General features: G+C 37.9%; 3 protein-coding genes across 7 annotated transcripts in view; 2 read left to right on the top strand and 1 right to left on the bottom strand.

Moving 5' to 3' along the window:
* Window positions 1–1,582: 1,582 nt before the first annotated feature.
* Window positions 1,583–9,345, top strand: GNPDA2 (glucosamine-6-phosphate deaminase 2). 3 transcript variants are annotated; one of them, XM_085059049.1, is made up of 7 exons: window positions 1,584–1,729; window positions 3,173–3,340; window positions 3,645–3,742; window positions 4,220–4,402; window positions 4,712–4,896; window positions 4,990–5,164; window positions 8,321–9,345. In XM_085059049.1, the coding sequence occupies exons 2-7, from the start codon at window positions 3,213–3,215 to the stop codon at window positions 8,377–8,379; spliced, it is 828 nt and encodes a 275-aa protein (XP_084915175.1). In that variant the 5' UTR covers window positions 1,584–1,729; window positions 3,173–3,212; the 3' UTR covers window positions 8,380–9,345. The 3 variants fall into 3 exon arrangements, with proteins under 3 accessions (XP_084915177.1, XP_084915175.1, XP_084915176.1); XM_085059050.1 differs by lacking the exon at window positions 1,584–1,729 and adding an exon at window positions 1,830–2,110; XM_085059051.1 differs by lacking the exon at window positions 3,645–3,742 and having other exon boundaries at window positions 1,583–1,729; window positions 3,173–3,336.
* A 2,818-nt stretch (window positions 9,346–12,163) lies between these two features.
* Window positions 12,164–30,017, bottom strand: GUF1 (GTP binding elongation factor GUF1). Its single transcript, XM_085059053.1, has 17 exons — window positions 29,764–30,017; window positions 28,230–28,341; window positions 27,201–27,349; window positions 26,916–26,996; window positions 25,300–25,377; window positions 24,405–24,488; window positions 23,865–23,929; window positions 21,861–22,064; window positions 20,200–20,339; window positions 18,888–19,011; window positions 18,379–18,511; window positions 16,823–16,966; window positions 15,780–15,913; window positions 15,344–15,445; window positions 14,363–14,482; window positions 13,443–13,479; window positions 12,164–12,502 (listed from the first exon to the last, which is right to left on the bottom strand). Exons 1-17 carry the CDS (start codon window positions 29,896–29,898, stop codon window positions 12,365–12,367), a joined length of 1,980 nt encoding a protein of 659 aa, XP_084915179.1. The 5' UTR covers window positions 29,899–30,017; the 3' UTR covers window positions 12,164–12,364.
* A 24,814-nt stretch (window positions 30,018–54,831) lies between these two features.
* YIPF7 (Yip1 domain family member 7) overlaps window positions 54,832–71,754 on the top strand; it is a 24,289-nt gene continuing 7,366 nt past the window's right edge. The window contains exons 1-7 of one of the 3 annotated variants that reach the window (XM_085059055.1): window positions 54,832–54,931; window positions 57,159–57,275; window positions 57,857–58,014; window positions 59,713–59,858; window positions 63,308–63,489; window positions 67,553–67,644; window positions 68,394–70,302. In XM_085059055.1, coding sequence (XP_084915181.1) covers window positions 57,160–57,275; window positions 57,857–58,014; window positions 59,713–59,858; window positions 63,308–63,489; window positions 67,553–67,644; window positions 68,394–68,413 — 714 coding nt within the window. In that variant the 5' untranslated portion in view covers window positions 54,832–54,931; window position 57,159 and the 3' untranslated portion in view covers window positions 68,414–70,302. Of the gene's footprint in view, window positions 54,932–57,158; window positions 57,276–57,856; window positions 58,015–59,712; window positions 59,859–63,307; window positions 63,490–67,552; window positions 70,303–71,754 lie in introns of those variants that run through there. The other 2 variants (XM_085059056.1, XM_085059054.1) reach the window with 2 other exon arrangements.

Below are 71,754 nucleotides of genomic sequence, written 5' to 3' on the forward strand. Positions count from 1 at the left end.
TCCATACACTCCTTTCTTGCCCTTGGCAAAGTATTTCTCAATCTTTCTAAACCTTGCTAGACAGGCTCACAGAATCACTCAGAGTATAGTCATATCAGGGTATACTGAGCTGGAGGGAACCCACAAGGATGGGTCTTTAGAGAATGACCCATACAGTGATCAAACCCACATTAAAAACTTGACATTAGCATCATGCTCTAACACACGGAGCTAATCGCAGTCTTGCCAAAACAATGTATCATTATGCCAAAACAATGTATCATTATACTCGTGTATGACCCCAGATTTCTTTCTTTTTTCTTTTTGAATACACACTCCCTTTTATTACCTTCCCTTCTCTTACCCTTCAATCATGTTTTTCCTCAGCCAGTTATGCTCCTGCCCAGTAAACAGACTTATCCTGGTCTTCCATTTTGGTAAGGCCTCAGCGAAGCCTCCGGTATGTGCAAACACATATATGCAGAATTATTGCTTGCTCACCCCTCTACTCCAGTTTTCCTATTCTATTCTGAAGCGCCACCCTTTCAGACTATCAGCTCTTTCCCCACAGCAAGATTTATCACCCCACAGCTGTTTAATTATAGCTTAGCTAAGGCTATGAAATTACTTAACTGCTTTTAAAACAAGGAGAGAATCACAGAGCCACAGAAGCCACAATCACTAGGAGAGCTCTCTGCAGATCATCTGGTCCAACCCCCCAGCTTAGTCAAGGGTCCCCTGGAGCAGTTTATACAGGAATGTGACCAGGTGGGTTTCTGGTCTCCAGAGAGGGGAAATTCTATGACCTCCCTGGGCAGCCTGTTCCAGTGCTCTGCCTCCCTCAAGGTGAAGAAGTTCTTCGTGTTGAGCGGGAACTGCTTGTTTTAGTTGATGGCTGTTACTCCTTGTCCTTCTTGAAGGCACCATCAAAAAGAGTCTGACACCATCCTCTGACATCTGCTCTTGAGACATGTATACTCATTAACGAGACCTCCTCGCAGTTTTCTGTACACTGAACAGGCCCAGCTCCCGCAGTCTCTCCTTGTAAGAGAGATGCTCCAGACCCCTCATCATCGTTGTGGCCTCTACCGGACCCTCTCCAGTAGCTCCTTGCTTTTCTGGAACTCTGGAGAGCAGACTGCACGCAGCACTGCAGATGTGCCTCACCAGGGCTGAGCAGAGGGGCAGATCAGCTCCCTGACCTGCTGGCCGCACTGCTCCCGCCGCACACCAGGACACCACCGGCCCTCCTGAACACGGGCACTGCCGGCTTGTGCTCGACTTGTGATTCACCAAGAAGCTAATGCTTCACCTAATTGATATTTTTTCAGTAACTACTCTCAGCTTTTGTAGCTGCATCATGTAAACATTAAGTTACAGGGGAACCTTTATCCATGCAGATCCCAGTGTGCTGCCGCAGCAGAGGGGCTCCGGCAGGAGGGCTGTGCACGGCTGAGCTGCAGGCCGGAGTTCTGCCAGCGCCCTGAGCTCCCCGGGCCCCTCCGCTGCGGACCGACGAGCCCTGCCTCGCTCCCGCCCGCAGGAAATAAACACGGGAAAGGAGCCCGGAACTGATCGCGGGTAAAAGAGCCATTTCCCGGCCTCGCCGGGCGCTTCCGGGTCGAGCGCCGGGTTCCGCTGGAGGCGGCGGGGCGGGAGCTGCGGGGCGGGCCGCGGTCCCCGTCCTCCTCCTCCTCCTCTTGTTCATCCTCCTCCTGCTCGTCCTGGTGCCGCTCGCGGGCTGTCCCGGGTGAGCGGGGCCGGGCCGGGCCGGGCCGGGCCGGGCAGGGCGCGCCGAGCCGGCCGTGCGGGCAGGGCGGGGCGGGGAGGCCCCGGGGCCCGGGGCTGCTGTGCCGGCTGCGGGGCTCTCCTCTGCCCGTGTGGGTTTATCACCCGGCCCCGCCGGAGAGGACAGAAATAAGTGCCCTTAGCCGAAAATCCGCGGTGGTTCTGATGTTGTCCGTGGGTCGCTGCTCTTGGAGAGCATCCCCGTGTTCTCAGTGTAAAATTGCTGGGGCTTTATGAGGTCGCCCTAAAGCCGTGGGCTCTGTTCCTGGGGGCTTGCATTTTCTCCTCGGGATTGTGTGTTAACTCTTCTGGGTATCTGTGAAATAGCGTTTCCTCTGCAAAGGTGAGTTTGGCTTGTCACGGCTCCGCTGTCCAGGAGAGGAGGCGGCACAGGGTGATGATCACTTTCTTCCTTGGGTGCATGAAGTGCGACAAACATACTACCCTGTTAAGTACTTCAGTTCATATTTGTTTTAAAACCAGCCGCTCATTTTGGGTCAGCTGAGAGTAGTGTGGTTTGTCACATAGCTGGCCCATAGCTTCTGACAGCTGAGCTGTATTCTGGCTAGTGCCAAGCATACCCAGACCTGGGAAGAGGAGCGTAACACATCACAAACTGGTGAAAGAGCCTCAGTCTTTCTGGTAATTAACCGACTCGATTAAACAGAAACTCATGGAAAAATGAGTTTCACTTAAATGTATGAGATGCTTCTATACTATTAGCAACCAAGCTTGTTTTCTGGATATTCATCTTAAAAGTTGATACAATTGCACTCGAGATAAAGCCTGTTAAACTTTTTTTTAAAGTTATGTTGGAAAGAAAAAGTGTGACCTCATGAGTATTTTTTCCTGTGAATTGTAAACATTTCAAATGTCTCTAATGCTTTAACTTTTTTTTTTTTTTGGCAGATAAGTAAACTTACTGAAGCATTGTTCAGGAGCTAGAATAGGAGTAAAAGGAGTCTTAATTATTTAGTCCCGATTAGATATTTTGATTATAGAAACATGGGATTACACTGGGTCTTGTTTTTGAAGTTTTAGGCATTCAGCTGGTCATAAGAAACAGGAGTTAATCTTGGTGTTTGAGTACTTCCTCTTTTCTAGTGGTAATAACACTTGACTGAAAGATTGAAGTTCAAAATGGCTTGTTCTCGTTTTGTTTTAACTTTTTCCTATAATTGCTTTAAGTTAGTCTGTGGATTTTAATAAATATTTTTACTGTAATCTGTCTTTTGGATTCTGTAGCTTTTCTTTTGATTGTCCAACTTGAACTAGGACTGCAAGAGTGTGGTATGCTTATGAGAGTCATCGGTGTGAAAGATGATTTATTATCTCCTCTGTAATCTGAAAAGTTTTACAATTAGTCATGTGGTGCTTATTTTTACAACTTCAACATTTTTCCCAGGTTTAAGTTTGTTTTATCATACAAGTTCCTCACTGCCATAATGAGGCTAGTAATTCTTGAAGATTATGATCAGGCTAGTGAATGGGCAGCCAAATACATCTGTAATCGTATTATCCAGTTCAAGCCAAGTCAAGGAAGATACTTCACGCTTGGTCTACCAACAGGCAAGTTTTATTCGAAGTCTTTGTAAATAACTAAATCTAGAACATTGTTTGTATCATTGCCAGCAGATACAGTATTTAAAAGAACCTAAGTATTATTTTTGGTAGTATTCTACCTTTTTTTTTTTTTAATAAGGATTTGATTTCTGTGAAAAGTTGTGATAGTTTAAGAAACTGATAAATACTAAATGAGAAACAGCAGATTGCTTGTATGTTGAAAAGCATTGTAGCAAAATTTGACTGAAGACATTTAAATACACTGAAAATGTGCAGATACACAAAACAGTAGAAAAACTTTATTTAACAGGTAGTACACCTTTGGGATGCTACAAAAAGCTGATAGAATATCACAAAAATGGAGATCTCTCTTTCAAATATGTAAAGACTTTCAACATGGATGAATATGTAGGTAAGATGTGCTATTATTTGAGAACACACTGTACTTTTTTTTTTTTTTTTGCTCCTTATAAAAACTTCTAAATACTTTGTCAAAGTACCAGGTTAGTTTAGTATGTTTGTACTCTTACTTTAGACTGCTGTCCAGGCATTCTTCTCTATTCCTTTATCTAAAAAATGCAAAAATAAACACTGGGCTAAATTCAGTGTTTCACAATACTTCTGTAGAAGTTATATTGTCATTTAATGTTGTGACTGCATTTCTGTTGAAGACTTTCTACTCTGTGATAAGATGTATGTGAAGGGAATGTTAACATATTACCCTGTACAAGCCAGCAGGAAACCCTTCTTCTCGATAGAGTTTCAAATCTTGCTTTATTTATTTGACTCAGGTTTGCCTTGCATGCCTTATATCAGTTATGCATAGACTAGAATTAAGGGTGTTTGGTTAAATGTTGTCAAATAGTAATTTCACTCTAAATGATTTCAGGACTTCCCAGAAATCATCCAGAGAGCTATCACTCATATATGTGGAATAACTTCTTTAAGCATATTGACATAGATCCGAATAATGCTCATATCCTTGATGGGAATGCACCAGACTTGCAGGCGGAATGTGATGCATTTGAAAAGAAAATTGAAGAAGCAGGGGGGATTGATCTGTTTGTTGGAGGTATGAGGAAATACAATTCAAGCATATGCACCAATTCTTTAATCATTATTTTCATAATTTGACTAAAACCCAGATTTTTCAATTACTGTGTAAGAAAGTTCTGTGACTAACAAAGAATCAGTATAAATACCCAAACAGAATGGTTGGTGTCCAAGTTTCTAATGACTTAAGTAAGTTTTGAATGTTTATTATTGAAAATGGGGAACCAAATGGAAAGGATGGGTCCTAAACATCTATTTGTTTACAATGTTTGAAGATATGTGTTGACTCTCAGGCCTGGAATGATTTATTTTTTTTAACTTTGAAAAGGCATTGGTCCAGATGGCCACATTGCATTCAATGAACCCGGATCAAGTTTGTCTTCAAGAACAAGATTAAAGACTTTAGCAATGGACACCATTTTGGCAAATGCTAAATACTTTGATGGAGACTTATCTAAAGTACCAACTATGGCGCTAACAGTTGGTGTGGGTACAGTGATGGATGCTAGAGAAGTAAGAACTCATTTAGTTCTAGTCGCATGTGTGTTTTCAAGGTTAATTGGCATTGATACTGGGATTAAAAGTAAAGAGACATTTGTTTTGCAGGTGATGATTCTTATAACAGGTGCACATAAGGCTTTTGCATTGTACAAAGCAATTGAAGAAGGAGTCAATCATATGTGGACAGTTTCTGCTTTCCAGCAACACCCTCGCACTATCTTTGTGTGTGATGAAGATGCTACTTTAGAACTAAGAGTTAAAACTGTGAAGTACTTTAAAGGTGAGCACTGAATCAGAGGTTACATGTGTTTACACAAAACCAACAGCTTTGAAATTACATTGATTTAAGTCTGAGCTGTCCAACACTTGGCAGTCAATGTATAATGTTATATAGTCAAAATACTAAATGTTAACTTATTTCATGTGTTGGGAAATTTGCCAGGAGGCATAACTTGTGCTACTTACATTCCAGACAAATCTACTTGGGAAGAGTATTTCCTTTGCTTCTAGTTTGAAACAATAGTTTAGCAATCTTTTAACTTCAAACAGCAGCAATCTGGTGTTCTAGAATACAGGTCTTAAGTATACTGGAAAGTTTCACTTAAAGAAAACTCTTCATTTATTAATCCTGATACGTTTTCATGCTGCTTTTGCTGTGTGCTGTAATGTGATGTCTAGTAATCTGGGATACAGACTTTGAAGCCACCTGAGGACATTTTTCATGTGCAATTAGCATAATAATCTATACTGACTGAATACGTTGCACCATTTTACTGTGCTTCTCATATTTGTAGTAGGTATATTGGGGCAAACTTAAAATAAGTCAGGGTATTTGATAGTCATTGAGACTTTCCAGATGGAATTCTGTTTCACTGAGATTGTAGAAGCTGAGAAAAGTAGTTTTCTCCTGACTATATTAACACAGCACATGCAATTGCATGACTCAAGTAATCTTTCTCACTAGCATGGATACCTGTAGTAGCTGAGGTATCAGAGATCAAAATTGTAATTTATTAAATTCTTTTTTTAGAGCATTATATCACCAGTATGTATTAGATTGCAATTTGGACATTACTGTGATTTTTATCCTGATACCTTGTGGCCAACTTCTTAATTTTGGATTTTTCAGTATGCTGTTCTCTGCTATATATTTGTGGGGTAGGAGGGAGGGTTAGTCTTTTCCTGTAGCACACTGCTAGATAGTGCTTATTGTTTTCAAAGATAAACTTCTCTGACTGTTTGGATAAGTTTTAAATATTATCCTGTATTTCATATAAGCAGAGGCTTTGCTTGGGAAATACAAATCTAATGTAGAATCACTAGGTATGAATGACACTGAATATTGCTTTAAAAACATCAAGGGCTACAATTTATGAATGTGTACTGTTGTGTCACTGTATTTAATTACCCTGTAATACACAGCAATAGAATTTTTTAAAAGATTGTTTACTTTAAACTTGCTTAATTTTACCTACTTTCAGTGAGATTTTTTTCCCCTTATGAGACAGAGGAGAAATCAGTGTGGGTCAAATTTGGAATTATTTCTGAATCTTGATCTTCAGATTAGACTTCTTAGGGAAGCTAGGTAGTTCTTATTACTGCTATTTATGGTAGGGATTTACAGGAATTTTTCACCACTTAAAAATTTCAATATGAAACTGCATTTTTTTTTTTTTTTGTTTTATAATCAAGTAGCACACTGGCTGGTAAATTGATTAACCTATTCAATTTTTCTAACTTTCTGAAAATCTATTCTAGACTAAAATTATCAAGTATACTTATGGTCTTACTGTAAAAGGGAAAATAACTTTCTTGAAGAATGAAACAGAAAATTAATTTTGAATTTACTAATTTGTCTGCAGATAAGTTAGTTCAGGATAGTATTTTCCATATTATGCATGCTCCTCTTAAAACTGTATGCAGAAATCTATTTATTCAAATCATACTTGAATATACAGTGGGACTTTCCTTAGAATAATTGTTTTGGCATCTATCAAGTCTGGTACAGTCCTTTAAAAAACGCTTCTGTTTCTCACTGTTTTTCCTGTAACACTTTCACTAACAGGATTTAAATATTCTTCATTAAGTATGGCAGAAGCAATACTTTCTAACCATTTTTCATGCATCTAGGAACTGGGTAATTATCTCCTTTTCATTTCCCCTTTTTAGAAAAGGAAAATACTGGTAGGAAGTTAAATGTTTTAAAGCTCAAAATGTGTTTCTAGTTTGAGTAGTGTATGCCGCTCTTACTCTTTAAGGACAGATGACTTTTATGTCAAATGTATACTTAATTTTTGTCACTGTTAAACTGAAAAATATTGGGCTTGATCTAACATCTGTATTTTATATTAAATAATCACATAGTGATTAGTAATAGATGCTGCATAAGATGCTTTTTTTTGTGGTCACTTAAAGTAATGACCTTAAATTGTATAGTTATTCAAATTTCATGTTGCTGCAGTGACACCTAAGGATGCCACCAGCTGCATCATGTAGCAAAGGTATTTGCATATTCTTTGCCATAGATAATCATTAAAATATGCATTACTGCCAGATTTCTTTCATGGTTTTTAAGAAAATTACTTTTAATGTTGCATATATTAATTTTAGAAGTTAAATCTTCAGTTCAATGCTAAAATTGACTTTTACTTTGCAGACTGTGAACACTTATTAGTCCTTAAGGTGAAATGAGGTTAAAAACCTGCCAGTGATCCAATGTCATGCATACCTAGATATGGGTAACATTTTTACTAACTTATAGCAAAGTAAAGAGGAGAGCATTTTTTTTATTAATTGCACTTCAGCGTTTTCCAGAATTGAAGCAGTTCAAGAAAAAAATAATCTCCCTAATCATAGCTATGGAGAACTTGTATATGACCAAAAAAAAACCAAAAATCCCAGCTAGAACAGAAAACAGTTGAATTGCTAAAATTGAGTCTGCATTAAGAGTCTGGATAATTTAACTTGATTTTGCTTGTTTAGGACCACAAGTACCCTGATTATTACAAAGACAGTATTACCACAATGCTAGAACATTGCAAAAGAACTCAAGCTGTATAAGTCTTGCTATGTGTATATCTGATTTTTATGACAAATTGTGGTGTGAGGGAATTATGTTGCTGTTACACAGTTTTTAACAGAAAAAAAAAAGATGTATGCAGTCATTTGGAAGTATTCCAGATGTGCTTTTTGGGTCTGTTAGAGAACTGTCTGGTCCCTGCTCAGCTGATACTGAATATGTTATTAGGGTGCAAGTGATATAGGAATGTATCTGCTGTCCCTGATTTTGAACTACTTTAAGTAGCCATTGTTGTTCTCTTCAGTGAACTATTTAAAATGTATACTTGGAAGCAAACTCCAAATAAAAATGTGGATATAAGGGCATGTTACCAAAGTATAACTAATGTAAAGCTGGCATTGTTGCTTTCCCCCCAAGGTTTAATGCATGTGCACAATAAGCTTGTGGACCCACTGTACAGTATGAAAGAAAACTGAAAAGAAGATTGAAGAGGAACTCCATGTGGGTCAGCAACAACAGTTTTAGGTAGCAGATGAGTTCACTGCTATGCAATATGCTGAAAACCGTTTAAAATGGGAAATCCTAGGTACTGTATTTTTAAAAAAGGTCCAATATCTGTACATTCACATTCCATCTGTTTGCTGTTGTGCATTTTGCTTTAACATTTGGAGCTGTGCTGTTGGCTGGTACATCACTAAATGGAACAGAACAAACTTTGGGAGAGACTGCATGGTATGTAGAGGGAAAAAGCAGACCACTTACTCTAGCACAGCAATGTAATGCATCCACCTTGTGTTAGAGATGATGACACTTCATTTCCCAGAATTTTTAATTTTTGGCTTGGTTAGTGTAACTACATTTTGCATTCGTGTCTCTAGGCAGAATGGTTTTGGCTTTTGTTAATATTACGGACTTGTAATAGTTGTATAATTTCTACTATGAAATGTTCTGTTTACATATATCTAATGTACACTGAGCTTTTGCACTTGGTTGCCTTAAATTTGTCTTAAACAGCTTTTGGGCATCTCAAGTCCTGCTATATAGTTCAGGCAAATGAAAAGACAAAAACAGTGCCTAAAAATGCACCAGATTCTTCAAAGTTAGAACTTGTTCCATGGATAAAAATATTAAACTTCTACCATAGCACTTTTTCCTCTCATGTATTTCAGATTACTTTACGATTTTTGTATTTTTGGTAATCAAGCTTTATACATAAGGAAAAAAGTCAATATTCCTTCCTGGAGGTACCTGTTCAGTTATATAACTGATGTTACTTACCTGCCTGAAAAGAGTTTAATTTACAGAATTATGATGTCTGCAAATGATCATTTAAAGCCAACTGTTAATCACTTTTTCATTGTATCATTATAAACATTGAGCTGTTACAAGGAATGTTATTTCCTACTTTGAATATAAGTAAAACTTAAATATAAATCTCTTAATTTCAAAATTGTTTCATTTCTAATATAAATTGTCAAGAGTAGATATTTCAGAATTTCAGGGAGTGATTAGGCACCAAAGGAGGAAGAGTTTACTGATGAAGATTTTTTTGGGAAAGCCCTTGTGTAAAATACTCACAGTGAGGAAGTGCAAAAAAGTGTAATTTTGAAAACTTTATTTTTCACTTAAATACCAGGCACATAGCCTGTATTACACATCACAGGATCTCCCCAGGGATGTGGTAGTTTCATGTAGGCTCACCTTTGTCATAAATGGTTGGACCAAATGGTCTTACAAGGGTCTTTAAAATCTGGACTGTTCTCTGATTCTGTGAAATTACAAAAGCATGGAAGAATCTGTCTATAGCAGTGTAGGAAGCCAGGCCAAGTGTTTCAATTCTCAACAGTACATTGAACATCTGCACATTTAAAACAGGCTTTCAGCTTTAAGGCTCAGTTTTTGCACCTGTATTTTTGAAGCATATTGCAACATTGTGGGGGAAAAATGTTGACAAAGACTGCTTTTCAGGAGAGTGCTGTTACAGGTAGCATATGACTCAAAATGCAGCGTTAAGTTTGTCATTCTTAGCCTTTACAGCTAAGCAAGTTTATAAACAATTTTACTATATAAAGCATGAAACTGTAAGTAGCCATGAATTTGGGTTACTATTTAAAGAATTGTATCATATTTTTATCTTAATGATCGTGATTTTTCTTGTGGCAAAATGGAGAATTTTATTGAGGAAACAATATTCTTGTTCTTTTATTCCTGAACATTTTTCAGTCATCTGCCTCACTTGGCAACCTTACCCACTAGAGCCCTTTGTATTCTCAAGATGTGCAAGACCACAGAATCAGTATTTCTTCTCCCTTTTAATCTACTGGATCTTCTGTGAAACACAGGCCAGTTTAAATACTGGTACAGTAGTACCTGACTTTGACTGGGTCTGGGACTGTTTCTGCCTCTTTTAATCAACAGTCTTTGGTTGTTTCCCAGCTTGTTTCTCTTGTTAAACTATTTTAGTTTTTTTTTTAATTATGAGTGCTATAGGATGTGGCAAAATGGCAAAGCAAGCATTTTCAAATTCAGTAGATCTTAAGAGTAAATTCTAAGATAGCCTAGCACATCTACTTTACCATTTTACTTTCTCAGTAAGACTTTAAGGTATTTTCAAAGGATAGGGAGAAAGGTGACTTAATAGAATCAGGTAATTTTGTATCAAAAACTAATACTTCATGTACTGTAAGAGCACTAACTAGTTCATTTAAAGTTCTTGTTCTCAAAACTGATACAAGTCCTCTCAGAATTAAGACTACAATTTGTATTTTTTTTCTGCCTCAGGTGACTATAGTAATGCTAGAAGAGATTCTCAAGACAGCTTTATCCATCTGTGTAACTCATTTAATTAGGCAACATACATTTGATGTCACTCAGCAAGGATATAATTTGCTGTTTGGATAATCTAGCTTACCTTTAGCTTCTGCCTTATTCCTCAGAACAAAACTAATGCTTTCTTTTACCTCTAGTTCAAGGGGTGGGGAGGAGCTTGTTTTAGCTCCTTTGCTCCTAGCATGGATCACTGCATCTGTAGTTTCTTAAGTGCTAGCTTATACAGGGGAAGAATAATAAATATGTTAGAGAGCTTTTATCCACTGCAATTTTCCTTTCTTCAGGGTCAGTAGCAGCAGCTTATGGACTGTTATTAGAGGTACAGCCACCTTGTTCACATCCAGATCTTTGGTTTTTCAGTGCAGCTGAAACAGCTTCAAATGAAATAAGAGAACAAAAAAAAAATAGAAAAAACAGAAAAAAATCCTCAACAAACCATTAAAGTATCAGGATTCCCTCTCCCCTTTTTCTGTACTCTGAGAGTAATACAGGTTGAAAGGGAACATATCCCGTTCAATTCCATCCCTCCAAAGATCTTCCTAATTCATCCTTGTACTCAGGCTGAAATAAAAGAAGTAGCTTCTGATTACAGTGTAGGTACAAGCCTAAATATAATAGCAGACTTTCCTGGTGATTGACTACTTTAGTAGGTATTACTAGCAATTTGTTCTCTAAAATATATTTAATAACAAGAAGTGAAGATCTGTGAAGAGCTAAATTAGCCCCTGAAAATAAAAAAAAAAATAAATGCAGCTTAAAAGCTTTTGGAGGTCAGCAAGCAGTTGTAAATACAGTATGTAATAGGGTCATTAACTTGTGTTCATAATTTCTTTATCTACGCTTCCAAAAGTAGCACCTTTTCTTATGGCACCTTCAACTACGGACTCACACACTTAATTATCTAAACAATCTAAAACTTCACTAACTACCCCAAGATATGCTCTAACCAAACCTTCATGCTGAAGAAATTTTTTAAGGCCTGAATTGGTCTTATTGGTAGAACAGTTAGAGATTCTGTGTTTCAATATATTAAAACTTAAAATTTCCCTCGAGATGAACACAGCTAGGCTGAACTAATGGTAAACTAACAAGTTTAAAATAGGAAGTGTGATACATTAAAAAAGTTTTGATTTTTTTAATCTGATGTGGTTTCCAAGCATCATGATTTCCTGACGACAGCAACTTTAGAAAAAGTAAAACAGGAAGCAGCTTGATACTTTTGTCCCAACAGTTAAAACTTCAAAAGAAAAAAATCAAACCATCACTAGCGCTGTTTGTCTATTCATACCTTTCAATTATTTTTATAATCTTTTTGCCATATGGTTCCTCTCACATGGAGACTTGAAATGCAAAAATCCCCATAATTATGTAAATTTTAAGTGTTAAAAGTATGAAAACAGTGAAATACAATGAAAAACATACAATGCAAGCTTTTAGATGTAGTCAAGTAATTTTAATTTCATAATAATCTACAAGTATATGTACATTTTAAGTCCTTTCATCTTTTGCACGCATATTAAATTTATACCTTTTGAAGTCAAGTATGTTTCCTCTCACAGTGATAAATCCTATATTAGCTCACTTTGCTCCCGTGTGCAAAAAGCTGAGCTAATGATCAGATCTCTCTGATCTCTATTTGTCAGTTTCTCTCTTCAGAACACGTATAAAGGCATCTCTTGGAACCTCCACATTGCCAATTTTTCTCATCAACCTCTTGCCTTCTGCCTGCCTCTTTAAAAGCTTCATTCTTCTTGTAATGTCTCCACCATACTGTGAAAAGAAAAAAAATATTTTACTAAGCTTAAACTACAACTGCAACTACAGTCCATTTCAGCAACACTGAACTTAAGGGCTTAAAAATAGTCAGAAAGGCTGGTTATATTTTGACAAAAAGATTATTTTATACTCCAAATAGTTTTGCCTAAAGGCCACTAGTTAAAAAGAACAAGGAAGCAAGTAAGCACTTTAACTTGGACACCTGAGGGTTGAACTCTGTCACCTAAATGTATACATTTATGTAAGCCTGGCTGACACATTGGATCCAAATCCCGCCAGCTCAGATACACTGAAGCATCCTGACTAGTATTAGGTGCTTGCATTTAGAAAAATGAACTAAACCCTTGTACAATGTTGAACAGACACCATCCCACAGCAGTGCCTAGCAGAAGAATTCTGTTGCAGTTGTGAGAAAGGGATACTTGTTTAATATTTTCCAACATGTCTACTTCAGAGTTAAATATGAGCCAAATAAGAGGCATCACAGTTTTCCAATAGCTTTGTTGAGTCTTGTCCACAGTCAACTATTGTGTATTTAAAGCTTTATTACAATGTATTACTGCAAACTTAAGTAAATCACCTGAAAACCAATTTAGGAAATACCAAGTTACATATATGCCTGTGTACACATACATGCATTTACTGTATGCCTACAAATATTAGAAAATGGTGAGGAGACAGGAATGAACAGACACTCTATGTGCGTAACTGAAAAAGCCATTACTTTATCTCATCCACTCTTCAAGCTGCAGCAAGAGGTTATAAGAGTTGGATTTTATTTTAAAAGCTTAAAAGTATCTGTTAAATTTCCACTGACACTTATGAGCACAAGCAGAACACGTCTTTGCTGGGTTTCTATGGTGTATCATCTTAGCAGGACTCTAAGGTTTACAAATGTCAGAAATATGATGAAAAAAAGAAAAAAAATACCTACACATTTTGCCACAACATTTTTTCTGTAAGCTTTCAGCCTGAAAAATAAAATAACACATACACCTAAACATATTAGAACATCTGTATGTGAAGCTAAGAACTTGAGTTGTCAAAATGTTACTTGTTTTTATACTAGTTTTGTAAGATGTTTTGGCATCATAACATTTTCAAGTTTTGTATACAAAAGATGAAGTGTTAAACAGAATATGTCATTCCCATTTCTCAATTCTAGAAATATCCCTTAGGGTATATAATATGTACATAAATCAAAATCTTGCCTTTTTATCTAGAATTTCTGCTATGACTCACAGGAAGTGTTACATCCATGTGTATATAGATGTACAAATGAATTCTTACAACACCTCTGCTTGAATTCTGACCTTTAATTATTTTGTCACAATTTAAATCTTATTTAAACAGCAACAAGAAAAATGCAATGAGAAACACAACATCAAGGAAATGGTTTGCTTTGACAAAGTGTGTGCTAGGAAAAAGTTGTATGTTCAGCTGCAACATACTTCCTTTGGAACAGCACTAATCAGTTATTTTTTTGCTGACTCACAGCAATCTATTCCACAACTAACTAATTTTTTTTCAGTAGTAAGAAACTTCCCAATGCCAAAGAGGAAGCAGACATAAGGGTTTGCAAGTTACACTTTATCCCTAAGTGCAATGCTGACCACAAGCAATCTAAAATAAAAATATTATTTCTTTGTATAAATTTAATTCAAAATCTTTAGTCAACAGTCACTGCTCAAATGTGGTTCTTTTTTTTTCAAGCAGCATATCCAAGAAAAATACGATTTCATAGCAAAACCAAAGTACTGTGATCTATAAAACTAGGTAAGACTTTACATGTCAGTATCTTACATATCTTAAAATATGGACAGAAAAGAAAGGGAATAGAAGGGCTTCACTTACGTTTCTCTTGCAATGATTTTCTTGCCAATAGCAGCTTGGATGGCTATTTCAAACAACTGTCTAGGAATAGTCTCTTTTAAACGTTCACACAGGAGTTTACCAGTAGCATATGCCTTATCTCTGAAAAAGAAAGCAACACTAAAAATACATCCATAGATCAAACTCTTTGATTGAAGGATTTAAGGAGAGGTTTTCCTCTTCTTAACTCAGAAGATAAGCTGATCAGATCATAATTTTACATCTGATAAGTGGTCTCTGTATGTTACCTGTTTCATATGAACAGATGACAAAACTGCATTAATGTCAGTATATAACATCATATGAAGTATTTATAAAAAACACCCTGATTATCCATCACAGTGAAGACATTTTGAATACTGTCACAGCTTCAAGTTAAATTTTACAGTAGGTCAAGGCGAATTTTCATTGATCATAGGCCCAAGGAGTCAAAAGATACATATTACAGAATGCTTTAAAAGTCTGGTTTTATATCACAAGAAAAACAATAAATTAACATACTCTTGTCATCTGCTAATAAAAATTATCCAGCTGTATTCAGCATCTGCATATGCTTCAGGTTTTGGAAAGAGAAAACAACAAAAGGTCTAAAGAAGCTACTAACTGATACTTTCATAAGCCATTAGAAAGAAATGGGTCTATTCTCTTTAAAAATACCCATAGTTAACAGACATTTTTTACCAACATACATGTTTTCAGGTAGGAACAACGTGACTCCTTGCTACCTGTGTAGAGCAAACAGTTTAAACACAAAGTACTTCAGTCATGTTCATTGAGCATTACAGTTTTAAGAGGTACATATATTTACTTGTATAGTAAGAACAAATTAATATCTTAATACTGAGCTTACAGTAATCTCTGTAATGCTTTATAAATGTAACTCAGCATAATTCTTACAGATGCAGTTTTTACAGTGGAATAGGAAGTCTTACTTATTTTGAATAAGGAATCTAGTCAACCTACTTGTGTATGATAGTTGCCAGTTCTTCAACTGGATTTCCATTTAGAAGAATATCCATTTTGATTAGGTCTGCTGATTGGTATCCTGCATCTTCATAATCAAAGCTAAAAAAAAAAAAAGTAGAAAAACTAGTGATAATATTGTAAAAATTATATTCTGCATTCCTTGTTCCATAAATTTTATAGACACATAATCTTAATAAAACACTTGAACTTTTTAATAAAATGGGAGTACAGTTTTTAATAGTTTCTCAGTACATTTTCAGACTACAAATGTATTTTCACACTGAATCTAATCCATTAGAGGTGAAGAGAGACTAGATTTGCAGCATCATCACTCATGTCCTTCCACAGCTGTTCCTCAGGCCTTTTTTCACCATGCCACCCCCTTCAGGGTCCAGGGTAGGGGAGGAGAAGAGGGAATGGGAGAGGTAGTTACCTTGCATAGCCAGAAGACAGAGACTTGAGAGCATCATAAAAATCCACCACAATTTCATTCAGTGGAAAGAGGTATTTTAGCATAACCCTGTTTTCATCAATGTACAACATATCCTTCTGGACTGCCCTACGATCCTAGACAAATAAAAATTGTTTCAGTTCCCCTTGAAATTTTCTACAAAAAAATACAAAGCAAATTAAAATAGACAGCAACCAAGCTACACAACTGAATTCCTGTACTTAAGTCCCAAGTAACTTTCTTATTGGTAGTTTGCTGATGTCCCAGGACAAACTGCAGCAGTGTACCAAAGAAGTGGTTGTAACAACTAGACATACAATTCAAGGCTTTCCTCTCTAAATGCTGAATTTCTGAAATCCTTAACACTGCTGCCACAGTAGGACTTGCAGGCTCATCTTCTTTTCTCTCAAGAGGGTGTTCTTAAAATTACTTTAAGAATTCATTTTAATACATTTTATTCTTCACTGTATTGACATAGAAGTACAGTACTTTGTATTATGTATTTTGAAATGTTAAAAGCTAAGAAAAATATTGTGAAGAAATAATATAAACACAATATGCAGTTAAAACATTTTGAATTAGAAGTTGTCCAAATACACTTAGACAAATGTGTTTGGACATCACAATCATAAATTTACTTTCAGCAAAATACAGGAAAAAATACATGAACACATAGTAAAGTGTTGGCAGAAGTTGTATTTGCATGAACATACTTCTAAAAGCCAATACATCTTATTCCCCTGCTGCAGACTCCATTCTTTCAGAACAGAACTAGTTATGAATTATTCTAGTACAGACCAAGCGGTTGTTACTGAGCTTCATCACTAACTTTCAATACATGCATTCTGTAGTTCAGAATTTTACAAATAAAAAGTTAAAAATTATTTTTTCTTTCAGAAGAATTTGGTAATTACTTCAAAGACACTATTTACGTAGTAATATCTATTATCATACTATCTAACGTCTTTAAGTATGAGGTGAAGAGCTTAAAAATGCAAAAGACAAAATTAAAACTATACACCAACCTGACACAAGGTAATTATTTTCCCAATATATTCATGAGGTGTTACAATAGTACCAAGAACAGTTGGCTCCAAATATTCTGATACTGAAAGTTTATCAGGAAACTGAGCAGGGTTGATAATAGTAATCTGGTCTTTTCCATGCTCCTGAAAACAAACAAACCAGATATTGCAATTTTACAAGTAAGTAAAATGAAAAGCAAATGAGACAAATATAGCATTGAAAAAATGCTAAAAAATGTTTCAATTGCCTGAAAACATTGGTGCATTATGCAACCCAAGTTTAAAATAAAGATGATTTTAGAGGAGATTTCTGTAACACATGTAAAAGTCCCTTATCAGCATATCCTTAAATATCATTATACAGAAATACTACAGGTTTAACTTTTTACTTGGGAAATGGTAAGTACAAAAAACCTTTCTGTCCATCTTTCCAGGTCTCTCTCTCACCTCTAAATTGAGGATCTTCCTTCTTACTTCATCTTGATCCTCTAAGTTACTAAGGCGCAGCTTCAACAGAAGACCTGCTTGAATACTTTAGATTTCAGTGATGGGAACATTCTTCTCTAAGTAGAACTTTGGGTTCAGGCTCCCTTACGTGCTGAAGTGGATTTAGAAATGAAGTTTTTAATTCCTGTGTAACGCAGTGAACCCACTTTTTCCAGTCCAACATCCCAGTAAGGACTGAAGTTTACCCTTCCGAACTAAAAGGAAGGTTATGCTGCTTATTGTGTAAATGCAACTTCCCTTGCCTCCACATGCCAAAGATGCAACTTCCCTCTCCTCCACAGTCCAAAGCAAGTGATTACATCATTTCCACTGACAAGGACCCAACTTCCAGCATTGTTTGAAAAGAATCCCACATCAATAGTCCAGAATGACTTATGGACCAAAAGTGTTGACTACTTAATTCATAGCTGCTATACTGCCTCAGTAAGAAAGCAAAACAACCAGAGAGATAAAAGGTCTATGCCTCACACCTTGCAAGTACAGCAACCTTTCTTACTCAAGTTCTTAGTAATTTACAGAATAATCAACCAGTCAACTTGCAGCCTCCTCTTTCAGCAGGTGCTCTAAGTCCACTTCTTTCTCGCTTTAAAACTCAGAGTTATTTTATTTGCACCCAGTTCAATGAAGTTTGCATGTGCCTGTTTCATTGTGATCAAAAAATCTCACTTTCACCAGCCCCTGCCAGTATACAGTAGCATTAGAAGCTGTTCCTGGAAACATTCATGTTTTCTGATAGATAAAGCCTGGAAGATTATTTCACCTTTTAACACAGCCCAGTCAGTAAGCACTTAAAAGAATACAGCAAGATATGTCCTATACTCCCATTTTCAAAGAAAAGTGTAAGACATAAAAAGAGAGTGCCTGAAGTGAAAGGAGAAGGAAGAGTTAACATCCTTCAAAAAAAAAAAGAAAATTAAATAATATATTGGTGTTTTTAGTGCTCACTATAAAACACAGTACTAGCCTACCTTGAAAAAGAGACTCTAGATGTATATTATAGGAGGCTTTTAAACTGCTATTCACCTAATTTTTAAATGAATTTAACATACCTTTATCAACTTTGCTGAGGAAAGAATGGCTTTATACGGAACTGTAGGTGCAGTCAAAATAACAGACATGTTATACTCTTGCTCCAATCGTTGATTAAAGACTTCCATATGTAGAAGACCAAGGAAACCCAGTCTGGAAAACAAGTATCTTGTTAGTAAAAGCATTTGTATATCCCCAAGAATTTCACAGTGGTTTTTTCCATCCTCCAGCATGTTTACACTCCTAGTCTGGTAATATCAGGCAGAATAAACAACCTCCAAAGGACCAAATAATCCTACTGTTAAATAATATGAATCTTGAAGAACAAAAACTATTAATCACAAAATACTTCATGATCTGTGCAAACAGAGAATGTATGAAAATCAAATGCTTTTCATCTTTATCTATCATTAATTTGAACTATAGCTCCTAATTTTGAATTAAGTTTAATTCTACCTTCAGTTTACTTAAAACACACATTCTCAATTTACGAACAGTTTCAAAAATGAAAGCAGCACAAAAATCTCACCTCCATCCAGCTCCTAAGGCAAGGCTACTGTCACGATGAACAGTTACACTGGAGTCATTCAATGTCAGCCTTTCCAAAGCACTTTTGAGATTATTATATTCTGTTTGATCTGCAGGATACATTCCTGTCAAAATATATTAGACAGAAGTCATGTGAAAGAGAACTTTAGCTACTGTGTACTTAGCTTTCAAATATGCCACTTACAGTTAACAGACTAATAAAATCAGAAACAGTTTACTTTCTGCTCCATCTGTTTTTAAATGTGAAAAACAGCATAAGGATTCTTTTTTCCTCAAAAAAATTAGTCAAAACATAAGGAAGTTTTGGATTAACTCAGAATCAACACCTAAACCATAATGGTAGGATCACTGTACTCATATAATTCTTCACACTTGTGAAAGATTCACAGTTGAGTATAACCACTGTTTTGCACTATAAATGAAGAGTTTAGGCATATATCAATAAGCAGACAGACTTCACTGAGATGTTCTCTCAAAGCTAAGAGTTAGCAGAAAAAAGTATCATTTCAAAGTTGCAAATATTTCTATATTTTTTTAAATTAATAAAAACAACTGTTTGTGTAACTACTGCCTAAAATAGATTCTTCTGTATATCTTTTCACATCCTTGTGTGTTCAGAAAATGTAGACTTCATCAAGAAGCAACACACATGCACACAAAAAACATTTACAAGATTACACTTTTTGACACTCACTGAGAGACTGCCTAGTCTCCATGAGACAGTTCAAGTGAGTTTTTACATACTGCTTCATAAGAAGTCTAAGAAATTATTTACAGAATTTCTTTCTAAAGCCTCTTTCTGTAGCACTTGTAGTAGTTACTGAAGCTAGTGTCAACAGCTCAACAGAACTGTTCAAGCTCAAAAAATCAAATATTTTACAGAATCATTCTGAGTATTAGCTCTGGCATCTTACCATGTTCAACAGCAATAAAATAGCTGCTAAGTTTTAAAACAAGAAAAAACAACATAATAATTACAGAAACCTCATTGTCAAGATGAAGAATTCTCTCCTTTTTTTAAATTTTAACCCTTCTTTTCCAGCTATTAAGAGTTTACTGGCATTAGAAACAATAATCATGGGCAAAAATACGTTTGTCTTGTATTCATATAAAACCAGCCAGCAGTTATTACTAATCCTGTTAAGTCACAGGGAAAACACACAAAGCTACAGAAACGATGCACCTGAGCTAAAATTCTAATCCTCACAACTCTTAATATAAACATCTTTTAAAAGTTCTAACAGCTCTTACTGGAAAAAAGTAATCTCACTTTATATTGGTTTACTCCTCACCTGCAAAAACCATTGGCTTCGCTGACTTAAAGCCAGGCAAAGGCTCCACTGGCTGTTTATACAAAAACAGTGTGTCTCCTATTTGGGCTTCCGTTACTTCTTTCATTCCAGCAATCACGTACCCCACCTGTCCTGCATATCTAAATAAAATTGTTATTATATGGACATGCTTCTTGGCATTAGAAGTATTTCCACTATTTTCCTACTTAATTTAGCCCGGCCAGAAATTCAAATACATCACCCCAGTAAAAGCCCATATCCAAAGTCCAAAAGTGAGATTTAAGTTGTTTCACGTATGAGTTGTGAACTGTCTCAACTAGTTTTATTTCTTTTACAGCTGAACAGTACATTTATGATCCTGGATTTTGAATTCTGTTAAATCCCAGTTTAAAAGCTGGAGCTAGACCCCTGAGAAGCTCCTTCCAAGATACAGAAGCCAGAACAGTTCCCACCTGCCAGCACAGCAAGTTTTATATACTATGAGGATGAAACTAAACAAACACTTTCCATCAGTCCATTATGCTAATAGGAGGGGAACACATGATAAATATTGAGTAAAACACAGTGTACTGGTTTTGGCTGGGATGGAGTGACTTTCTTCAAGGCAGCCCTGTATGAAGCTGTGTTTTGGAACTGTGACTAAAACAAGTGTTGGTAACATACCAATGTTCAGGTATTGCACAACAGGCCCTCTCAGTTTCTCACTCTGCACCTCCACAAGCAAACAGTCTAGGGGTGGGCAAGAGACTGGGAGGTGACACAGCCAGGACAGCAGACCCAAACTGGCAAGAAGGGCATTTTGTACCACAGAACATGATGCTTAGCAATAAAAAAAAAAAAATAAAGTGTAGTCTTTCCAAGGGAGCTGTTATTTATAGACTAGCAGGACATCAGTCTCCCTGTGGAAGGTGGTGAATAACAGATTGTCTTTGCATCACTTGTTTTTCTCCTTCATTTATTAAACTGTTTTCATCTCAATCCACAAGTACCTCGTCAGTTCTGATCCTCATCCTGCTACGGTTGGGGGAGTGAGCAAGGGGCTGGCTGGGTGTTCAGTTGCTGGCTGGGCTCAACCCACCACACACAGTAATGTAATCTGAGAACCCCCTAATAAAGTCATTAACACATACTTGGAAGCAAACTGGTAAAACTTCTCCACTAATTCTAAGTACCTGATTTTCTTCCCAATGCTGCCATGAGAAGCCAGTTTCTGGAAGCTGTTGTATTCATGGATTTTAAGTTTTCCACCCTCAAAATATGCTGCAGCAATAACTAAGATGAAGCCCCATTCCCTTCCACTCTCAAACAAGGCAGTTCCTAGAAATAAATTGGACAGCCAAGTAAGAATACCGAACACTAGCTTTAAAACACCTAGCTGTCCAGATGTTCCATGTACTATAGAAGAGAATGGCTTCCTTCCATAGCAATGCCCAAAAAGCATTCCCCAAAACCTTGCGCCCCAGTGTGCCCAAAATAAAAACTGACACAGAGCATTAAATTGCAAATAATAATTATAAAAAACCCCACCACCACAGAACAAGAACAAACACCTACACATCTCCCAGTTTTTACCTCTCAAAGCAAAAATCAAACAGAAATGGCAGGATTTTGTAGCTTACCCAAATGTATGATTTGTTCCACTCTAAGAAATTTTTACTTACAGCTTATGTGTTGGCTGTTCATTTGGAGTCAGAATTCCGACTTCATTAACTTCATATCTTTTCTTTGTGTGTGCAGACACGATTTGATGTCCTTTGGCAATCTCCCCACCAAAGAGTGCAACATTAGCTATGACACCTCGGTAGTGGTCAAAGGTAGAGTCAAATACTAATGCTTTCAATGGATCAGCAGTATTACACTGGGGTCTGTTACCAAAAAACAGAAATTAACACAATCTATTATGCAGTGTATTTTCACTCAATATTGAATAAGCAAGCATGCCCAACCCAAACACTTTCATAGACTCAAACCAGGTTGGAAGGGATTTCAAAGATCACCTGATGCAACTTTTCTTGGCAAAAACACAGTCTAGACATGATGGCCCAGCACCCTGTCCAAACAAATCTTGAGTGTCCAGTGTGGGGAATCCACCACTTTCCTGGGGAGATTATTCCAATGGCTCTTTGTACCAACTGTTTAAATACCACAACATGGCAAAAAGGTGTCCCTTAAGCCTTCTTTTCTCAAGCCTGAACAAGTCCAGTTTTCTCAGCCTTTCCTCACAGGGCAGGCTACCCAGTCTTTTGATCATCTCTGTGGCCCTCCTGTGGGCCCTCTTCAACCTATCCACATATTTTTTTGCACAGCATGGACCAAAACTGAACAAAGTATTCCAGGTGTGGACCAACCACCACTGAGCAGAGTGGGATAACGACTTCCTCATCTCTGCTGGTGATGGCCTGACAGCTGAGGCAATCCACCATGCTGTTGGTTTTGCTGCAGCAGCACACTATTCAGTCATATTGATCTTGTCCACAAGGACCCTCAAGTCAATTTCCACACAGCTGCTCCCCAGCCAGGTAGATTTCAGCCTGTGCTTGCACTCCTGAATTACGTTTTGCCAGGTGCATGAGCTTTGTCTCTGTTGAATTTCACAAGGTTCTTGTCAGCCTACTCTTCCAGCCTATCTGGGAGTTCCTGCACAGTGGCTCTCTGTTTCTGAAATATCTACTCCCCCTCAGTTTGGTACTGCTGGCAAACATCACTAGGGTACACATGCCAACTTCCAGATCACTTATGATATGAAACACCACTGAGCCCAATATTCATCCCTGGCAAACCCTACTGAGTCCAGTCTGAAAAGGAGCTATTTACCACCACCCTCTGGGTGCAGCCTGTCAGCCAATTCCCATCACCCAGACCACTCTGGACTGTAAAAGAGTGGTTTTTCTCAGTCTGTGAGAAACCTTATCAAAGACCCAGGTAAACAGAAATCCAGGTAGACAGTGTCCACCAACTGCACCACATAGCAGGTCACTTTGCTGTAGAAGGTGATCAGGTTTGTCAAGGACTATTTGTCTTTGGTGGATCCCTTCTGGTTTTTCCCAATCACATCCTTCATCTGAGTTGTGATAGCCCCCAGGAGGACTTGTTCCATACCATTCCCAGAGACTGTGCCAAGACTGATGGCCTATAAATTCCTGAATCCTCCTTTAAGCTCTTCTTGTAGATGGGACATTAGCATTCTTGCAGTCATCTGGGATGCCCCCATCTCTTGTAATTTCTCAAAGATTATGGAGAGCAGCTTTGCAATGACACAGCCAGCTGTCCTACAATCCTCAGGTGGATACTGTCAGGGCTCAGTGATGTGTAGGGGTCAGGCTCCTGTAATAGTTCACATACCAACTCTTTCTTTGCTGACAGTGGGTCTGTGCATCAACCTGCGTTTTTGCACCCCAGGCTCAAAACCCAACTATGCTGCTAAAGACAGAGATGAAGAAAATGTACTTTTGCTTTTCAGCCTCATTGGTGACTAATTCAGCTCTCTTGTTTAAGCACAAGTCAGTATTTTCCTTCTGTTTCTCCTACATCTCTCTATAAAGCACTTTCTTTAAATCAGGTGCATATTAAGTGCAAAACTACTGCCAATACCATATAAATGCAACTCATGATTTCCTAATTAACCTTACAAGGTTAATTAGATACATAATTAAATACAGACTTACGGTGGGATCTTCTCAATGACCTTTTGAAGAACTTTTTCAACATTTGTTCCTTGTTTAGCAGAAATCTAAAACAAACCCAACAACAGTTTTAAGACAATTTTAAGATCTTACATTCATGCAATTAAATAGTATCATGTTTACTTAAACAGTTTTGGTGGCCACAGATAGTACTACCCATAAAAGCACTAAGGACACCTTAGAATGCTATTACTACAAAATGTTTCTTTGATTGTAAATCATACTGTATGTTTTTTCTCTTGTGAATGGCAATTAGTGTTATGACAGAAATGAAAACCATTTATGGATGGACTGAGAAGTAATTTAAAATCTCTGGTGCCATTCCTCAAAACATACTAGATTTTTTAGCTGAAAGGTATTTTCTCCACTCTTCTTTTACAGAAGAGAAACTTTAAAGAAATTCATATGTCAGACAAAGACAGGGAGACAGATTGCACCCTCTTAATCTACTACATGCATATATCATTCATTAGTTACAAATTAATATAGTATCGGCCATGTTATAAAACTTAGAGATCTTACCCTTATACATTCATCTGTAGGGATATCAAACAGCTTCTCAATTTGTTTTTCAACCCTTTCAGGGTCTGCATTCTTCAAGTCAATCTGCAAAACAACAAACTGCTAAGTATACAGGCCATCACATCTCCCACATCATCCAGTATTATAGTTTTCAAAAGTACAACAAAAAAACTTTATGTATTTATGAGTAAATACTGTCGGTTTTCAGGAAAAGATCAATATTCATTTTAGAAAGTCTTCCTTCTTTGACTTCAGGAAGGATGTCCTCTGTAACTAGTCTAATTTTGGCTTCTTTCATTAGGCAAAACACCTTTGTCCAAGAGTTGGCAAAAATCTTTCATTTACTAAGTAATTTGAAATCACTAAGTGCTACCTACACTGTTTATAGGCTCAAATATTAAGTACAATGCAAATCTACAAAAAGCAATTAACATAAACTGAGCAATAATTAATCTTGTGATTCCAGTAACATAGCCCTCAAAATTGTATAGAAAATAACACTTGAATTTCATTTAAAATTAAGATTACACTTTTTAAATATTAAGCACCTACTCATGTCATCTCCTCAATATCGATGGACTTTTACCATCACCAATTCCAAATGTAAACCTAGCACTGCAAAGTCCACCACTCAGCCATGTCCTTAAGTGCTGTTTTTAAATACCTAAATGTATTTCATGAAATTAAAAATTTCACAGCAATTACTGTAAAATTTTACAGACAGCAAATACACAAAATTATTATTATATTCTAGTAATGTTCTATATAAATCCTATAAATTTTATAAGAAATATATTTTTGTTATATACTTCTATTTGAGGTTACATTTCTGATCAGTCTAATATACATTTAAACAACCCAACTATTTAATAGAAAATGCTAAAAACTTTGTTACCTTATTTATGACAGGAATTATTGAAAGTTGTGCTTCAAAGGCAAGATAGAAGTTTGCCACTGTCTGAGCCTGAATACCCTAGAAAATAACATTAGAAAAATTTAACACAGAAACTTCCACAGTTTTGGTGTGGTTTTGGGGGGTATTTTTAGGCATACTACACGATTTAGATTACTTCTATCCAATCTTTCATTTAGGAGATGGATAGGTAAAAGGAGATTGATTACACCCCACTGCTGAGAAAGAAAACCACTTTCCTAATTATAATTTCTCATAATCTGAATATAAGTAAACAAACTAATAATATTGTATCTGACCACATTTATAAGTAACACAGTATCATAAATACATTATGCACCAAGTATTTATTTTTGTGCATGCTATGATCTTGCCTATTCAGAAATAAGCAACAGGTACCTCAAAGAACAGGTTTTTTAGTTCTCAATGAACTATTTAAAAATGGATGCTGATAAACAAATGTTTATGATGGTGGTAAGATTATAGTTACTCCACAGAGAAGAACATACCTTCAGCTTACCCTACAGTTACTTTTATAAAAGAAAACAAATTGTAAGGTTTATACCTCACATTTCTTTCAAAAGGATGGCAAAAACAATAGCTCTGAATAGAAGAAAAGAAAGATTCCCTTCCAGATCCAAATAGCTGACAAGGGAGAACAAGGAGATAGAGAAGCTAACGAATAAGTCTGTCAAGCAGTAACATCACAACTGGATCAGAGAGGACAGAAGCAGACATGGTGGGAAGATAAGGGAAAAAACCTACTTGTCTTTCCTTTGCTCAGAACAGATCAAGTAGAAGATTACTTATATGGTTATATTCACTATGCGTATATGGGCCTAACCTATAAGGGCAATATAAAGAAGCAACCAAGAATACTTAGTAAAAAATTATAACAAAAAAGTTGAGTTTGTAAGCATTCTGACTGAAAGAAATACAGCATACCAAGTAATCACGTAATATTTAAATATGATATCAAAAAAATTAAATATGAAAACATCAGCACATTTAGGGAACACATTTATTACTGAAGTTTACTTAAGAAATCCACTTGCCCATCAAGCTAAGAAGAAGCAAGGGTTCATAATCACTGCAAGTTACTTAGTTCAGTTTGGGGTTTTTTGATATAACAAGGGAAAGTGGCATTCATTTGATCCATATTCAACACAATCATAAATATACAATAGAAAAAATTCTCAGAAAGCATTTGGATGATAATGCGCCCACATTTAAAATCATGATTTCATAATCCTCATATTCTAGTCAGTTAACTGAAGGTACTCAAATGGTGCTACCACTAGAAGTTCTCCTGACTGACATTTGCAAAATTCATACTCTCTAAAAAATAGGATCTGACTCTTCACTGATCAATTCTGCGCTATCACATGGAACTGTGCTATGTGTCAATATAAGCACCTGTCTCTAGATAATTTTTAAACTCCCATTACTCTTTCTCTGCAACATATTTTCATGGAGATAGACCAGGGGCAAAAACACTAGCGAAAAAACTAAAAAAAAAACCACCACCTAGTCTTCCCCCTAGCTTAAGGAAATACTGAAATACTAAATAATTAGAAAATGAGAATTAAGAACTACACCTCATTTGCATCCACTACAAGTATGACACCTTGACAGGCAGATAGTGACCGTGATACTTCATAGCTGAAATCTACGTGGCCCTGTGGAGAAAACAAATGTTCACAATTTTAGGTATTTCTAGAGTCTTTTGCACAGATTTCTCTACTATGTTGTTTTCGTGGTATATATATTCACATTCTTATAAAAGAGGATTTCAATAAACACAAGAAGCCAGAAATCTCCTACTTTTAAATATAAAGACATTTGGATTTGTGTGATTTCAACAGTGTTTATATTTAACTTACTGGAGTGTCAATAAGATTTAAGAGGTAGTTTATGCCTTCATGATTGTAAAAGAGAGATGCAGATTGTGCTTTAACGGTAATTCCTCTTTCCCGTTCCACTTGCAGTTTATCCAGCACCTGTTTATTGTGGTCATTTTTAGATATTGTTCCTACAAAAGAGGAAAAAAAAGCTTTATTACCTAATTTACTACATAAATCGTGAAAATGCCATTAGCAAGAGTAAACCAAGAACAAATGAAGTTTTCCCATGTGATTAAGCTAACCTAATATTTTCAATCAAAACCAAAACTGTGCATCAACTTTTTACATTTGTCAAATGAATTTTACACATGAAGTTATATAAAATACTACCTTGAATAAGCAGGATAAAAACATCTAAAAGATTAAGAAGAAGCAAAAATTCCATTCAATGCTAAATAATTTTGATATTTAAGGAAACTTCACCTCCTGCCACTGGAGTGGCCCACAGCTCTAAGACCAATCTCAAGTGCAAGACAAGCATTATCATAGAGTGACAGACATGAATTCAAAATTCCATTCTATCACAGGCATCAGGTGAAAATGCTCAAAGAGATACATGGAAGGTAATCATAAAAAATAACTTTGATCAAAAGCTTCTCTCCCTCGTTCTGTTTTGTTCACCCATAAATGAGAGTCCAAAACTCCCAGGTCGTGACAGTCTCATCCCTTCTGTCCACCCCAACCACTGGTAGTGAACATAAACTTGCGGTGCACTGATCTAATGGATGACTGGTTGAAGTGACAGGAATAATATCTTGAACAAGGAAGTACACTCCTTTTCAATCTCTTTCTAAAATATGTACTTCTTTAAACGAATTACACACTTCCTTACATGTAGGCAGATCTCAATCACAAAGTCCATAAATCTGTAACACTACACAACCAAGAAGCTAAAAGCACAAGCAACACTAGAAGAGCAAAAATATTAGAAATTTCAGTAATAATCAAAGGTACTTAAGATGTCACCTTCCATGTCAAGAAAAGGTAGTAAAAAACATGAATATTTACCTGTAATTTCTAGCAGTCTGTCTGCTAGTGTACTTTTGCCATGATCTACGTGAGCTATAATACTGAAGTTTCTAATGCTTTCAACAGGATATGTCGACATATCTAATTTTTCCTGAAAAACAGAAATTTCTTTTCATAAATCATGGTAACAGTCTCTATAGACAATATGATCTGGACTTTAAAAAACAAATTAATTCTTTTAATTTATTTTTCTCTAGAAGAAGCACAAGTTGAACAGAGATATAAAAACTTGAATTGTCACCACTGTTTAAAATGCCATCTGTTAAACTACTAAACCCAAGGATTAAGTAGAATTCAGGAGGCTATTAAGGACATCATTCTTCACAAGCATGATACAAATACAGAGCCGTTACCTAAAGACTCAGGTAGCAGTGACCTTATAAAAAGGAGCAAGCAGACTGTGCAAAATGATGCCATGGTTAACAATAACTTGACTAAATTTACAATATGCAGAAAACCAGCCTGACATAGAAAGGTCCAACGTTAACTTTTATTTGTGTTATTCATGCTCGTTCCTAGTAATGAGACATTTTAAAGATAGGTGGCTTCCTTGCTTTTCAGATCTTTGGACTTCAGGAACCAGGAGACCCCTGAGAGCAATCAGCAAAACTTTGCTGAAAAACTCTGGCCACCAATTTTAGCAACACACAGACCTCATCTCTCTAATTCAGGCTCTGGACACAGCTCTGGGCCAGCAGGGAATTAGTGAGCCTGGTGTTCTTTGCTAGCATCAGTACACAGCATTCAGCAGCGTTTTTTGCAATGTCCCTCAGAGGTGTCTTAGCTTGGAAAGGCAAGTCCTGCTATTGCCACAGGCACAAGAAGTCCCTGCAGCAGGAAATTCCTGCTCCAGGATGACACTGTTGCTCCAACACAGATTCTTTCACACAATGTGCAAGAGGCCAAAGCCAAACACATAGTCAAAGCACTTGATTCTTTTACAGTTCTGTGCAGAAAGGGGCACTGGGTGGAAAATCCACAAAGCCAGCAAACAACTATCAAAACGTCTGACTATTTACACTTTTTAGCAAACGAAGGCATTAATGTTCACTGACTAGAAGTTACAGTTGTCTTATTAACTAGAATTCTATTGATTAAGTGATTCTCTCACTTCTTATGCTAGTTGGCCTGCACGGTCAGTCTTAATCTCTTGAGTCGGTGGTGTTAACCTGCCCCTGCCAGAATGACCTTTTTATGCAGTCAGAGCCGATTGCAGCGGCTTTGTTAGTTTCTTCCTTATCCTGGGAGTTCTGTCAAACATCCTTGTGGCGCCTAAAGTCTGGTCTCTCTGTGTCCCACTATCCACAGTGCACCCCAAGCTTTCTTAACCCGCGCCTGGAACTGCAATCACTGAAACATGTCAAGCCCTAAAGCGCCCCTTGCCCTTACCAAGGTACTTCTACCATCTACTAATGTGCCCTTCTTACACCTGGACATGAAGGTGGGCTGCCTGCTGAGGCAGGCCGGCAGCAGCTCAGCCTCGGGCAGGTGAACGGGAGCCCTGCGGACTCACCTTGCCGCGGGAGCTGTACCGCCGCTCGCACGCCGCGGGCAGCCAGGCCGGCCGGCGGAGCGGGGCGGCGGCGGGGCAGGGGCTCGGCACCAGGGCCCCCCAGCGCACCGCCGCCCTGCCCACGGCGAGGGCCATAGCGCAGGGCAGCCGCTCTGCTCAGCTCAGCTCAGCTCAGCCCAGCCCAGCCCAGCCCAGCCCAGCCCAGCTCAGCTCAGCCCAGTCCAGCCCAGCTCTGCTCAGCTCAGCTCAGCTCAGCCCAGCCCAGCTCAGCTCAGCTCAGCTCAGCTCAGCCCAGCTCAGCCCAGCCCAGCCCAGCTCAGCCCGCCATGGCCGGTGCCCTCAGGCCGCTTTGCCGGAGCCGCGCGGAGCGGAGCGGGCGCAGTGCCGGAAGCGCCGGGCCAGCCGCGCTGTGACGCGCAGGAAGCGCGCCCGGCGGTGGCGGCCGGCGTGAGGGGCGCTGCTGGCGTGAGATTCTGCGTTAGTGGCATTTACAGACAGGTTTATTGCCTGCCGTGCCTGCCGCTTTGCTGGCATAGGGCTGCCGTGGCCGTCCGAGCTGTGCTTTGCTAAATTCTGGAGGCAGAAGAATGTTGTCATATTCTCGGATAACGTTTTCCGTGTGTTAATCTTCATCAAAGTCTTTCTGGGTTTTCCAGATATTTTTCTAGCTTGTATTTTTCCTAGTTTAGCTTTTATTAGTGCCCGCGTGTTCCTCTCTTTTTCCTTGAAATGTTTGCGATAAGGTTTCACAGGCTGGGAAAACTGGCACTGCTCTGTTTACATACAGTAAATAGCTCCTTCTTCCTCCTTTGCGCCATCTCATTAGGATCTCAGCTACATAGCTATGTAAACTGTTTCAGAAATGCCAGCAGATCTTAGCAGTTTAGCTAAGAAAACTGCAAATATTTAATCAAGTTCACAATCTAGAAGTGTGCCAAATACGGCACGACAGTATATTTTGAGGGTAAAATCATTTAAAGAAGGTTTAATTTCAGAATATCAGTGTAAAATTCACACTCCTTTTGGAGTTACAAGGATTTGTAACTAAAGGCTGCGTGGAAATTCTGGGTGGTGCAGACGGCCCGAGTTCATGAAAAATGGCTTGGGGTTCTGCAGTAGTGAATTTTCTAACATTGTTCACTGCTTGGCTGATCCCAGGGAACGTGGGTAGTAATGGATAAAGACAGTCCTTCAGCAAATTCGTGAAAATGGATGGGGAAGGAGAAGCATGTCCTTGAATGGTGAATGGGTGCAGCGGGAACTAAGAATCCCAAGTCATAATCCAGGGCAGGCATATGAGTATAGCAGCTGTATTTGGAGGAAAACATGTCCCTGCTACGCACAGATTGAGTCTGATGCACTATAGGTGTTGGCTTACCTGTGTGCAATAGCAGAGAACGCAAATGCATAGCAATCCTGTCATTCCTAAAGGGATAATGGTCCTCACTGTCTTAAGACATATGAATATGAACAATCTAAGGAAATGCTGTATCAGCAGGAATTAAACTAATATGCTTTACAGAATGTGTTAAAATATCATCACCACTGGGAGAGTAATTTATATAGACGGCAGATTTCAGCAATTCCAGAAGAACAGCTGCAGGGGTAGCTAAACGACATGTTCACACTGCCAGGACACATTGTTCATGATGTGTAAGGATGTGCAAAACCACATAGTTCCAAAAATACCGGGAAAAGCATAATGCAAACTGAGTAGGTTGCACTTGCACTCCATATGTGCACTTCAGAGAACCATGACTTGTGTTTGCACCACATGCACACTAAGCTGGCTGGATTCAAGGGGCTGGGGTACTGAATGAGTTCACGGGCTCCATCTTCATCCTGGGACTTGTCCTATTGTCATCAAGTGAACACCTATGGTGTGATTGCTGGTCCATGCAGAGAGACAGCAGCCCTTAATGTAAAGCTATTTGCAGGTCCATGTATTTTATAGTTCTGAGATAAATGAAGAAAAGCAGGAATAGAGCTGCATTTCAAGCATGACTCCTAATCAATCATATGAACAAAATATATTAACAACAAGTTCAGATTGGAGGTCCATCATAAGCCTGAATAAAGTGCAGTAAAAATTACAGTCATCTGTCTTTATTTTCACTTTTCAGCTCAGATAAATATATGAAGCAAATATTAAGATTTTCAATCAACTTCTACATGCAATGGAACACATTCACTAGAGGTATTATAGAAAGATGTACAGTTTAGCAGAATAATAAATATTAAAGTATTTATGGGACAGCAAACCAACAGCAAGAAACATTAATTTTCAAGTGATCATTTACATGTCAAAAAAAGATGGATGGATGTGCACATTTCCTGAACTTCAAAAGCCTTTTGTTGTAATGAGGATAAATTAAAATGTACGTGTCATTAGCTGTATTTGCTAATGCTGAAGTCAACCATATAAATGGTAAATTCAAATATTTACAGATTTATGACTGAAAAGGTAAAAACAAAATATAAGCATGAATTTCTTGTCTGATTCCCAAGTATCTTATTTCAGTTACACTTGAATGCAGTGTTGAATGTCCTATCAATAATTATTTTAGCTGAATACATAATGTGATTGTCATAAATGCAAATCAGTCAGTGTTATGTGTTATTTCCTGGCAGTTGTGTTCAATAGAAACAAATAAGCTCCCTAACTGACATGGTGTCATAGCCTGAATTTTAACAGGAGCTGTGTTTTCCCATAAAATGAAAAAAATGCAGAATTGAGCATTTACTCAGTCAGGGATCAGAGTAATCTGCTAGACTTCTGTAAGTGTGGCAGTCACACAGGGTGAAACAGCATACTCTAATACAGTGAATAATATAAAAGGTAAAGAAGCATTTCCCTGATAGGGAAATGTGAGCTGATAAAATGCAACTAGGATGTCATAGTAATATTTATATATGTATCTATATGCATGCAGAGGGCCAAACAGATCTGTAATCAGTGGTATCTGGTACCTCTGCAGCAGAGACTGCAATTATCAGTTCACCTCATTTAGAAACAACTTTTGGTAGTATTGTGAGATTGTGGAAATGTAGAAATAAGAACAAAGCAATATTCAATAGCTGGAGCAAAAAAAGAAAAAAAAAAAAACAAAGAAAAAGGAATGGAAATATTTCTTTATTTTATTGGTGAGGATTTCTGTGACAGAGTAGATTTCTGTTCTCCACAAGTAGCTACTGTGCAAATGAAATAGCTGTGACAAAAGCCTTTCTTGTCACTGGGAAGCACTGCTGCCAGCAGATGCTAAAAGGGAACTACTTCCTTAAAGATAACATTGGCAGAAATTTCCCCATCTGTAAAATATATTCTACTAAGCCAAATTCAAAAACTTTATATTGCACAGTAATTACATAAATTAATAGGATGGGGTTTACCCTGAACAACCAAAAGTCCTAAACTAAATACATTACAGGGCAGGTCACTAACATATGTATTCTAAATAAATGTCAGTGTGGCAGAGTGAGGTGCCTGAACCAACACCTGAATTAACTAGCCTGATCTGCCAGTTTTTTAACTGGAGTAGTCACCCAGTGTCTTCAGGGTATTTGGGTTTGACAGGCCCTTATTGTTCTTGAGAGGATAAAAACTAGCAAATATTTTTCCTTTCTTCCTTTCTTCTTTTTTTTTTTTTTTTTTTTTTTTGCCATTGTATTGGTTTGAAAACAAACCAGTGGTAGATTACAAGTTAAGATTGAAATTAAAAATAAGTGAAATAATACAAGGAAAAGCACTGACAAAGTCAGATACAACTTAACACCCTGTTAGGGTGGTAGTAGCAGTTTAACTGAAGTAGTTTAGTTGAAGTGGTGATTTTGTGACGGTTTAGTCTCTAGCTGAAGATCTAGTGGTAGCTCTGGTCCTCTGGGAACCCAGTAGACAGGGCTAGCTCAGGCAGTTCTAAGGCCAGGTTATATCCTGGTGGGAACACCTGGCTCCTCCCTCCTGGGCAGAGCATCTTACAATGGGATGAGATAAGTCTATGAGTTACACGGTGGGTCTTTGATGGCCTATTGCCTGTCATGTGGGGTGGGTTGTTAGCAGCTGGTAACAGCTAATGGATGGCTCATTGCTTGTCATCTGGAGTGGGTGATAGCAGCTAATGGCTCACAGCTGGTGGTAATAGAATACTTAACTACATCAATATTGCAACTTAGGACATTATCCACCCCTTATTCTATTACCAACTACACAGTTCTTACTTAAGATAAGGTTTCTTTGTGGGACACAACGGGTTTCTCTATCTGCCTGCATCACCCACCAAGTATAACTAGGTCTTTGGGCAAAAACCACTCCACGGATGGGTTTGCCTTTTTCTGAGGTGGGACTAATTTAAACAGTCTTTCTTAAAAAACTTCTTACGTGTACCACAGGGACTTTATCTCTATCTACTGTGTGCAAAGGTTCGGACTCGGCAGGACCGGCTCGATTGATAGAACCTCTTGTGTTAACTATCTAGGTGGCCTTTGTTAAGTTTAGTTCTCAATTTTTGAAGGTTCTCCCGCCAAGTGCTTTTAAAGTTGTTTTAAGTAGTTCGTTGTACCGTTCAACTTTTTCGGCAGCTGGTGCATGATAGGGGATATGGTATATCCATTTAATTCCGTGTTCTCTAGCTCAGGTGCTTATGAGGCCATTTTTGAAATGGGTTTTATTGTTAGACTCGATTTTTTCAGGGGTACCATGTCTCCACAGGACTTGCTTTTCTAGACCTAAGATGGTGTTCTGGGTAGTAGTATGAGGCACAGGGTAGGTCTCTAACCATTCCGTGGTTGCTTCTACCATGGTCAACACGTAGCGCTTTCTTTGGCGGGTTTGGGGAAGTGTGATGTAGTTAACTTGCCATACTTCCCCATACTTGTACTTTGACCATCGTCTACCATACTATAGAGGTTTCACCCGCTTGGCCTGTTTGATTGCAGCGCAAGTCTCACAGCTGTGGATGACCTGTGAGATGTTGTCTATAGTCAAGTTTACCTTTCGGTCACGAGCTTACCTGTATGTCGCATTTCTCTCTTGATGACCAGAGGCATCATGGGCTTAACGAGCTAGAAATAATTCTCTTTTGTGCTGCTAGTTCAGATTTACCTGTGACACTTTCACCTTGGCAGCTCGGTCTACTTGCTCGTTGTTACGATGCTCTTTATTAGCCCGACTCTTAGGTACATGTGCATTTACGTGTCGAACTTTTACGGTCAGCTTTTCTGCCTGGGCGGCGATGTCTTGCTAAATCTCAGCGGCTCAGATGGGTTTTCTTCTGCGCTGCCAGTTAGCTTTTCTCTAGCGATTTAACTATCTCTACAGTGCATTGGCTACTATTCAAGAGTCGGTGTAGAGATAAAGTTTTGGCTATTTTTCTCGTTTAGCAATATCTAAAGCCAGTTGGATGGCTTTAAGCTCCGCGATCTGGCTTGATCCGCCTTGTTTTTCGGTAGCCTGTACAGCTTGTCGTGTGGGGCTCTATACTGCAGCTTTCTATTTTCGATTTGCGCCTACAATTCGGCAGGAACTATCGGTGAAGAGGGCATAGTGTTTTTCACTCTCTGGCAGTTTATTATATGGGGGTGTTTTCTTGGCACGTGCTATTTGCTCTTCTGCATTTTCTGAAGATAATTTAAAAGTTTCACCTTCAGGCTAGTTTGTTATAATTTTCAGAATCTTAGGGTGATTTGGGTTTCTAATACGGGCGCGCTGCGTGATGAGGGCAATCTATTTGCTCCACGTGGCATCAGTGGCATGGTGGGTAGAGGGAACCCTTCCCTTGAACATCTACCCCAGCACTGGCAGTCGGGGTGCAAGGAGAAGTTGTGTTTTTGTGCCGATCACCTCTGAGGCAGCTTGGACTCCTTCGTAAGCTGCTAAGATTTCTTTTTCGGTGGGAGTGTAGTTGACTTTAGACTTTCTGTAACTTTGACTCTAGAATTTCAGTGGTCGACCTCGGGTTTCGCCAGGCACCTTCTGCCAAAGGCTCCAGGACAGACCATGGCTCCCGGCTGCAGAGTAAAGCACATTCTTTACTTCTGGTTTTGTCTTGACTGGTCTCAGGGCTACTGCATGAGCGATCTCTTGTTTGATTTGGGTGAAGGCTTGCTGCTGTTTAGGGTTCCAGTGGAAATTGTTCTTCTTGCGGGTTATGAGGTAGAGAGGACTCACGATCTGGTTGTACTCAGGGATGTGCATTCTCCAAAAGCCTATGGCGCCTAGGAAAGCTTGCGTCTTCTTCTTGTTGGTTGGTGGAGACATCGCGATGATCTTATTGATGACCTCAGAAGGAATCTGACGCCGTCTATTTTGCTACTTCACTCCTAGGAACTGGATCTCTTGGGCAGGTTCTTTGACTTTACTCTTCTTGATGGCGAAACCGGCTTCCAGGAGAATTCTGATGATTTTTTCTCTTTTTTTAAATACTTTTGTTGTTGTGTCTCCCCACACAATGATGTTATCAATATACTGCAGATGTTCTGGAGCCTCACCCTTTTCCAGTGCAGCCTGGATCAGTCCATGGCAGATGGTGGGACTGTGCTTCTACCCCTGGGGCAGTCGGTTCCATGTGTACTGCACACCTCTCCAGGTGAAAGCAAACTGAGGCTTGCACTCTGCTGCCAGAGGAATGGAGAAAAAGGCATTGGCAATGTCGATGGTCGCATACCACTTTGCTGCCTTGGATTCTAGCTCATACTGAAGTTCTAACATGTTCGGTACAGCAGCACTCAGTGGTGGTGTGACTTTATTCAGGCCACGGTAATCCACCGTCAGTCTCCATTCTTCACTGGACTTACGCACTGGCCATATGGGGCTGTTAAAGGGTGAGTGAGCCTTGCTGACCACCCCTTGGCTCTCTAGTTCTCGAATCATCTTATGGATGGGGGCTACAGAGTCTCTGTCAGTGTGGTATTGCCGGCGGTGCACTGTTGCTGTAGCAATTGGTATCTGCTGTTCTTTAATTTTCAGTAGTCCTACAGCAGACGGGTTATCTGAGAGACCAGGCAGGGTATTCAGTTGTCTTATGTCTTCTGTCTCTACAGCTGCTATCTCAAAAGCCCAGCGATGTCCCTTTGGGTCTTTGAAATATCCACTCCTGAGATAATCTATGCCGAGGATGCATGGGGCGTCTGGACCAGTCACAATGGGGTGTTTCTGCCACTCGTTCCTAGTTAAACTCACTTCAGCTTCTAGTACAGTCAGCTGCTGGGATTCTCCTGTCACCCCAGAAATGGAAATGGATTCGGTCCCCACATACCTGGATGGTATCAGGGTGCACTGAGCGCCGGTGTCAACCAAAGCCGTGTATCTTTGTGGGTCAGACGTGCCAGGCCATCGGATCCACACAGTTTAATAGATCCGATTATCCCTTTCCTCTACCTGGCTAGAGGCAGGGCTCTTCTAATCCTGTTTTTGGTGTACGATGTTCTTCTCTTGTAAATGTGTTTCTGAGGTCTTTTCAAGAGGATCAGTCATATTATCGCTTCCATTCTGTCTGGAGTTCTGTCTACAAGAGACTGGGGCAGTGTTGTACTTAGATGAGCTTCTTGAAGTGGATGTTTTTTTTTTCAATTCACGTACCCGGGCTGCTAAGGAGGAGGTGGGTTTCCTATCTCACTTTCTCATGTCTTCCCCATGCTCCTGAAGGAAAAACTAGAGGTCACGTCGTGGAGTTTGTTTTCTTTCCCTGGCTGGAGTACGTCTGCTCCTGATGGCAGAGACTCTGGTTGGTTTCGGTGTGGCATGAAAAAATCCTTCTTTGAGCTCTTTTTTTAGTTTCTGGTGGCTCTCTTCAATTAAGCTCTGGACTTGCGCGGCCAGGTTTGTTTCTACCGATGAGACCTGGGTCCGTAGTGGAGCGGTGACAGTGTCTTCGTAAATTTTCAGTTTGTTTGTTAACATGCCCACCTGGTCTTCGCTTTCCCTCCACTGCAATGTTGCTAGGTAACGAGAGTATATCTCTGGTCCGAGCCGCGCGAATCTTAGCCACATTTGTGAAGTGCACCGGACATTATCTGGGCTCTTGGGGAATCTCTCGTTGTCCGAGAAAATGATCTCTAGCACAGCTAATTCTCTCAGGCATCGGATACTTTGTTCTATTGTGTTCCATTTCCTTTGGTGCATTTGGAGGTTTTCTTTGCAGAGGTATCTGTCTCGTACACTCGCCAGCAATCTCCGCCAGAGGCTGAGAGTTTCCTGGGTTTTCTCAATCCCCTGGTCAATGACCACATCCTGAGACAGGGATCCCAGTTGCCTGGCTTCACTTCTATCCAGAATGGTGTCATTAGCAGCGGCATCTCAGATGCGGAGCAGCCAGGTTAAGATGGACTCGTTTGCCTGCCGGGTGAATTCCCTCCGTAGGTCCCGCAGCTCCCCCAGGGACAGAGAGCGAGTGATGATCTCTGGTTCTGTCTCTTTTGCTTGGTGAGATGGTCCTGCCGCATCTTCATCAGTCGCTATGCGGACTGATTTGCTCTTGGATTTCTTTTTCTGGACGGGGGCAACTGCTACAGGCTTCGGCTGTTTTGATTTGCTTTGTTTCTCCCCCTCAAGAAGACAAAATATTGTTCTGATCTTCAGCATGAGGTACACGATGCTGGTCGCAGAGAAAAAGGAAAACAGAACTAACAAAAAGATTATGCTATCCCTAGCATCTAGAGAGAACTCAATATTCTCAAAAACGGCTGTGCCTGACCTGAAAGGCTGGAAAAAACCGCTCTCTCCTCCTAGCCCCAGAGGGTGGGTGCGATTGCTGAGGAGGTCCCAGATGGAGCAGCTCAGGTTAGGCTAGGTAGACAAAGTCGAGTATATATAACGAATGGTATTCATCGCTTCACAGGTTACTATGCAATAGGCATAATAAACCAATAGAGCAATTTTCATGCTATGCCCTGATCGTAACAAGAGCAATACGACGGGCAGATAGCTTCCCATTTGAGGAAAGATATAGAGAGTGAGATAAAGCACTCATATAGATAAGCTGAGCATCATGGTGCTAGGATTTTTGAGTTTTTCCAGGTTGTGCCCCACGTTGGGCGCCAAAATATGTATTGGTTTGAAAACAAACCAGTGGTAGATTACAAGTTAAGATTGAAATTAAAAATAAGTGAAATAATACAAGGAAAAGCACTGACAAAGTCAGATACAACTTAACACCCTGTTAGGGTGGTAGTAGCAGTTTAACTGAAGTAGTCCAGTTGAAGTGGTGATTTTGTGACGGTTTAGTCTCTAGCTGAAGATCTAGTGGTAGCTCTGGTCCTCTGGGAACCCAGTAGACAGGGCTAGCTCAGGCAGTTCTAAGGCCAGGTTATATCCCGGTGGGAACACCTGGCTCCTCCCTCCTGGGCAGAGCATCTTACAATGGGATGAGATAAGTCTATGAGTTACACGGTGGGTCTTTGATGGCCTATTGCCTGTCATGTGGGGTGGGTCGTTAGCAGCTGGTAACAGCTAATGGATGGCCCATTGCTTGTCATCTGGAGTGGGTGATAGCAGCTAATGGCTCACAGCTGGTGGTAATAGAATACTTAACTACATCAATATTGCAACCTAGGACAGCCATCAAAAAGTGTCATGTGCAATGACCACATTCACCATTATGTCTGCTCTACACCTTTATTGACCAAAGTTATGATGGACAAAGAGGCAGCAGTGACTGGAGTTGATACTTTTCCTCTTAGGACAAATTTCCCTTTTGGAGCCTTTCCTTGACACTGACTTGTCAGGTTGCTGCAATATGTCAAGTTCTTCTTCAATTGTGCTTGAAAATGCAGTGTAATCTTCTATTTCTTGGCACTTCATGATGCTGATGGCCAAATATTCCTGTTGTAGCCAAGCTGATAAAAGCAGACCCATAGATACTTCTTGCCTTAAAAATAAATTGAGAAGGGGAGTTAACATCTTCCTGTCTAATCTTCAAAAATCACAGCAGAAACTGAGTGAAACAGCGATGTTTTAGTCTGTGAAAGAAAACATCTGAGATTATGTATGTCTGTCTAATAAAAAGAAAAAATGGAATTTTTCCTCGTTTCTATAAATAAGGAAAAGCTGCATGTTTCTAGACTATAGCCTAGAGAGGAAAAAGAGTACATAGTGAAATACATAACTTAACAGAATAATTGCTATTTTTCTTTATATTTGATTTTTTTTTTAATTTAAAACATACATGCTCTATATTCTACTCACCAGAAAGACAATATTTTAGAATTAAATTCTGTTTACTTCCTTGGGCTCGTAATTTGAACGTATTTTTAATAAGCAGTGATTAAGAAAGTTTCTTCCCCTTCTTATCCCTTATATTATGTTCTTAGTATACAGAGTTTTCCATGTGTTTACCAGTCTAATGGAAAATTGACTGTTTTAAGATTTTCTTGGAAGGCTTAATGAATATTAGATGGGTTTCTATTAGCTTGATTTGTGTTTACAAAGTAGTTTGAACATGTTTAATAGGTTCATCCTTGTTAATACAAGATGGGGGATGAACAGATCCAGAGCAGCCCTGCTGAGAGGGACTTGGGGGTGCTGGTGGGTGAGAGGCTGGACATGACCCAGCCATGTGCACTCACAGCCCAGAAAGCCAAATGTGTCCTGGGCTGCATCCAAAGCCCCATGGGCAGCAGGGCCAGGGAGGGGATTCTGCCCCTCTGCTCTGCTCTGGTGAGAGCTCACCTGCAGTGCAGCATCAGCTATGGGGTCCTCAGCCTAGGAAGGACATGGACCTGGTGGAGCTGGTCCAGAGAAAGGCCATGAAGATGATGAGAGGGCTGGAGCACCTCTCCTATGAGGGAAAGCTGAGTGAGCTGGGGTTGTTCAACCTGGAGAAGGCTCCGGGGAGACTTCAGTGCAGACTTTCAGTACTTGAACAGGGTTTTAAACAAAAATGGGAACAAACTTTTATTCAGGGTAATGATGTTAAATTCTGAGGGCCAATGCAGATTAGAAGTTTTTAACAGTGAGAGTGGTGAAACACTGGAATAGATCACCCAGAGAGATGGTAGACGCCCCATGCTTGGAAACATTCAAGGTCAGGTTCAACAATACTCTGAGCAACCAGATCTACCTGAAGATGTCACTGCTCATTGTAGGAGGGTTGGAGTAGATGACCTTTAAAGGTCCCTTCCAGCCCAAACTATTCTATGATATCAGTACTTTAACAAACTACACATTGAGAAAAATGTGGGGTTTTTTATTTCTAATGAAATAGCTTTTTCATAGAAATGCAGCTTTTTAAAATGTGTTTTCACCCTTGTATTTTCCATTTCTTTTTATTGAGACTGTTCTAAATCTTAGAGGATACTTTATAAGGAATATATAATAGCATTCTGAATAGAAAAAGCATAAATTTAATGAAGTAAATTTAACTCATCCAAAGTTTATTCTAGGCATTTCAAAATATTCAAAAAGCATCACATGTATCTGGATATAAGGCATAAAAAAAAGAAAGGTTCTTCACATTTCACCTGCACATTATAAGTGTTTCTAGAATGGTCTGGATTTAATTCTTCTTTGCACTATAATGTGATTATTAATAAAAACCAGAGTCTTGATTTAGAAGGCTGTTAGTGATGCAGAATACTTTACTTTGGATGATTACTCTTAACACCTGCCTAGTCTTAAATCTTTTTTAAAAGTGGAATTATATCTATTTTGAATTACTCAGCTGCCTCTTGCCAGGACTGAAAAGACCATCAGTCCAAGATTCTGTCTTGGACAAGTTCTTACCTCATTAGTAGCTCCCCCTTTAAGGTCTTCTTTGTAAGTCAGACTAAGTTCCCTAAGGTTTTGATTGAAGGAATTACATTTCATTTATTGTTTTTCTTTATTTCCCAGTTAATCGATTTTCCTATCACATTTGCATTGTTCTCCACTAATGATTTTTTAATGAGAAAAGGCTAGTAGCATAGCTTTCCCTTTCTCATTATTGAACTATTTATGTGTTCAAGGGTAATTGTATTGCCACAAAATTTCTGAAGCTGATGGTGCTGCCATAGAAGCAGAAACCACTTTCTTTGTATCTCAATGGGTAGCTATGTTTGGCCCCATCACAAATAGAAGGTTTGATAATGCCCACCTTACAGTACAATTCAGATTGCTTTGTATAAGTGACTTGTGCTTCTGATTATCTAAATAATCCTCAAACTTTGTGTTATTTTTAATTGTATTAGAAATTACTTTTCTAGACATAATAAACAAAATTGTTAAAATGTTTATAAGAAAGGAAAAGCTCTCCTAGACTTCCATTAGACACACAAGTACTTGATGATCATTTCCTCTCACCAAACCTTTGGGACCTAGCAAGTACACCAATCTGTTTAAAGTTCAGTTTAAAAATTTTGGTGCAATTTTAGAGTGAAAACCAGCATATTATTAAAGTCACACACCGTATAGAAATCTACATATTTTGTATTGAGAGTTATCTACCACCACTGTTACTTGTTACCTCATTTTAAATATGAAATGAAATTATTTTGATGCAGCATATTTTTCACAAATCCAAGTTGACTGACATTAATTATGTTATCCTTCTTTAATTCTTAATTATAGTCCTGTAGCATCCATTCCATTATTTTGCATATGATTGGCATCTAGCTGACAGGTCTATAATTGCCCTCTTTAAAAGCTGAAACACATTTCCTCTCTGTCACTGTTCTCGACCTGACGGTATTTCAAGAGTTGCTGGAAAGCCATGTTAATGGTTCACAGAGCTTGTCAGGCAGCAGTGTTAAAAGTTATGTATGCAAATTATCTGGATACAGCTATTTTAAAATTGAACCCCTCAATATTTTCTGGAATTGCTGTTAGAATGTAACAAATATAACCCTCCTTATTGTGTGACATACATATATAAAGGTTGCTGGATAGGATTCTGACAAAAGGTAGGTGTTCTTTTTAACAAATGTTATTTTTCATCTAAAAAGTGAATCACCTAACACATAAATATGATTGAAGGTTTTTTCTCCTGAGGAATGGATTTTGTTCCCTGAAAATATTTGAGTCAGCACTGAATCATCTTTAAATTTCTTAAATCTGTAGTTCTCATCTCCTTTTTTACAGTAATTATTACCACTTTACACTTTCATTTCTTGATTATTTTTTTCTTTTACCTTTTCTTCCCTACTAAGATTAATGGTTTGTTGAACTGGTTTGGCCTCTGTCTTTACTGAGGGCTCTGTGGCTCTTTGGGCACTAGCTGATGCCGGGGTTCTGGACTGCAGTCAGAAATCTGTATCCTAGGCCCATACTTCTGTCCTTTCATTTTTAAGAGCTGTTAAAGGCATAGTACCCTACAAGTTGCTTTGTTTTAAATGTTAACAGTTGTCTTAGTCTCTCAAAAACAAAACAAATCCATGAAATTGCCATGTCAAGGCAGCCCATCCTTAGCCATTCTCCAGGGAATCCCAGTTGTAGGACGCTACTCTGCATTTGTTCATTTCCCCATCCTTTCTTAAAAGGTACAAAAATACTTTTTGCTTCCCCAAAAGCCATTTCCTTTTTCCTCCAGTGAACATAAGTGGTACTGACAGAATTAATGAACCTTGATTCACCATGTGGACCACTAGTAATTGGGTCATGCTGAAGAAGATACAGTTTGATTAACTTTGTAGTTCTGTGAGTGCAAGTAGATGAGGGTCAGCAAAGTATTTTTCAATAATGCCTCTTGAAAACAGTGTTTCTAAAAGCCATTAATAGTTGTAAGGCCATGAGTTACATAACCTGCAGGTATGGTGAAAAAAGAAATGGTTAAAAATCCTAGCAAGCAGATGAGTAATTGTGGGATCATTATGGTTTACAAGGTCTTGACTAGGTAAATGATAAAATAATTAATTTATTTATGTTATTTACCTCATATTTTCTTCCTTTTATATGATACTGATCAAAGTTGTGTAGCTTACTTAGTATAAAACCATTTCTGCTCTTTCCCTTTGTTAAATCTGTTCTGTTTCAGTTAATGTTGTGCCCTTTCTATAATGCAGCCATTATTTATCTGAGTTAATATTTAATAGGAATACTGCAAGAGACATTCTGTAATTAGGCATGAGTAAATAGAGTTAGGAAAGGCAACAGATTGGCTTGTTCCTATAAAAGATTGATTTTCTGTGCATGGATACCTGATTTGTAGAACATAAAAATGTACCTTGGTCTATCACGAGTGTTTTTTTAACCATTTAATAAATATGCTGCCTAAATTTTTTAAAAATAATAACAACCTTTTTAAAGAATGGGGCTCATAAGCATTAAAAAATTCTATCTTTTTCATTGTTCACACATTTTACTTTAAATCCACCAAGGTGGAGAAAATATATTAATTTTTAGACTACTTACAATGGACCTGACTTTTCCCAAATTAGTGGCTCTGATTCTGCTTTTTCATAGGGGCTTTCAACAAACTTAAGCCAGCGTGAGCTAACTTGATCAAAATTCAGTTTTTTGTAGGAAACCTATTTTACATCTATATAATCACAATAGATGCCTGGAAATGAAGTGATTCAGTGATTAATAGAAAGCAGCAAAAGAGGATAATTATGTAAGCAAACAAACAAAACAATGCTGTATGTATGAAAAGACAAATAAAGAATTTTGTTAAAAAATACAGCTTCAGTCAGATGGAGATGAGTCACTGAAGCAGCAATATCTTTCAGCTACCAGCAGTACATGACAATGAATACCTACTAGTTATAGATGTTTTGAACAGTACAGCACCTGCAGCATCAAAGTGATAATTATTTCCACATTTTTGTCTTATTTCATACTAAATCTGGAGAGGGGAGGAGCTTGGGGTCTGTGTGTCCCAAGTTTGCCTTTGATATAAAATTGCAAGTGCCTCTGTACATGTGGTGATTTTAATTACCTCTGCTTCAGTGAGAATAAAGATTGCTGCTAAACTGTATTGTGCTGTGTGCCATGTCTGTAATATGCGAGGCCTGGAGATACATTTTCTGGATGTCAGAGGTCTGCTCAGTGATGTGTTGATCAATCCATTTTAGCTATTCCTAAAGCTCCTTTTCTATGGCACTAAAAGAATAAGGTTATGAAGGGTGAGAGTCTGCAGAGAAGATAGCTCATTTGCATTATTGTTTGTCCTTGAGATGTCATGGAAGACAGGCAGTTCTCCTTAGAGAAGGACAGAGCCAACAACAAGGAGACCTAGTAATCATTCACTTTGATAGTCAGAAAAACATTAGTGCTAGCTATTTAATTTATAATGTCCATAAAAAAATAAGAAAAAATGAGATGGGATGGATTCGTGGAGAAAATTATGTCAAGTTAGAAAGCTGTCTTTTCACAGGCTGCTTGACCTGATGAATACAGAAGAAAAAAGCAAAGGATGCAGCTCACTTTAAACCTCAACAAGGCTTTTGACAATCCCAGCTTCTTATAAGAATCTGCAGCTACATTATCAAAAGCAGCAGTTCCCAAGCTCAGGTTTGAAAGCAGGTGAGGAGCTTACTCCTCCTGTTTCCTTGAGCTTGTGTATTTAGAATTAATATTGACAGCAACCCTGTGAAGTGTTTCTGGTTTGGCTCCACCTTAAAAGACAATTTCTGAACAACTCCAGCCTATTGAGCATTTGCCATCTTTCAGGTCTTTTCTTTAAGACCTAGACCTTTTGGCCTGATTTGTTTGAAGTCTGAGCAAATCCTGCTTCTAAGCTCTTCAAGGAAATAGGTATTTCCTTTGTTGTTGCTGTAAATACATCAGTCGCTGCCTGCTGCAGTATGTTGTCCATTGGGCTTCCTTCCAAGACAGATGTCTGTTATCTGTCCCCATTTCAGGAGTCATTGACTGTGTGCTGTAACATGTCTTGTGTGCCGCATGAAGTGCAGCATGCTATGGCATAATGTCATTTTCCCCTTTTTCCCCACCCTAATTTTCCTCTTCTGTGGCTGAATCCATTTTATTCTCCTGCCCATCATCTTTCTACCTGAGGTTAAACCTTTCTTTGCATTTAGTAGTTATATAACAATTGCATTAACTGGGAATATTTGTGAAAATGCAATACTGAAGTTGTTCTGCTTCCTTCAGCATGGATGTCTCAGGGACTCAGTACGTTCCTATGACAGCCTAGCAAACAAATAACATTTCCTTAAAACAAGTGTTCGGTTTGGTTCAGCCAGCTTCAAAAACGTTTCTGACTAAATGTAGGAACTCCAGAGTATACAAACAATAAAGCTGAGAGATTTAAAAGATATATTTCCCAAAATGTTAAAAGAATGAATTTAGTTTTAGTTTCCTAGAAAAGAGAAAGCTAGCCAGCCTGTTACTGCATGGCCTATGTACTTAGCAATGTAGTTGCACATGCAGAACCGATATCTGATGGCTTGCATAGGGCAAAATCCATGTTCATCATGAGCTTCCCACCATCTCAGCTGCCCTCTCACCCATATCATACTTCTCAGTACTTTAGTGAACTGGCAGCTGCTAGGTTTTTCTCTCAAGAAAGCATTAGTCGCACCTTGCAGCCCAATGCATACTTTGCAACACATTGTACAGGGGTAGCAGGAAGCTGGAGATTGATGGAAACACCAATGTTTCCTAAAGTTGAAAAAATTAAAGAGGGTATATACAGCTTAATATGACTAATTTCATTAGCTACAAAAAAAAGGCCTCACTTTAATGTCTACATATGTATAATAGAAAAAGACTACAAAACTTCACAGACTTTACTCACCTCTATCTTTCTATTGATTAAGTGTATACTTTAGGATAACTTACAACTGTAGCTGGAAACAAGAAATATCTTTTTGGGTGAGGTGAATGCTTTGCTCAGAACAGTATTTTTCCTTCAGCAGCTGTAGCAGGAGGTGCTGCTTTCTGGCAACATGCAGGTCTGGCCAAGGCCTCCAGTGCATTCCTCTTGCCCTCAGTCATGTCTCTCCTTTCCTTTTTTCCAGCTTGCAGAATTCCAGCCTCCATCCTTTTCATGATTTTTCTTAACATTCGTTATATCCTCTTTAACTCCATTGGCTTGCCATCTCTTCTTAAGATCTTAGTTTTGGAAGCAAAGAAGCTAATTTATCACTTTATTGTTTAAAAATGAGTTCCCAATGACCCAGACAGCCCTGAGGATGACAACCATGTCAGGAGGAACACAATCCACGTTCCTTGCAATGATTCAGTTCCCTCCAGACATAGATCAGGCCAAGGTCATTAATCCTGATTTTAATTGCTTTTCTCTCTCATTAAGTTCACTGTGTTAGAAAGCTAGATCCGTCCAGCTGTGGAGAAGGGACAATTAAAATCTTTTTGATGGTTATTGCCTGAAAAGAGTTGCAAGAAAATATTTCTGAGCAGAAGAGAAAGGATTGTTCATATTGGACGTGTATTAAAGGTGTTCCAAAAGGACAACTTTGAGGATTTGATTTTGAAAATACGGTATCTTGTGAATGATAGTTGTATTCCTGCTTTTTATTTTCAATGAAAATGGAAGGATACACACCTTCTGAACCATTGTGCTTAATGTTTTGATCTCTGTATGTTTCCTGTGGGCTAGCAGTGTCTGTATCCTATGACTCATCCAGCCCAATAAATTAATGTCTCTGCTTGAAAATTACATGATAGATTTCTGGGTACTTCTTAGTTTTGTATTAATAAACTGCAATTGTTTAATAGTACTATATATATATATGAGTGGCTTTTCCTTTTCATCTTTCAGGAAGGAGTTTTAAAAGGAGTAAACTGGAATGCAGCAAGCAGTTTAGTAAATCTTGTCAGACAACTTTTACATTTTTTTCCTTTTTTAGTCATCTCAGCAAAACTGGTTTTTAAATTTTTTTCTCTTTGTTTATCTTTATGCTAAAATAAAGATAACAGTAGAGAGTGATCATTTTAATAAGCATTTCCAAAACCAATTCACCTATTAAAATTTTGACTCTCCTAGCTCTACACCTATAGTTGTAGTATTTACTTTCTTTTATTAATTCTGCTGACGATCTTTTCTATCTTGAGAGGAAAAAATTACCTTGGCTCCTTGTTTGTGGAATGTCTGCTCTAGGCTTTTTGCCAGTAAATTTCTTATTGTTTCTGTATCCATGTCTTACAATGGCTACTGTGATATAGAGTAAGAAAATGGAAAACCTGGGCTAAGGAAATGCTATCTATGAAGTCTGAAAAGTTTGAAAACATTGGGAGTGTGATCCTATTCACAAATATAATTTGAATTATACTCCTCAATCATTTCCATTCTTGATCAAATACTTTTAATTTTATAAGCCATATTTTTTAGTGATTTCTAAAATGATTCACAGAAAACAGTGAGCATTTTTTTCACAGAATTTGGTTCACCTTGAAAATAAAACATATGGAGAGTCTCATCCCAGATACTTAAGACTTTGCAAATTTACAAGCAGCAAGGTCTTTATATAAGGTCTTTAATCACAGTGTGGACTGTGGCACTAATCCGTTGCTTGGATTACAACTGAGTGTACACTCTGTGTCACAACAAGCCTGCACCCTGGATGACCTTGGCTGGGATGAATCCTGGGTTCACAGATCCCTGTCGCTCCAATTTGGCATCCAGCATTCTGTGTGGAATTTCCTTCTAAACAAATGTGGCTGATATATTTTTTCCTATTCAAATTTGGCTTGGCCCAAGAAGGGTTCAACTGCAATGACAGATTTTGCTGCTTAGGGGATAGACCCTGTGCCTCTATCCCCTTCCTTTCTCTTAGTAGCCTCTGGGATATGTGTGGCATCTGTCTGACACTGGGCAATATCAAAATATATTCAGCTAAATAGAAATTCATCAGGATGCCCAGTTTAATTAATAGTAAATGTTTCTCTGGTGGTTTAGGTTTATTTCCAAGATCTGGATTTATTTTGTCTTCCCCTTCCTCCCCTTCTGCCAGAGCAAAATGGAAACAGAAAACAAAGGATTTTACTCTATGCTTTTCTCTTAGTTTAACATTTCTGTCCTATGAGACTACTATATATGTAAAATCATACAAGCAAAGTAGCAAATATATCCAGAGGTCTACTGCAAATTTCATAAATAACCAACACCTTTTTTCTGCTCTTCATGTGGCTCCACGCCTGGCTATATTGCTATGTACATAATTACTCTGGGCATAGACAGGAAGCTGAAATTTTGCCTGAGAAACCCTTTAAGAATGCCAAATTCATTTATGTGTTTTTCCAAAAAAGTAAAACTCACTTTCTGGAGTTAACATTCCCTTTAGGCAGTTTGTGATCCATAGATTATTGACACAAAGTGCTGTAACTGCACTTTTGAAACCTTTAGAGCTTACACAGTCTGTATCTGCTTATTCTGAAGAAATAATTACAGTTGTCCTTAGGAGCTTTGAGACCTCCACAGAGAAGAATCTTTTTTTCTTAAATGTTGCCATATTGCCTGTTCCCAGTTCAGTTTTGGAATAATCATTATGCTTCTGCAGGATACAGTGTTGCAGTATTTTTACTTCAAGAGGCCCATGAAAAGCAGACATTTTCTCACTCATTTCTCAAATGTTGAATATCTTTACTGAGATTGTTAAAATAAATAGCTAAGTTTAATAAGGTTGCCTAAACTCCCCTCTTAGTTGTATACCAGTGATGGTACCTACTTCCTGCATAAAACCCTTCACATTCTATTGAGTAAAAGTCCTACAAAACAATTTAAAAATTTTATTTTCTGTACATTGGCTATTGGTTCAGTATGCCTGGAAACTTTTTAATGCAAGGATAAGCAAATATAATTAGATACCTACACTTCAAACAAGTGTACCTCAAGAAACAAGTTTTCTATTCTTCATCCTTAATTGTAATTTTTTTTCACATTGTGTTCTCTTGGAGTGTAAATACATACTGTACTTTATATGCCTTTATATTTTGATTCTCCACAAGAAAAGGAAGATTTGAAAGAAATTACACTAGACTGACACAACAAAAAGGATACAACAAAAAAATATTAAGATTTATTTATTGCCATCTTTGCTATTACACAGAAACCTTTATTTCTTAGAGATAAAATACTGCTGTAACACCTCCAAAACTCACCTGTTTTGGAATTCTCCACAACTTTTGAAATTATTGGGTAATTTTGAATATGCTAACAGAGAGGCAGAGCTCTTAATGCTAATTAAGTTTCCACAAATTTCATGAAAATAGGCAACTACTAGGAGGTAAGAAACACTGTTATACCTGCACTAAGCAAAAACTGAAAAAATCACTCACTCTCATTAGACACCAAAGAATCAACCTGAGAACAAGCTATTATGTGTCATTCACACATCAAAAAAAGTTTCAGCTGAAGGGGTTTTTGTTCAGGTTTTTTTTTTTTTTGGTTGGTTTCTTGGGTGGTTCATTGAGTTGGTTTGGGTTTTGTTTTTGGTTTTTGGTGCTTCCAACAGAAAAAAAGTCTGGATGGGGAAGATAGAGATTGCTAATCAGAAGCTGAAAGTCAGCTAACTCACAACAGAGGCAAGAGAACAAGAACTCCAATCAGAAGTAAAAGCTGAGTGGAGAAAGGTATCACTGAAGTCATACAGAGCCGTGTTTTGGTAACTGTTGGAAGGCAACAAATCCATCCCATGCAGAATTAAGGATGTTATAGTCTTACGCAGTGAGTTTCTTCCCTTTTCTTAGATTTGAATCTATGATCTTTTGTGTTGTTTTCCTGCTTCACAAGCATAAACAATTTGAATGGACAAATAAGTCAAAACAGGAACTCTGTTTTGCAATGACAACGATTGAATACACTAAGATGATCATGAATCCTTCCCACGAATATTTTTTCTAGTCTTCAACTAATTTTAGTTTATGGGCTTCTTGAGCTGCACACTGTTCCTATGCATTTAGTAATTCTTGGTTGTTTTAACTTTCATGGACTTGTTCCAGATCCATATAAATATTTAACATGCATAACTTCCTTTGAAGTGGAGTTCCACCAGTCTGTCACTCATAAACCTTTCTTTTCCTAGTTTTGAACACCTTGTGAATTTTGTTTGTCTTTTGGAAGAAAGAGGCAACAGTTTTTCCCCACCCACCAATCCCTGTCACTCAATTTCATAAACCCCTACTAATTATTGCTTCTCCAGCCTGAGGACCTGACCTGGCTGTTGTTACATGAAGCCATTCCACACCTCCCCTGCACTTCTCTCAACATGTCACCATCCTCCTAAACACTTTCTGAGGGAGCAGAGCTAGAACTGCTCACAATATTCGACTTGTCAATCAGACTCGAATCACAGATACATAGTGATATAATGATGCTCTCTGTTTTACTGTCTTTTCCTAATACTGTCTAGCAGCAGAGTTGTGTGTTTGACTCCTAGTGGGATTGACAAGTACAACCATTCATGCAGGAACCCTTAACTTCTCACTTGTTTGTGCAAGTCTAACAAACTTGTTCAGCATGAAAAAGAAAACACTAATGGCTTCAGATATCACTTTTTTTTTTCATTTTTATTTTTGTCTGACCCACCCTCTGAAGATCAGTTGCAGAAAAAAATTTGGGTCTTACAATAGATGTGTCTGAGGCATAAAATTCATTTAGTGGCCACTTTATATAATGTAAGTAATTAATTTGGTAAAAAAACCCCTATTTCATAGTAAATGGTATATTTCTTTGCAATTAAATTTTCCTCACTTCTTTAGGAGCACATTTTAATAATGTCCACTTACAAAATTTTTAATGGGGCCTGTAAATGTAAGTAATTAAGCTTAAGGCTTGCTGAATTAATCCTTAATGTGATCAATTTCTACATTTCAAAAACTATGGAATAATCGACTAATTATTATAATGGATTTGTCACACTCATCAGTTTACTTTGAGTAATAAATATAGGGTTACATACCTGAATCTAAAGCCACAGTTCTATAGTCTTTTCTACCTTTTTCAATTTAATCTCATTTAATGCTATTTTTCCCCCAAAAAAATGTTCACCAGAATGTTTTAAAAAGTTTTAGTATCATCCCATTAAAAAAAAAAAAGCTGAAAATCGAAATGTAAGCTTATGAAAACTGATGAGATTTCACTTTTCCCTGTATCTGTTTTGTTTTCAGGAAAGATGGAAAAAGTGGGTAAACAAAAGTCTGGGAGTTAATTTTCAGGGAAAGTTTTGACTTGTAAAAATTCTCCCATTTTTCATTAACTCTCTTCATCTCTTTTGTATTCACCAGCTTCAATTCTCATTTTCATTTTTGAGGATTAGACCTCATCAAAACTATTTTCCCCATATCCATTAGCATCCTCTGCACCTGCCAGTCAAAGAAAGTGAGGTTGTGTCCAAACTCTGTTCTAAAGCCTTGAAGTGCAGTAATTTTTTTTTCCTTTTTGTTAATGCATCTGTGCCAGCTTTGTATAGTGTGGTTTCTCAGTGATGGACTGAACACCAGGTACCTGTAACATACCTGCAGTGTCTCCTAGATGATCTTTGCAAAACTTCTGTCCCATAAGGCATCAGTGGAAATCCTCCCCTCTTTCACAGTTACATTTGAGACACATCAGATAGCACTTATTTAATCAGTGTAATGGTTGTCACCTTAAGCAGTGGTGGTCATATATCTATTGAACCAAAATAAGTAAAAGGCCTTGTATAAATATAGGTCATGTGTGGTTACCTTTCCCAACTACAAATCTTGTTAGGGAATAAATTAGTTTGAAATGAGCTAGTTTCCAAAAGCCCATGTTGATTGGATTCATCGATACAGTTATTTATTATTTGAGCCTATAATTTGCTAGGATCAATCTCATGGGCACAGGCCAATAATTACTCAAGGCAGCTTATTTAGCCTTTTACAAGATAGCATATTTACTTAGTTTCGATCTTCCCAAACTTTCCTGTTGTTTTGTTACTAACAACATAGAACATTTTTAACCATTTCTTCTAAAACTTTTAGATGCAAAATTTTAAAATGGTGATTTCAGCATTTCTAATTACATGCTTCTGTCTTTTTTTAACTGATACTTTTATTTTTTTCATCTGATAGAAACATGGCAGTGTCGCTGTTGAGCAACTAGCAGAGTAAAGAGGTCAGTTCTCAGTGGCAAGAAGGAAAGACCTTTATTGTTTTGATTTCATCATATATATAGAGTTTTCAAAAGTCACCCAGACTGGTTGGCCAGAAGCCTCCCCCTAGGCCTGATTGGCCAGGCCTGCACCGTCCAGATCTTGGGACACTGTTTTTAATAACATCCAAACTTTATCTTTATTTATAAAACACAAAAAGAATTCTCATGGGAAAAGCCTGTGCTAGCCACATGGCAGTAGTAGTATGATTGTGTCTGCTTTTAATGCACTTGGGCATTCCTTATTTCTATTTGTCACTTTCCTATCAACTACTTAAACTTGTCTTCTTTTTATTTTTTAATCATCTATTTCTCATGTCCAACTAATATTATTTTTTATTTTTGTATTTTATGTATCAATTTATAAGTGTATATATGCAGGGATATTAATGTAATATATATACATAATTTATGCATAATATGTATAATAAGGTATATAATAATTTTATATAAGGAGAGAAATATATGGCTCAATTTTAAGTTCCACTGTGGTTTTTTTAATTTACAGGTTGCTTTGTTGTCTAACTGTGGTATATTAAATGGCTATTAAGGTATTATTCAACCATGTGCCATTAATATTGATTGTATTTTTTTCTATTTAAATTCATTCTCGGAAGTATTTTGTCTGATAATTATTCCCAGTTTTTGTATAGATGTATATATATTTGTATGCAGTGATTATATATATACATATATAAAACTTTTTCTAACAAAACGTAGTAAAAGTAACCAGATAATTTTTATTATTAAAATAAACAGGGAAAACCCTAGCAAATCAGGATTTTTCTGTTCCTAAAAAGAAATTTTTAAATTACCTTTCTGAGAGACAGTAGCTAATCCTGTATCCTTTCTCACCCCCCTCGATTTGATATAAACAAGATGAACCTGTATTATCTAAATTGAGATGATTAGACATTATGGAGATTAGCAGTTTGCTACGAATTGAAAGTGAGAATTCACCTCGGTGGATGTAGCAGTGTGAACTGTTACTTTAGAAATAGCAGGAGAGAAGTTTATGAACATGAGTGAGACTTAACAATAGCTGTGATAAATACCATAGTTACCCTTAATTTGCAGAAACAAATGTTGAATTTTTCTGCTTCTTACCTTCTTTTATTTCTGGACCCTTTCGTGGACATAACTGAGCAAAAATCTGGTAAACTTCATTTTAAGTTATTTTAAATTGCATTTATAACTCTTCCACAGCATTGTAGGCCATGTGCTAGCAGAGCATAATGAGCATTCTGCTAATGAAATGGGATTATTTGGCCTTTAGCATCGCAGGAATGAGTAAGTGACTGAGGCACAGATTTATTACCTGATATTACATATAATCTAATGTCCCATTCCTCATATTTAAATATCCAATAAATAGGTGAAAAAAGCAGCCTTTGTTATGGCTAGTTAAGTATCTCATACAAAAGCATGTGTAAATAGAAAAGTCATCTGTGAAGTTTAAAAATCTACTTAAAAATCCATACTGTGCTACAAGTTTCCCAGCAGCCAGGACTATAGAACAGAGGTTGCTTGCCCGGATCCTGGCATGGTGGGAACTGCTCTTCAAGAGCTTTGCCAAGAGCTCCTGGAGAAGCATTGGGACAGGGGGATGTGCCTGGAGAATAGGGCCCAGGCACTGGACCAGCAGATGGACTTGGCCCTGCAGTGTGTTCGGCCTCCCTCTCTCCCTCCCTCTGCCATGGTGTTCCCAGGGAGCGTCCCACAGCACTTCCAGGGCTCTGTGTGCTTGAAATACACCCTCACGTAAGTGTATTCACCCCACTAATTGAACAGCTATTATTACACATTGTTAAAACTTTTTAATGTCTTAAGAGCTCAGCTAATGAGGGCTCCACCAAGATCTTCATAAACAACTACTTAAGAAGGAACCTAGATGATTGAGCTGAAATATATGTAACCGTATTTGTTAATTTTGTTCATTTTTCCTTGAAGGTTCCTGCTCTTTTCTGCCCATTGTTGTTAGTTCATGTTAAATGCTGGCCCTGATATTGACAGGTTGTGGGTTTTTTTCCTTCATGTGCATCTGTTCAAATATCAAATTTAGAATCTTATAAATAGCACTAAGCTGATCCCTGTTGAAGCAAGAAGATATTTTAGGTCTTCTCCAACATGTAAATTCAACAGACTGGAGTTTTCATCAAATATCTTAAAAAGTAAGTAACTTTAACTCCAAATTCTTTTGGAAAATAAATGTATCTCTTCTGAACTCTGTTATACAGAGTAAACCATACCTAGTTAAGCTATTATTTTATTCTGTATAGTGACAGCAAAGGACGTTAAATACTTACTGGAATGGAACTATTGAGGTGGAGCTGCCAACTAAAGTTTCTTAAAGCATATTCCATGTGAAGTCTTCATTGAACAAATGCCTAAGTGGTGTGCAATTCCAAATAAAACCTCAGTAAATCGCTTGTTACAACTAATTTCTATTAATTCATATTTTAAATGTAAAAATTATTTCTCTTCTAAATTTGGAAAACCTGCACAATTTATCAGCATGTAGAAAATAATATATGATTAGGTTTTACTTTGAACTGTTGGTGGAAAAAGGAAATAGGTCCCCAAAGATCAGTCTGATACTGGGGAAAAAGAGCAGAAACTCTAATATGCAGCATTTCAAGGTCCCTGATGAAATATAGTAATCTTTATCACTTTTATCTTATGAAGAGATTTGCAAAGATCTTTCCTATAAGCAGAGTGTGCATGAAAAATATTGAGATAACTCTGAGAATAACCATGAGGTCAAAAGCATATTTTGCCAATGGCATTTGGAAAGCTGAAAATGAGGGCAAAAGTGGAAAAAAAGGGAAATGTTGGGAGAGAGTAATATCTTACATGAAAATCGAAGTAAATTGGATATGGATATGGTTATCAGTCATGTTATGTAACTGCTCTGTGTGTTTTAAGGGTTTAACTACTTAAGTGCTAGCCAAGTGGTGAAACACATGCATACGTTATGCATTTTACAAACAAATCCCACTCAGACCATTCCCTAAATCACTAAAGAACTTTAGCAGAGGTGAGAGAGGGCTTAGGAGGAATCTCACCACAGAGTATACGTAGCTGATGGGAGCGAATAAAGATGACAAAGACAGACTTTTCAAAACCCTACTGGAAATGCTCCTGAGCAGCTTTTGCTGGCCTTGCTTTGGCAGAGGCTTAGACCAGGCAATGTCCAGAGGTGTCCTCCAGCCTCCAGCCCTTGGGGGCTGGGAGATCCCTGAGAGGATGTGCTGCTCCAAGCACAGCTATAATGTCTTTGCCGTGTGTGGCTCAGCATAAAGGTAACACTAAGGTGAAATAGGGTTGGTCCTTAATCTTGTGGATTTGCACGTAGACCTGCCAATTTTGGAGTTGTTTTGTGGATTAACAGTCAGCCATGTGAATTACATAAGAAACACTGAGACCAAATATAAGAATTATTAAATATCTTTGCAGTTTGAAACGATAATGCCAAGAGGCATGTGATGAGTTACAGAACCAATATGCTTAATTTCATACCTTACTTACATAGGATCCAGGCAACCAGTCCTGCCTACACATGGATAGGATACATGAAATGGGCCTTGTGGGTGTGAACTTCAGTAGTTATAAAAAGTTAGTCAGAAGGTAGAAGGAAAAATGGACAAGTTGTTCCTTTCTAATTCTAATCAGTCCACAGCTACAGAGCTGAACTATGGATCAGTAAGAAGGAAAGATATGCTTTGACATGATTTCTTTCACCAAGAAATCATCCAATCATCAATCCAATCATTCAGTTTGCTGCCTTTTGCCAGTCATGTTGCTGGCCAGTGAGAATGTTTTTCCAGTACTACTGATGTGCCAGCTCTAGCTATGTCCTTGAAGAGAAATCACAAATTTTGATAACATATCTGTGTTTTTCTATTGTTTGAGTAATGTATAATATTGTAAAACATAAATAGCTTTAAATAGTAATTATTTTTGAAATCCAAAGTACCTCCTAAAACCTTAATTTCTAAACATTTAGATATGGTCATATATTTTTATCGAAAGTAGGAAAATGAACTGTTTAAAATTATGGTTTACTTTATATATATATATACTTTCAAAATTACTTACATTATTTTTGGTAGAAGTGAAAAGAAAGGAAGTCAATGCAGTCTTGTATATCACTTGTAAATTAATATACTGTAATTTACAGTAACTACAGCAGATGAATTCCTCTTGTTACAGCTAAAGGAAGTAAATAGTCTATTTTTTTTTAACTTCCAAATTATCATGAACTTCTACAGAAAGATTCTCTTGAGTCTGTGGCTTTACAGTTTGCAATTTTAATTTAAGTTTAGGACAGTTCAAAACATAGATTTTGGCTTGTTGCAAAGGCTATTGATTGACATTTGCAATCATTTTTCCCACCAGAATGTCAAATTTTGAGGAGTTTCAGTTCGACTTTTACCAGTCTAATTATACCATAGACGACCAGGAAGAAGGTTGCAACAGCTATGGCTCAGACAAAAACCTCTGTGAAAGCCGAAAGTAAGTATGGGTTTGGTTTCAGCTTCCCTCTTCAGCAGGTGCTGGTTTCAGGGCTGGCTTTGGGGCTTGCAGGAGCAGGAAAGAGGTTCAAGACATCATCTGGACTTTTCCAAAGGCAGAATACTTATAACTGAACTTTTCTTTTTAAAAGATTGGATTTCATACTACTTTTATTAGTATAGATGTTACATGAGTAATATCTATAACAGGAGTAACTAATAGGAGTAACTGGGCTTCATGCTATTAATGTGAAATTTAGGGTGCATATTACAAAAAATTCTTTAGGGTCCTTCTCAGATTCAAGGGAAAAAAAGCTAAATATGTGGTTCTTTCGTCAGCAGTGCGGACTGAGGAATGTCACCAGGCTGCTGAGCAAAAAATTCAGCAGGGAGTTGCAGGGAAGGAGAGAGAAGGCATGGTCAGCAGCTCAGCACTCACTACCCACAGTGGGCACTGTACCCAGAAAATTTCCAGATTCTCCAAATTGAAAATAGGTGAAAAATAGGTGGTACATGGTGAGTAGCTCTAAGTTGTTTCTCACTGTATTTATGAGTTTTGCTGTTCTTTGCTTCTTGTCCTAGGAGCCACACAGAAAAGCAACCTCCAGCTGGAGCTTTTGTCCCATCAGACATGCTTCTGTCCCCTCAGAGCTACACGGGTCAGATTTTGCAGCCTGCATGCAGTCCTGACACCCTTGGTTACGTTGACGGATTTGACGAAGAACCTCCTTTGCTAGAAGGTAAAAATAATCCCACAGATGACGTGCGTGATTCCTGGAGGTACCTCTAACTTTTCTTTGCCAGCTAGTGGCAATCACTAGAGAAACCGCAGCAGAGCTGCCAAGCCTGGCGATGTGAGCTTCAGCCAACATCTCCTGGCCCCAAACCTACATTTCCTCCCAGGAATTCTCCATGGATTCATCCAACCTTATGGTGTAAAGCAGGTGTACTTTAACACCACTAGATGGCAGCATAACAATAAGTTTGTCATTCCTGTTCCCAAAATTTTTTCTCACTCTGCGTTTATCCTGCATACATATTGGAAAATGTATAACCAATAAAGACGGACAATCATCTTCTTCGTATATCTAGTAATAAATTTAGCGTTTTCAGATGCTAAGTTGCTTGTTTCAGTGGGAAAGGAATTGAGAAAGCTGCATTTTCAATTAGTTGATCATTTAACCATATGAACAATGTCATTCTTTATGATTGACCATTCTAATGCTAGTGGCTGATTTTGTCACTTGCAAAATACTTGTGCTACATTAAAAAAAATGGAGAATTTGTCTGTGATTATTTCAGCATAATGTAAAAGGAGCATATTCAGCCTGCTACTTTGGCATAGATGAAGGCAACTGAAGTTTTTATGACTTAAAAGAGGCTGCTGCTGCCTTAAAGCCAGCAAGATCATTCTGTTTGATACAGATAACTGCTAGATCTCTACCTCTAAGACCTCCAACCATTTAACTCCCCAAGCAGATCACCCTGGGAAAAGGATGTTGTAACACAACTGCTTGTGATCTGTAGGGCTTCAGAGGCATTCCTATCTTTGTACCACATAAATCTGACCAAACCCACACATTTTAATGCAGAATAGCTTTATATATATAGTGTTTGGCTGAGCTCAATGTGATAGAGAGGTGGAACAAGGTAAAGGCTTGGATTTCCAAAGAGAGCTAACACATTGTTGGTCTCAGTCACTCCGGCAGCAAATCTGAACTCAGCTTTTCCCTTACTGGAGAATCTTGGGGAAGATGATTCCTCATGCAAACTTAAGTGTTTCTCCAGAAGTTGTAAGATAAAGCTTTGCCCCAGCAAAGTTACTGGCAGAATTCCAATCAACCTTGATGGGAAAGAATTTTGTTTTGTTTCCCGGGGTCTCAGTAATTTATTTTTAAATGCAAACACCCCCCCCACCCCCAAACTCCAAGCTTATAAAGCACTGTACAAAGTATTAACTTGCCTTGAAGGGACAAATGTCATTTTTAAGTGCTTTTGGCAGTTCAGTGTTAAGACACATTTCTTGTCAGATTTTCTAGAATTAAAGCATATATCTCTGTCCTTGGTGTTCTAGAGTATCTCAAATTCTGCACTTACTATTAACTTACATATTTTTCAACATCTAAATTAGTGTGGCATTAGATACCTGTGTTTTAAATATAGGAAAAACAAATATTAACTAAAAAAATGCAGCGGGCACTTTTGGTTCATTGCCTAAAATTTGATTTAATAAATTAATATTCCAATTTAGAATCAAAGCTGACTCTCAGATATACTGGGTTTATAGCAGGGACATAATGTTCCTACTACAGAACATGCCATCCTACAGCATTATCTTAATTGAAGCATTTGTTTGTAGTTTTGTGATGTCTAATTGGTTTTTGTAAAAGTGTTGTTTTCTTGTGAGCAATTAACCACCCTGAAATGTCTTGTTGCAGAACTTGGGATCAATTTTGAGCATATATGGCAAAAAACATTGACAGTTCTAAATCCCATGAAGCCTGCAGATGGCAGCATTATGAACGAGACAGACCTCACCGGACCGATGGTTTTCTGTTTGGCCCTTGGAGCAACATTGCTGATGGTAGGATGTGGTAGAAATCTTCAGAGATTTTTTTTTTTTCTAACAAGCTAATGCCTAGGTGATAATGAGTGTGAAGTGGCAGAAGATGTAGTACCATCATAAAATGAGTCATTTTCTCCCAGTTGTTCTGAGATTATATATTAAAAATCTTCTTACTTTGAAAGTACCTGCATAAAGTTTAAATGTAATGTAAAGGTGACACAGGTAAAGTGATGTATTACTTCCAGTGGAAAGAAGAGACTGCATCATTTTTGGGGTGGGATTTAATGTGAACAAAGGACAGATCTGTGCCATATATAATCTGGAGAGGCTCTGAACAGGTTTTAAGGGAGGGAATAAAAAAGAAAAGCAGGCCAGTCCAGTTTATCTAACACTCTTGCTACTGTTTTTAAATTGTCTTCTTTCAATGTTATTTTAGAGAGTACAGAGACATAAACATAAAAGAAATCTTTATACAGCCAGAATAATTGGAAAAAAAGAAATTGAAACAGTCTTTTTTCCACCCTGAAATTTGCAATACCTTCCTATAAATTTTGCTAGTTCTTTTTTATTTTTGTTCTATGTTGTCTGCTTAACAAAATATAGTAGCCTGTACTTGACCTCCTTCTTCTTTATGAATATAGCTTTCCTACAGGAGGAAAGTTTAACAGGGTTGTACTGAACTCCAGATTTATCTATATTTCAGTGGCAACAGGGGCTCTCCAGTGTTGCTGAAGTACAGCTCTGATTGCTGGCAGCAATTCATCAGACAGGGATAAGGTGGGACCATTCTGGGAAGGGCTTTACTGCTCTGCAACTGAGGTGAGAGGAAAGGGGCTCTAATTCTCTATTTCCTCTGTGATAAATAGTGCTGAATCAGAAGGTTCTTGAAAGCTCTTACTCAATTTGTAATGTCAGTGCAGTACCTTGAATGTGCAAACTGCAATATAAATGGCAAGTAGTATTATTATTTATGTCCCTATAAAAATAAAAATCTTTTAAAAGGGTGGAAGAGGCAGGAGGAAAGGGAATAAAAGGAAAAGAAGGTGGGAAGCTAGAGAAGACAGGCTATTTTCCACCTGGGCAGTAAAAGGAAAAGCTTGAATTAATTACAATCAAGAAAATAGAAGGAAAGTTAAAGGAAAGAATGGAAAAAATTGTTTCCTGTTCATTTTTCTCCCTGAATAGCCAACAATTATAATGAATAATAAACTATTATTATTTGAATAAATTACTTTAATTATCATGCTTTTTCTGGGACATTACGCATTTTAAGTGTCATTAGAAAACCAAGTATTTTCAATGCTCCAGTTTTAGGGCAGCAGAATACCTCTGATACAATCCAGTGTTTTTGTGCCATAACTTCACAGCAGTATGTCTGTGGGTTTATCTTAGAAATTCAGGCTACCATTTTCTCTCAGATGCATTTGAATACTAACGTATCTCTTCAGCTGTGTAAACTATGATATCCTTCTGCACTTAAATAAGTATCTTCTGATAGCACCGGGAACATAATTTGGTTGAGAGCTTGTTTCCAAAAATAATGTATACATTTTCTTTAGTTTGAGCTTTTTAACTATGTAAAATTATGCAAATATATTCTTCAAAGGGTAGCAGTTCTTTCAGAGAAAAAGAGGAAAGGGCTGCTAGCCTGGCAGCAGGACTTGTTCTTCCTCATTTTAGTGTAAAACAGGGCAGCTCCACTGTAGGCAGAGAAACAATGGCAGCGCAAAATTTAGCAGAAGCCTGAGTCTCAGCTGCTTTGCATTTTACACTGTCATTTGTATGAAATCAGACTTCCCCATCCTCTTCAGCTCAAGGTAGGAGTGCCCACTCCAGGCAGATGCAAACAAGCACACCAAGTCTGACTTTCTGCTAACCTTGCTCCTTCCGCAGGACAAATTTAGCTCTTTCCATTCATCAAAGCCTGTCAGACTAATCAAGCCTGATTCTGGTTTTGCTTACATCACTGTGAACTGGGAGTATTCCCATGTGTGTGAGTCAATATATTTACATATGTTAAGTAAGACTAAAATCGGAACCAACATATTCAGCTGCTTTCTCTATTTCTTTTTTTTCCCTTCTCTCATATCCTTGCACCACAAATCCAACATTTCACCAAGTGAAGATTTCAGCTAGCTGTTGGTGCTGGTGCTCCCTTCATCTCTGGCTCAGGAATTTGTTAATCTTAAACTAAGCTAATTAAATAGTGCTATATAGAATAATTAAATACACTGAAACAAACAGTCTAAAATATAGCTTGTAGTTGATGCATCTGTTTTGAGACAGAATTTTACTTAGTTGGTCTATAGCAAAGGCTGCCCCAAACCGCTGTGGGATAAGTAAAGTCAGAGGTCTTCTCAATCCTCCTTAGCCATCATGGGAGATATACTACCAAATATCACAAAACATGATAAAAACTTCAACGATGTTTCCAGGAAAAAAACTAAGTGTTTATTTCTGATTTATGAATGTTTTTTTGATATACAGGAGGGAAAATTACAGTACTGCATAGCCAACATTTAGTATTTAATTTGTTAGAAGCTTGAAGAGAGAGAAAAAAATATTTAACAGTCTTTTGTGTCTGTTTATTTTGGGGAGTGAACAATGCCCTTATGCCTGGAGGTGATCCTTCAAAATGATGGCAGGAGATGAAGGAATTGGTGGTGCTGTGGCCACAGTTGCCTGTTTTACTAGCTTTGTGTATAAATTAGAAAACATCAAGCTCCAGGCTGCCAGGCTGCTACCTTTCAGAGGCAATAAATTCAAACAAATGAATAAAACCTAGAAGAAAAAAAAGCATCTGGGATTTTTTTATTTGTTAGAACAAAAAAAGAACACAAGCTGACAGTTACTAGCACGTTTTTGTTGAAATGAATGTGTTGCATTGATCTAAGCACAGAGATGTGTCTTTCTTATGGTAGTCAAGGGGAAGAATGGTCACATTCACCCTGAAAACCAGCATTGTTTAAGCAAAATTTTACTAATTTTTTGCAGACCTGCTTAAAGCTGAAGGTTTGTAATAAAATGTGAACAATTAAGTATAGTAACCTGGGTTATCATACTACTTAGGACACTTTTCACAGTCCCATATACAGTTATTGAAAATTTGTTTCCAGAGACTAAAATGATTTTCAATTACTAAAATGTGCTTTCCATAATTTCTTCTTAGTGTGTTGCCAGTTATACTTTCCCAAGTCTCCCAACCAAGTCCTGTCACATTCGGAGCCCAATGACAGTAAGTCTCAGAATCAGCCTTGTAGTTCTGTGTCAAGCACATTTTCTCAGTTGCACCTTGGAGTTATTTTTACATGAAAATCACCCAAAAGTATCAACTGTGGTTCACAATTGAACTGATGTAGGTGAGGCACAGAGAGTGTCAACAATGAGAGGTAACAAACCTGAACCTAATTCTGTCTTCTCCTAGCACTTGATCACTGCTCACTTCATGCTTACTGGTATGATTCCAGGCAGGAAAGGTTCATTTTGGCTACGTGTATGGGATGAGTGCCATCGGGTGCCTGGCCATGCATGCCCTGCTGAACCTGATGAGTGTCTCAGGAGTCTCACACGGCTGCGTTGCGAGCGTCCTGGGCTACTGCCTGCTGCCCATGGTGATCCTGTCCTCTGCTGCTGTTGTCTTCTCCCTGCAGTAAGTACCAGTCTGTGCCAACAGGAATCCTAGGAAGGGCAGTAAGTCAGATGGCTGGTGTTGTGCGAAACATTTTATAAATGTTCACATAGTGAATTTTGTCTTCTGAAACTGTAAGGCAAAACACCATTCTGTTTGTGTGTAAGGGTGGAAACAGACAAAACTGGACTGTATTTGAGAGGGCTGGTATATATATAAAAATGTATGTTCATTTTTATATGAGTCTTTAATTCCACTGCTTTCCACTTGGACTAGGAGTGCTGTTGATTTTTGCAGCAGCCTCAGATGGGATTTCTGTTTTGCAGAGCTGACAGTGGCCAAACTCAGGAATTAATTTTAAAAGCAACTGCTGAACTTTGGGTTTATATAGCTGGTTCTCCTGTTTCTTTTTTGTTCAGAGCATCAGGCCTCCCATCTTTATGTTTCCTTTCCTACTGACTTCTGTGGGACAGAATGAAGTAGCAAAGTAACTCTTAATGATAAGGAAAATCAGAACAAATGTTTAAGATACAGTAGAGTCATACATTCTGAGTTATGGTGCAATTGCAAACCTGAAAATAACTGAATACTTTGAAAAAACAAATGTGTAGTGGTGTATGTATCTGTGCACATGTGGAGAATTGTTCAGTCATATTCTATGAATTGGAAATTTTTTTGGCAAGCCTCTCATTCCTCCTCATTTGGTAAGCCCTTCGAGACACAGTGTTTATCTCCCTGTTTGCCAACAGCAAAGTACAAGCAAGTTCCAGATCTTGCCTGGAGGCCTTGAGCAGCACTTTTACCTATTGTTAATGTTATTAATGATGGTTTCCCTCCTTAGTCTTTGTTGGTCTCTCATATTTTTAACTCTCCAATCTGTAACATATGGAATTTAGCAGCTGATGAACAAGAAAGTGCCCCTGTTTTTCTTTGGAAAAGCAGAATTCCTGTGTATATGTATATATATATATACACACTTTTCCTTTAAGGAAATTGTGTGGTGGAATTCAATATTGTCAAAATTCTTGTTACATATTTCTGTGACCATATTCCATGTATTAAAGTGTTTCTGAGCTGTCCTTGACAAGATGGATGATAGTGACACTGAAGAAGCTGTTTATTCTCCGTTCTCCTGCACTTCCCATATTTTCTTGATTAACCTGTTTAATAGTCCAGCCGAATAAAATGTGCAGATACATAATCATAAGACAGATGGGGTGAATTCCAAACCAGCTGTTACAACCATGCAGGGTACTGTTGTCTGTACAAGGAATCCCCAAGCACACGCCACTCATTTGTAAAATGCTGTGAATTTACAGAAAGCACTTCTTTTGAAAATCTATAAATACTAAAGTGTCGCAGCCTTTACAAAATTAAACTGTTATTAATAAAATGAATTGATGACATTAAGTACTTCTTGACAGGATTCTGCAGACCTTTCTCATTTGGTATATGAAACTGCTTGAACACAGCAAGTACCCAGGTTTAACATGCTATTAAAACTAAGTGACAACTTTTAAACATACATTTAATTATTTTTAATTTAAAAAAATATTTTAAATGGTAAAGAAAAGACAGCAATACATTTATAATTTAAAAAAATTATAAAAAACATTATTTGTATCTTAAAGTTTAAAGATATAATCTGAATTCTTTTTTCACCAAAAATATACATAGTATAATGCACTCATCTATGGCAAAAATACACAGTAATCAAATAAGTGTAAATTTTCATGATTAGCTATTTCTCCGTAACTAAATAAACCAAAATATGGAACATTTGGGGTACTGAAGAGTATCAAGGTGAAAACCAGTTTTCTTACTCAAATTTGTTTGGAAATTGATTTTTTTCTGCCCACCAATGCTGTCATCATGTGTGAGCCCAGGTTTATTAGGCCATCTTTCTGGGAGAAACATCAATAGATGTTTTGCTTGCAGGAAGCAACAATTCTTTAATACCAAATTCCCAAGTAGGGTGGTAAAGCTACTTCCTTAACTAAACAGTGAAGGAAATGAATGCAAGCACAGACTAAGAAATTCTTAGACCAAATGATGCAAAGGACCCATTTGGTGACAGCATCTGCAGGGTGTGAGAGAGAAAGCAGTGAAAAGGGTGGTGTGAGGAACACACTCATATGTGTCCCTGCTTCTAAATCTCACATCAGTACAGTCTCAGTCCTCTTGGTCACTGTAAACTTGACATCTGCCTTTTGCCATTCTATCCCATGATTGGATTTGACCCTCATGGACATGCCAGACACAAGCTCTCTGCCAAACCATTCCTTTTGGCAGTAACATATTGCTAGATCGAGGACTAAATTTGTAAGTGCACAGTGGTATCTCTTGATTCCAACGTGATTTTTATGCCACCTTTCCAACTTGCTCTCTGCCAGTCCTGGAACAAACCGCGAGAGGCCATTGGACTTCAGTACAAGGCAGAGCAGCCACAGCTCTAAATCATGCTACCTTGTGGTAGCCCCTAAAGAGTTATTATGCTAGCTGAAAATTGTCATTGCACAGTATGTTCCTATTGCATCCCATCCCTCTGCCAGCATGGGCACCTGCTCAAAGAGCCATCCATACCAGCTCTGAACTTCTGGCTCACTGTTCAGGTGAGCAACTTAGCACCTGTACTTGGAGAAGAGGCCAGGAACTTGTTTTACAAAGCCCAGCAGAATTTCCCTGAATGTCACTATATAGGGTTAAAGAACACTTAAACTGAGGATATTAAATCACGTGGTCTTCCATGTTTTATTTTTAACTTGAAGTTGCAATGAGGTGCTGAGTCACAGTAAAATCAATTATTTCTTTCCTGCCTCAAAGGCCCAAGAGCTGACAACACCAAGTACCTTATTGGCCTGGTGACTGGCTTGCTAAGAAATGAACTATTTTATGTGATGTGATTGAATTAAGTAAACTAAGTCAATTACATAGGGAGAGCTTTATCCATCATGGTTTAGTTGCAATAATGATATTAGTGGAGGTGATTTCTGATTAAAGGACCTACCTGAGTAAATATTTGCAGTCTGTTTTTCCCTTCTGGTTCTGTCATGCTGGTGCTTTGGAAGAGTGGGGCACCAGGAAGGCCTTTAGGAAGTGGCAGAGGTTTATTCTTCCTCAAAGTCCTTGAGACTGATGCAGCAAAAGTGTGTAAAGCAGCTATCTCATTATGTACTTCAGCAGTGTATTATGCACATGATCTCATGCATTTTACAGAAGCAGGCTGCAAATAGAGTGCAAAGAAAGAATATGTGGAACATTATTTATTGGAAAGACTTTGTTCCCACAGGGTTTAATACTGAGCCCCTGTAATCTGCAGGAGTATTTCAGTGGGCTTTTAACCATAGTCCCACAATCATCAGTTCTTCAGGCCACCCTGCTCCTGAAAGGTGGCACAAGTTAATTTCAAAAGGGCCCAGCTGTCACCAAGAGGTAGGGTAGAAAGTCATGGCCCTCTCAGTGTGCAGAAAAGGATGATAAGATGAGCAAAATATTTTTCCTTGGTGGTTCTTTTCCTACTCATGCTCAGTGGGCTCCCTTTTTTAAAAGGCCAATCAAGCTTTTTCTTGGGACACCTTTCTGCCCACCCAGCTGGTGTGAGTCTTTCAGAGCCTCTCCTCAGAGTTTAAAGCACACTTAAAATCTGAGCTCTGTCTTACAAAAATGAAACCCCTCCAGATCGTCAGGCTTCCTGATGGAAGAGTGGGTCTGTAGTGCCGTTTTAGAACCTAACAATTTCTACAAGATGATTTCAGCTGAAATAGGAACTTGGCTAACTTTAATATTAAACCTTAGCAGCTGCATCTGCTGGACACCCAGGAGATTTATTTGGAAACCCACAGCTCTTTCAGCAGTACTTCTGATAAAACTTTTATCCGCAAATTACATTTTTGTTTGCAGTTACAATTTTAATTTGCTCTCATGCTTGACTTTCAGTATGTCAATCAGTTCTTGGTTTTTCCGGTGATTGTTACCTCATCAACAACATGCTGCTAGACATGAACTTGAGTTTGGTAAGATTTGATGTTATATATAATAATACGTGGACTCTGTCATGTTTCTTCTGTGTTTTGCTTTCTCCTAGGGGGATCCCAGGAACTCTGTTAGCTCTGTTTATTATTGGATGGTGCAGTTTGTCAGCTTCCAAAATTTTTACCTCTGCATTGGCTATGGAAGGTCAGCAGCTCCTGATTGCATACCCATGTGCTTTACTTTATGGACTTTTTGCACTTCTAACAGTTTTCTGAGATGTATTTTCTGCTAGTTTTCTTACAGCCTGTTCATGGTTGTTGGAGGGGCAAGGGGTTATTTACTTGCCTACAGTGGCGTTAAGTTCCATTAAAAAAAAATAGATTCTATGACTTACTGTTTTTTTCCTAATGGCTGATAATTAAATAAAAAATCAAGTGAACAGGTAGATTGCCTCAAAATAATGGTGGTTTGACAGTCTTACAGCTTAAAGGAAAGAAATTGTATTGAGAACGTAGTAAAAGTGAAAAAAATTATAATTAAAATAAAAATTCTGTTCTGAGTACTTATAATACATATACTAGAGAGTAACTGGAATGCAATTATGTAAATATTTGATAGACATAGTAAATCAAGAGAAAATGCATATTTATTTGTTTAAAAAAACCAGCTTGCCATCTTATATAATTACTAATTAATATCTAGAATTCATATATGTGGGTTTGGGGTTTTTTTTTAGTAACAGAAGACTGAGTGGCCATGCTTTCTGACATTGAAAAATTGGCCAGGAACAGGTTGATACAACAGAGGAAACCTAGGAATGTCTTCTTGTTGTTTTTTGGGGTTTTTCTTAAGAGGTGTTGCTCCAAAACCAAAACACCATTGTAGTGTTTTAAATGCATAGTAAACATTATATTTTAAAATTGCCACTAAACCACTGCCTGCTGTAACTGCAGGAAAGCACCACACAAAGTAAAGGAAACTCCTAAAAATGTCTCCTGAAAGACAGAGCTGTATTTCAACAAGCAAGATGCAAACCTCCACAATTTGATCTGCCCCTCAAAAATCTGTTTGCTGCTTTTAGTTTTAAAGGAACCACACATTTTTATAATGGCAATGAAGCACACAATGCACAAGATGATGTTTTAAAATATGATCTTAGCGGTATCGAGCCATCAAGAGGAATTGGAGATGTGTGCAGTCAAAACATGAACAAAATCTAGGTATGCAGTGGACGAGAAAATGAAGGTAGGTGTAGAAAGAGCTAGGAAAAGTAAATAGATGAAATAAATGGAAACGTGAAGGAAATGAATGGCAGCAGATTATTTATTCAGTGTTTTAGGGTGTCTTTCTTCCTGATGCATATTCTTATGATCTTAATTATCAAGATCAATTTATGGATTGTTTTGTATTCTTTGGTGAATTGTTTACAAAATATTTATCTCCCTAAACAGAGGGCCAGTGATTCTGGGACAGAGGGTCCTGATGCTGCAATCACTTATGCAGAAGTTTAGTATGGCAAAACTGGTCAAGAATACATAAAATTAATTGTGTTCCCAATCCTTTTCAGGTCAGAGGTAAATTAGATGATCAGTTTGTCCTCAAGCTAGTGACTCTTTCTGAATTGAAAAAGCCTTTGGTAAAAATATTTCCCATTGCTCTCATATTTGGTTGGTTTTTTTTAAGAACTCTTATGCAAACACTCTGGAATTCATTTTACTGAATTCCAGTGGAATTAGTTCAGACTAGAGGTCATGAGAAGTAAATAAAAGGTAATGTATACTTAGCCAATTCCTTAAAAATCACAACTCGTTTATGGAAAAAATGCTGCATTTATCCATTTCTTTACTGCAAGGCCAAAGAAACAGCAGCAGAGAGGCCAAGTTGGAGGCATGACCTTGGAGCAAATTGTGGCTATAACTGATTTCATGTAAGTGGGAATTGTGTGAATTTGGAAAATCAGCAACTGTAAACATGACGGATTTGACCCTTCTGCATCAGGGAGTAAATCTGACAGCAATAAAGCACAGATAAACATGTCAAGTGACTGCAGGGTATGGATATAAAAATCAGGCAGTTTGATTTACCATGCATTAATGGCATTCTCATGTCTAAATGGGGAAAGATTCATATGGCTTCACTAGTTGTAGAGTTCAGAAAAGATGGTTAAGAAACATTTAGGTCCATTTTTGTCCTACTCTTCCTATTATCATTCATGCTGTCTAAAACAAGCAAAAAATTACTCTATTCTGCGGCACTTTATATTCATTCTCACCCTGATCTGCATGATATGAATGGCAGGGGAACCAGTGAATCAAGCCATCAATTTATCTTTTGATGTCATAGACAAGTCAAATTACTTATGGGGAAAATGAACACCTTGAACTTTTGCCACAACATTTACAAAGCAAATGGTTGTCTAATTATAGTTTTATGTTTATTCTCTTGGAATTTATAACTTCTTCCCTTTCTTCACTGAGCCACATCTTCATAATTTTGAATGCTAAGTTCTTAATCCCAGTTACTTCCCTTGCTTTACTGTTTACCTGTGCCAATTTCTTTGTACCTGTTCCCAAGGGATTTCCAATAAGTGGCACATGCTGGTGCTGTGCTCCCAGTATGGTGTCCTTCAGGACTCTCTATGCTGACTGAGAGGGTTTGACTCTCTTGGATGTCCTACTTCTTTGAAACAAGATTCCTCATTGTTACTTAGCTTTCTCTTCTGAAGATCAGCATAGATATGGTGATGCTTTTGACCATCTTACTCTTGTGTGTAATTCCTAAATCCAAAAATATTATGGTCACTATTATGAACTGTTACTTCATAAAAAATAAATGTTACTTTGATCTAAGATCAGTTTAAAACATGTCTGTTTGGTAATAAACTCTTGTTCTGACTCTCTGGACAGGCTTTCCTGAAGCCATCTAGCTTTCCTGTATTTGCTTTTGCCTGGGCCATCATATCTAACTCCCTCATATCTTTCCATGGAAGTTTAAATACAAGCCTGGGAAACTCTTACTTTCAGCCTGAGAAAGACAGGATTATAAAGTAGTATAATGGTCACTGATAATGACTTTTAATTCATGCTTCCCACCCCAAAGATTTAAAAAAAATCATGAGACTTGCAAATAAGGTTCAGAGCATAAAGGAGAAAATAATTGTGGTTTTGGAGTGATGTTTTCTAATCTATCTTTGGTTTCTTGTTCTCCATAGCATGCACAAAAAAGTTCAGTTCTAAATGTGCATTCACATACAAAACCAGGCACTTACATAGGTCCTTTCTTTTAATTCAAAGGGTGATATAAGTGTTGAACACGCAGTATGGCAGAGGTATAGGAGATTGTTTGCCTGCCTTCCACTACACTTCTTGTGTTCCAGGCATACTCAAGGTCACCCTCAGAAGAAAGCATGCAGCATTCTGCTGTAATATAAATATTTTGCTGTTCTATTGCAACTAAATGCAGGAGGGTATGAAATTGAACATATTGTGAGTGAGAGGAAACTATAGCATGTGGCTGTTTGTGCAAGGGCAATAAAATGGTTGTATCTGAGTAACAGCTGCTGACAAAACGTCAGGTTGCATCCAGAGACCTCTTCTCCCTGGCCAGTTCTGTAGTCTCAAAGTTCCACTCTTTATCAAAAATCATCTTGTCACATGTCATCTCTAATAGGTTATAATATAGACCTTGAGTGGTTTAACTGTTGGTAAGCTGAATTGAGGGTGGAAAGCTGCTGACACATTGAATTGGACACATGCTGTGCTTCTTGGTGAAAAAGCTCCATTAGCAAAGGGTAATACTTTCTCCTTTTTTTTAGCTAGGAAGCCACAGAAAGCTTATGTACAAAACAGTGACCTCATTTCATGACTGTTGTTTATGTCATTTGAGAATGACAAAAGACAGCTCTGTGTCTTGACTTAGACCTCTCTTGTCACCACTTTATTTCAGAGCTTGCTAAACAGCCGTCTTCACATATTGGCATTTTCTGCTCCCTGAGTGATCATAAGTGAATTTTACAGTAAGGCTGAATTACTCATCTTCATTGCTATCAATAATGGGTATAAAAGAAGCAAAAATTCAAGAAAGTGTGCCTGTTTTAAATTTCCCTTTTTTCCCTATTGTCAAGACCATATTTAGTGGTCAGGCTATTGTGGGCTTCTTCATGCCTGGCAGATAAGAATACGTGATGTATAGAAGAATTATATGATGTTCATAGACATATGTAAAAATAAAGATATGCATGTACATGATAATTTGCAATACACTGGAGCTGCAACAAATTCTGAACACTAAATTGCTGCTTTTTCAGGGCATGAT

Source organism: Lichenostomus cassidix, chromosome 4 (genome assembly GCF_008360975.1).
Source record: "Lichenostomus cassidix isolate B80296 chromosome 4, HeHo_3.0, whole genome shotgun sequence".
In the NCBI taxonomy this organism is placed as follows: Eukaryota; Metazoa; Chordata; class Aves; order Passeriformes; family Meliphagidae; genus Lichenostomus; species Lichenostomus cassidix.

What these genes read in the sequence shown, in the direction of transcription:
- GUF1 (XM_085059053.1), bottom strand. Translation starts at nt 29,898, where the DNA reads ATGGCCCTCGCCGTGGGCAGGGCGGCGGTGCGCTGGGGGGCCCTGGTG. An exon ending in TAAATCTTATTGACACTCCA is followed by an intron (nt 26,997 to 27,200) that starts GTAAGTTAAATA and finishes TTTTCTCCACAG; the next exon opens with GGCCACGTAGATTTCAGCTA. An exon ending in GAAGCCAATGGTTTTTGCAG is followed by an intron (nt 19,012 to 20,199) that starts GTGAGGAGTAAA and finishes ATATTTTGACAG; the next exon opens with GAATGTATCCTGCAGATCAA.
- GNPDA2 (XM_085059049.1), top strand. Translation starts at nt 3,213, where the DNA reads ATGAGGCTAGTAATTCTTGAAGATTATGATCAGGCTAGTGAATGGGCA. An exon ending in CAACATGGATGAATATGTAG is followed by an intron (nt 3,743 to 4,219) that starts GTAAGATGTGCT and finishes AAATGATTTCAG; the next exon opens with GACTTCCCAGAAATCATCCA. An exon ending in AACTGTGAAGTACTTTAAAG is followed by an intron (nt 5,165 to 8,320) that starts GTGAGCACTGAA and finishes TTTCCCCCCAAG; the next exon opens with GTTTAATGCATGTGCACAAT.